This window comes from Lepidochelys kempii, chromosome 9 (genome assembly GCF_965140285.1).
Source record: "Lepidochelys kempii isolate rLepKem1 chromosome 9, rLepKem1.hap1, whole genome shotgun sequence".
Taxonomy (NCBI): Eukaryota; Metazoa; Chordata; order Testudines; family Cheloniidae; genus Lepidochelys; species Lepidochelys kempii.
In genome coordinates, this window is record NC_136388.1 from 62,326,446 (window position 1) to 62,398,534 (window position 72,089).

At 47.5% G+C, this 72,089-nt stretch overlaps 1 protein-coding gene across 1 annotated transcript; it reads right to left on the reverse strand.

Moving 5' to 3' along the window:
- Positions 1 to 6,060: 6,060 nt before the first annotated feature.
- Positions 6,061 to 50,800, reverse strand: LOC140917571 (Krueppel-like factor 5). Its single transcript, XM_073360688.2, has 5 exons — positions 50,508 to 50,800; positions 22,526 to 22,570; positions 17,542 to 18,436; positions 14,550 to 14,609; positions 6,061 to 10,270 (listed from the first exon to the last, which is right to left on the reverse strand). Exons 1-5 carry the CDS (start codon positions 50,673 to 50,675, stop codon positions 10,092 to 10,094), a joined length of 1,347 nt encoding a protein of 448 aa, XP_073216789.1. The 5' UTR covers positions 50,676 to 50,800; the 3' UTR covers positions 6,061 to 10,091.
- Positions 50,801 to 72,089: the final 21,289 nt, after the last annotated feature.

The window sequence follows — 72,089 nt, forward strand, 5'->3', positions numbered from 1 at the left end:
TCTCAGGATTTTTATTTCATGAACAAAGGAAAATATCAGGTTCTTTTGTTTGGATGGGGGAGGATCAAAAGGAGGCAGCTGTGGTGACAGAATGTTGGCAAAGCTCCAGATGTCAGAGCCCAAGACGATAGCGATCCCAGGGCAGAACACAGTCTGACCTGCTTCTGGGCATGGGGGTAGCTTTACAAATGAAATGGTTTGACCTGTGGGGAGAGGGAACATAGAAATATGGGGGGTGGGGTGGGAGGGATGGTGAAGAGAGATACAGAAGGGGGTGGATCTGACTTCTGAGAGAAACCAAGGAGCAGACAAAAGGCCTCAGGCTTCCTCTATGCTACCAAACTAACTAGGCTGAAGTAACGCGCCTTGTGTCAACCTATCTGCACGTGTCTCTGTTCAAAATTATCTCTGGTGCAGGCTGCCCACCTGCTCCAATGGCATTGAGCCACGGTCACTGCATTGCAAGTGTAGACATTGTGAGCTGTGGTGGGCCATCACAGTCCTCCAGCAGCCGTCCAACAATGCCCCACTGTGACTGCGCTGGTCACAGTCATGCACTCCACAGCCCAGGAAGCCTCCCCAACATAGGCGTAGGTTGACTGGTCTATTGGGGGAGGGAGGTGGCGCACACACGTGTCAGCTGAAGCCAGTTCCCCTGGCTCACTGGCTCCCTCCCCCTGCCAGGAGTGGTCCCTGGGCTGCTAGTGCTGGGGGTGGGGGATGGGCCAGCTTAATGGGGATCCCCAGCTGCTGCTGAGGGGATACTGCATACCGGGCTTCCCCCTGCCATTCCCCTATCCCCTTTTCTTTTCCACCCCTTCCCCTTCCCCACTGCTCCATCCTCTCCCCTTTCCTCTCCCCACCCCATCCTCTTTCCTCTCCCTCCTGTCCCCTCCCCCATTCCCCTATCTCCTTCTCTTCCCCCTTCCCTACCCTATCCCCCTTCCTTCCCCACTGCCTTTTCCTCCTGCCCCACAGCCCTACCCCGCCCCCTTGCTCCACCCCACTGCAGGTACTCACCATTGTACAGAAAACAGGACGGTGGCCATGCAGGGCACCCAGCACACATCGAAGGGGAAGATGACTAGAGCTAGTTCTCAGGAGGCAGCATCCAGCTGATGAGGCAGTAAGCACCTTGCAGGAAAAGCCACTCCATGCCGCCCCTTCTGCTCCCTCCAGCTTGCTAGGAGAGGGGCCAAGCGAGCTGGAAAATGGCTGGGGGGAGGCGCAGCGTGGGAATGACAGAGTTCTCTTTCCCATCCCCGGCAGGCCGAGCAGAGAAAGCCCCGGACAGCACATGACCCCTTGTTTGCCCCCCTCCCCCCGCCTCACCTCTTTTTTGGGGCGGGTAATGCATCCTGTCCCCCCAAACTATGCCCATACTCTCCCAACCCTTAAAAAACCCTCAGGTATTTTTGAAGTATTTTTTCCTGATTGCCTAGCTTGGTGAGCACATGTAGCAGCTCTCCCTTTTTGTGTGCAACTGCCCACGCCGGCTCCACACACTAAACGTGCTCCAGCCGGGCATACTGACCTGTGGTGCACCACACTTTGCATCGACACAAGCACTTTTGTGCCCCAGGCCGTCAATCTATTGCTCTGTTCAGCCTGAAGAAGGAGATGGGGCCACTTCCCCCTACCCCCGTGCGGAAACACCCGAGGCCTCAATACCAACAGCAAATGTGAGCCCATGTGCCCCAACATACAAAGGTGACTGCAGGCAGAATTGGAGTCGCGAGGGAGGCACTGAAAATGGCAGCTGTGATGGTCAAATGCTCTTGAAGGGCCTGGGCTGGGCTTTCCACAGGCACTATGCACCCAATGCACTGAAATGCAGTGGGATGTGGGTGTCTACGACTCCTTTGACAATTCCAGCCCTGGAGTAGCAGGACTAACGAGAGGAACATGGCTTTACTATGGAGAATGGCACTGGGTGGCCATCGCTGGGGCCTGGTGACTTCTGTTTAGGCATGCCCCCCCTGCCCCCATTGGGTGACAGGACTACTCACTAGAGCTGGGGTGAAAAAAGTTTCAGGTTGAAGCAAAAATGAAAATTTCTTCAAATGCAGGGGGGATGAAACAAAATGGTTCATTTTGACAAAACTGAAATGTTGCATGTCAATTTCAACCATTCGTTAATAATTTTGATGGGTTTTTTAAAAATATAATTAATGAACAGTTTGAAATCAAAAGTTGTTTCAAAGTGAAAAATTGAAAGGCGTCACTTTTTCGAGGGTTTTTCCTCCCCCCCCACCTCCCCCCCCAACGACCAAATCTGTTTGGCGAAATCAACACACGTTTGTGTAAGGCTTCGGTGTCACAGAATCGGCATTGGGGATTTTTTTTTGCTGAAAAAGTATTTTGCTCGAAAAAGTTTGTGAAAAAGTTCTACTCCTAGATGCTACGAAAATGGGCCTACGAAAATGGGCCTTCGGTGTCACACCGAAATTCACACCGAGCTTAAAAAATTTCAAAATTCTCAAAAAGAAATCTTTTGCTCAAGCTGATCCAAAACATTTTGGTATTTTTGGTTCATGAAAATTTTTGAGATTTTGACATCCCAATTTGGGACAAGAAAAAAAACTCTTGACAATTCTTGTGATGGCATTTCTTGCCAAGCTCTAATGCAGAGAGTAAATCAGTTTAGCTTCTCTGAAGGCAATAGCGGTAGATTTGAGTTTTGCTTTAAGTTTAGATTCTTTTGTATCTGCTCTGGCAAAGGGAAAACACAAAGCAAATGGGTTTGGTTCATTGCAGGTGGCATCAGCAAGGTTTTCAAGAGCTTTGGCTGACCTTGAAGCCCTACCATCTGTCACTAACTTTGTCATCAGACCCAAGAGAAACCCAGCCTCTGAATGACTGTCCCTCTGCAGAGACAAAGCAAGGTTCCCACTGAGTGTCAATGAAAGGTTTGTATTAAACACAGCCAGGTTTCTATCCATGTTCAAAGATGATGAGCGCCTCATGGTTTTGGGCTTCATGGAAGATTCACCCAGCGTTGTTCATAACATCGCTGGGAAAATGAAAACATAAAGGCCAATGAATAATAAAAGCTGTTTACCACCAGATCATTCATCTCATCAATCCATCTATCTGTTGGTCTGTCAATGAGGCCTCTCACATTGGGATCTCAGCACCATATCTCAGAGAATCAATGGCAGAGCTAGAAGAATGATCCAGGAGTCTGCGCATGGAGATCTATTCTCCACGCTGGCCTCTCACTGAAGTCAAACACAGTCACCAGCTGGGGAGGAGGGAGCCGTGCTGTGCTTTGAATGCTTTTGGTGATCCTTGTTCTTCTGAGGAGCACCACAATACAACTCCTGATAAAAATCAGCTTTGCTGGCTGATACCTTGATATATTCAACCCAGGGGCCAGCATCCTAGGGTGGGACACAAACTCTGTCATTTAGTGTCCTCCTGCTCCCAGTTACACAGACTCGGAGTATTGGTGCCTGACTGAGCAGTCCCCTCAGCAGAGGATGGCTCCTAGGTAGGTGTCTGTGCATAGACAGCAGCTCTCCTCCCATAGGCAGTCAGATACAGAGTGAGCCAGGATTTGACTCCTTCAGGAGACAGTGAGCGTCTGGCATGTTAAAGTCCTCTCTATGGCCCCCACCTCTGTCGTATCCAAGCATGTCACAAACACTAATGGATTTTGCATCCTAATGCCACTGTGAGAGAGTGTTGTGTCATTATCCCCATTTTATAGATGGGGAAACCGAGGCAATGAAAACTAAAATTTTCAAAAACATTATTTCAGAGGGCCTCTATTTTTGGACCTGAGCCACCACAGGTTTAAATGTCTTGCCCAAGGTCATGCTGGACATCTACAGCAAAGGGCTATAATAGGTCTCGAGTCCCAATCTAGGACCTTAACCTTAAGTCCATCTTTCCTCTCTGCCGGTGCTCTTAATGCAACACTTCGTCTGCCCTTTAAAGGCAGTAAAGAAATGGCAGGAACATTGGGTGTGATTTACCCCCTATGCTTGTTCAGAAATGAAAAAGACGACATGGAAACCATTCCTACAAGCTTGAGTCCATGGGTGCGTCTATTATGCCATCAAAGGGTGTGATTACCACTTGAGTAGACATACCCAAGCAAGGCTTTTAGCTAGGTAACTCGGGGGCCAGAGCAGTGAAGACACTTCAGCATGGGCCGGACAAACCCACCCAGAACCCTGTGCTTTCAGTATAGACATACCCAGTGGCTCTGTTGTGCAAGCAGCACCGACAGCCCGAGCATGTCTGTTATCTGGGCATTTACCCGGCATGTCTGTTATCTGGGCATTTACCCGGCGCCCTGAGGTGTAGTGCACCGTGCCTTTGGGAAATTGACGAGGAGAGGTACAGAGAGGGATGCCATATTCCAGCTGGAGAAAGCCATCCCAAAACAGCAGCAGGAGAAGGAAGGTGACACTCATGGGGGCATGGTTTATAAAGATCTGTTTATTTCATTCCTTTTTGTAAAAAAAAATAATAATAATGTACACGTTGAGTTTAACATCCTGGACACCCGTTACATCATACACCCATCAGCTCACGCTTGTGTTCTCTCTCTTTTTTTTTTTTTTAAACTCAAGGGAGGGGTTTTATTCCCTCCGCCCTCCTCCCCCTCAAAATCCCCCAGTAAAGAGAGCCGCTGGGGAGACTGCTCCTGCAAAGTCACCTATGGGATTCTAGGAGCTAGGGGAGGTGTATGCCTTGGAGGTCACTGTTAGCAAACATGCTTTTTTTGGCCAGGGCGGCGGGTCTTTTAGAGGGCTCCATGAGGGACCGCTAGCCTCACTGAGTGTGCGCTCATTTCAGGGCACGAAGGGGCCCAAGTCTGGGGGGAAGGGTGAGAAGAGTGAAATGCTGATTAACCCTTTAGCTGCCTTTCCATGCTGCACGTTCTAACAAAACCTAACAATACTCGTCGCTACACAACATAGGATAAGGGTGATCAAGGATCATGCTTCAGGTTGGATGATGATCACCTGAGAAGGGCTGGGAGGAATTCTCTCCTTTGCTTTTCCCTACACATTGTTGCACAGTCAGTCGTGTGCATTGGAGGAAGAAGGCAGTTCCACTTTCCTCTAAAGCATCAGCTCCAGGCAGGATTAGATAGCTCAATGGTATGAGGAAACAGCGCCTCCTTCCATGCCTTTTTGCTATTTTTCACCAACTTGAGTGGAACAGCCCACCTCCGACCCACTTGCAGAGAGCAATGAAGTTACTACAAGCCTTAAAACTGCTGTCTCTCGATCTCAGGAATCTGTCCACAGTGAGATGTGCTAGCAGCTTGGTTATGGTATTTAAGGCAGGTAGCAAGAAGCAAGAGCTGGGTGCTGGGATGGTGTTTGGAGTGGGGACAGAAGAATGAACATATCCCTCCCTGCAGGATAATTTTATTACAAAATAGCAGATGAATTAATGTATTTTTTTAAAGTAACAAACAAAAACATATCCAGAAAAGAAACCTTCCACCACAGTTTTCCAGGTCCCGATTTGGTGTGTGTTCATATTATACAATAAACAATTGCTTCAAATCCACATACAAAAAATCTGTACAGCATTCCCTACTATTTACAGAAATCCCGCTTGTGTGTTACACGCTCAGAAGCACAAATGACAATGAAAAAAGGACATTTACGCCCCAACATTTTGTTCTGAAGGAAGCTTGGGAAATCCAGTGAGTGGGTCCTGTGTCCTGAGGTGTTTCAAACATAGAAATAGCCCCCAGTGCTCTTCCCAAACTTTCTGATGGTCCACTCTTCTCAGCGCCCCATGACATGGCCATATGTTGGTCTGGGCTTATTATGTTTCTTTTGGGAATAATAATAGACATGCCAGTTGGCTGTGAGAGCCAAAGACCTTCTATAATGATGTTCAACCTAGCAAGGAGGCACTATCCAAAAACCACTCTGGAGTATGTGGCTTCCTCAAATGCTATCAAGCCCCATCCAAAGATCCAGCATGTCTCTCTTGGGGATCAGGTAAAGCTGAAGAGCAGAGTGTTGTTTTGATGAAAAAATGGCTCTTGGACCAAAATTTTTAAAATAATCGATATTTTCTCTTTTCTTTCCCAAAAATAAAAGTAATAATAAAATCCAGATATTTTTCAGTAAACTAGTTCAGTTTTCAATCAAAAACATTCAGTTCAAAAAACAATGGGGTTTGGTTCAGCTCTGAGGGAATAATTTGATTTTCAAAAAACTAATTTTTAAATTTTTGTTTTGAACTAACCATTTTACCAAAAACCATTTTTCAAAAACAAAACCTTTTTTGCCCCAGAAAGGGCCATCAGGAAATTTTGAAAACCTTGACATTTCCCGCCAAACAAATCAAATGGCTGGTTTTTACCCGCTCCAGTGAATAGGTAATGCCCATTAGTCCTCCACTGCCAGCATGACACTGCGTGGGTGTGAGAGATTTAACAGGGAGGAAGAGAGGGAGTTTGGTTCTTACTCAGCTCTAAAGCCAGGAGATCCAAGGTATAAAATATTTCACATTTTAACCTGCCGTTCATCTCTTTTGCAGGGAAATTTTCCTTTGATTCTGTTGAAGCTTAGCATGTAAAAACAAACACCAAAAGCACACAGGATACCATGCAAAGTCCAGTCTTACACATGCTACAGCAAAGCCCTCTGCAGGTAAAGACATCACTCCCTCATTGCGCTGTCACAGTGCAGCTGATGTGGTACTTTATCAGAGGCTCTCCCACCACCAGCCTTTCACACTGTGGGCTCCGTACTCCCCCAAATCCACAAACAGAATGTGGCTCTTCTCAACGTGTCCAGGAGGGCTGCCCACACAGCTAGATGGTGGAATATGGTCAACACATAGCCCAACCGTGAGAGTCAGAACTCTGATTTGCTAATGTTGCATTCTCCAGCTGCCCTATTCTATGGAACTGTTGTAGCCAGGCTGCTAATCATTAGGATCCTGTGTTGCGGATATTTGGGGTGTGTGCATGTGGGTGGGGGAGTTTCATGAGCAACAGGGATGGTGGGATTTGCAATATATCACAATGCTATGTCAGCTGAAACCAAGCCAACACTGGGTTGGGCTTGACAGGCTCCAACATGGTTAGTTTGGGTTCCCACCCAATCCATCCACCCAGCCCTAACTTCCAGGAGCCAGGAGATGTGACTGGTTAAACATGTGTAGTTGTCTTACAATGAAAGGCCTTTCAGCTTAGATAATCCCGAATGACAGAGACTCTCTGTGTGTGTGCGCATGGGTGCTGAAGGCCTGAACATTCTCAACAACAAGACCTTTCTCAGGGCACAGAGAACTTCTCCACCCTGCCATCATACAGTAGAATCCACACAAGAACCCCTCTCTACAAACGGATGCATGCTGGCACAACCGGCGGCGTACAGATTCAGTGGGAGGCATCTCGTTGATGGATACGTGGCACACCGAGCCCAGAAAATGGCACGCCTGGGATTGGCTGTGCTCTGGTGTGACATGGTGTTTGTTGGCATAGCATTGGTCCCAGCTCAGGTTTAGATGCTTACTACGAAGCTTGCTTTAAAGCAAGTCATGAACGAAAAGGGAACAAGCCATGTACACAGAGAACCGTAGCATCAGAGAGTTGAAGACCAGAAATCCTAGATCATCTAATCTGATCTCTTGTATATCAGAGGCCACCAACTCCACCCTATACACTGAGCACTGGAGAATTAGGACCACCACCTCATTGCCATGTTCCTTTGCATACCAGAATCTGTGCCAATGAAGCAGATGCTGCCCTACACACGCACACACACCCTATATATATATATATATACACACACACACACTTATATATATGCGCACGTACATACCTATTTGACAAGGTACACGATAAAATAATGCATCCGTTACAGCAATGAACATATGGCACATATCAATTCCCCAGGGGTCTTTGTATTATAACAAGGGCCTTCCATTAAAGAAATGCAGCCCCCTGACGGCGATGCATAGAGGAGTCTCCAAAATACCCTAGAAAGGGGTGGGTGCAATTCAGAGTCACACCCTCAGGCTCCCTTCCTCGTTTATTTTGGCTCCAGTTATGATTATCCTCTGACTGCTTTTCAAGCCTGGCTTTGGAGGCCCTGACTGGGCGTCTGCCATTTGTCAGGGTCAAAACAGGAAAGACGGGGCAGGCAGGCAGGGAGCATGCTGGAGTACCACAGCCACCAGAGCTTCCCGAAGCATTTGGCAAGGAACTCAGGTGAGCCGGCAAGTCTGAAGAGCAGAATCAAGTCAGAGCCGGTAAGCCCAGGGAAAGCAGCTCAACAAGCCAAGACATGAGCCATGTCCCTGTTCACAGATCCAGGGCCAAGCTCTGCAGGGACTTCTCTGCTCCCAGCTCTGCCTGCACATCTGGAGGTCACTAAAGTTTAATCCCAATGAATCACTGCAGTTGGGTAATTGACATGGTCTAACGTGCCCCCTGGACTGGAGACAGAAACTGCTTAGAAAGCACTGAATCAGGGACAGCCCAAACATTGAGACTTTGTGGGTAGCTTGCCAGGTATCCCAGGGCCACACCTACAGTAATGCATGTGTAAATCTAACCCAGTAACTAACGAGCGTGTACAAGCCCTGACATCTGCCTTCCCTTGTATCTTCTTGGACAGACATACAGGACTGGCTATGTTCACCAGAAGTTTGATTGGCTTCCTTCAAAGCAGAGATGGGCCACATTTGACTTGTAGGCTGCATGTGGGATAAAGTTTCCAGAATCTCCACAGCCTGTGTGGTTTTGCCTTTTGGTTGATTTTTTTATCACACGTCACTGTCTGTACATTACTTACATTTGTTAGCCAGGAAAAATCGAAGTACTGTTGAACATGCTAGGCTGATTCCGTGTCCTGATTTGCTTCTTATCTACTACATTGCTGCAGTTTCAGTGGGTATAACCTATTCTTACTCTGCCCATGTTTAATTTTTCGTGTGCTTCAGGGGCCTCCCCTGTACGCTGCACATCGAGGCATTCTGCGGAAGACAAGTGAAGGCTCCTTGCAGAGCGTGGGGCCATGAACCTGTGAGGTAGGTAACATGATGTCAGTTTGCACAAGTTTGTTTTCAAAGCTGCTTTTCTGGACGTGGTAAAATACACAAATGGCAACAGGAAAAAGTGGTTTGTAATGACCAGTCTCTTGTGTTCGAGGCCTGAGGGGGGCCCCACTCAATGTATCCTTGGAAATCAAAGGCACAATGCATTCTGGGAAACCAGTGTGTCATCTTTTTTTTTTTTTTCTTCATGGGGATTGGCCACTTCCCACCTCGGAAAGCCAACCTAGTTCTCACAACAGAGAGAGCAGAAGCCAAAACCATCCTCCAAACAGAAATGCTAAGGGCCCGATGTTGGACATGCCTGGCAAAGAAACATAGGAATTCATGACCCAAAGCCGCCTCTCTTGAGGGAAACATCAGGTGGTCTCAGTAAAGCATGAACAACGGCTTTGTCGTCTGCTTTGGATCTGTCCCAGCCGTGGCAGCACTTCTTGGGGATAGGTTTTCCTGCCCTTGTTTCTTGCAACCACAGGGGTGAAGACTAAAGACCTGACTTTCCAAACAAGCCATGAACACTCACTGCTATTCCTGCATGGCCTGAATGTCCTGTGTGCTACACCTGTGGTGGCAACTTGGTTATGGAATAGCTCAGTCCAAGAAGGCTCCACAAAGAACTTGATAAAGGCTTCCCATAGCCCAGCGGCCCATCTGCCCAACATATTTCTGCTCATTCCCAACCAGAGGCAGACCCCAAAAGGGAAGGAAAGGCTCCAAAGAGTTTGAGACAAAAGGGAAAATTGCTTCAGAGTGAAAAATAAATAGCAAATTCACTGGAAGGGAGAGTCCTGGAGTCCAAGGAACATCTCCTGGTCAGGAAGTGGGATCCTGGCCAGGACACAGATATAGTTTTAATCATCCTTTAACTCAGAGTACCTTGGTGACAGGGCACAAGGAGGGAGCGTGCACAGAGCTCACACGCTGCCATTTGATCACAGCATGGTTTTGTTCCTATGTACAAGACGAGTCATCCGTCCAAGAGGAGAGGAAGGAGTCCCAGCTGCTCCTGGAAGGGAGGCAAGAGCAGGGCAGGAGCTCTACCACTAGTTCTGGTGTCTCTTCATGTGCAGAGCCAGGTGGTCGGAGCGGGAGAAACAGCGCCCGCAGGCTAGGCACTTGAAGGGCTTGGCACCCGTGTGCTTGCGGTAGTGCCGGGTGAGCTCGTCGGAGCGGGCAAAGCGCCAGTCGCAGCCTTCCCAGGTGCATTTGTATGGCTTCTCTCCTGCAGGGGGCAACAGGCCAGAGGTTACGGTGTGCACCAGAGCAGCATACCAGTGTCCAGTACTTACCTGTCTAGGCATCCATCTGTCAGTCTCCATCCATCCATCCCTTCCCTTCTAGCTATCCATCCATCTATCCCTTCCCTTCTAGCTCTCCATCTATCCATTCTGTTCTAGCTATCCATCCCTCCCTTCTCTTCTAGCTATCCATCAATCCCTTCTCTTCTGTTCTAGCTATCCATCAATCCCTCCTTCCCTTTTCTTCTAGCTATCCATCCATCTTTCCTTCCCTTCTCTTCTAGCTATCCATTCATCCATCCCCTCTCTTCAAGTTATCCCTCCCTCCCTCATCTTCTAGCTATCCATCCATCGCTCCCTTCTCTTCTAGCTCTCCATGCATCCATCCCTTCCCTCACACACATACCCCACTCTCTATCTATCCACCATCCATCCATGCCTACGCATACTCCTCTAACTATCCATCCCTCCCCTCTATCTATCCATCCATCCATTCCTCCTCCCAAGCACATACCCCTCTATCTATCCAACCATCCTCTCATCCCTACACATACCCCTCTAGCTATCCATCTCCATACGCATTCCTCTATCTATCCATCCAACCCTCCCCCTAAACACATATCCTTCTATCCATCCATCCATCCCTTCCCTTCTATCCATCCATCCCTTCCCTGCACACATACTCCACTCTCTATCTATCCACCAATCCCTACACATACTCCTGTATCTATCCATACATCCATCCATCCCTCCTCCCAAACACATATCCTTCTATCTAACCACCATCCACCCATCCCTACACATACCCCTCTCGCTATCCATCCCTGTACTCGCTCCTTTATCTATCCATCTTTCCCCCTCTATTCATCCATCCTGCCTCCCAAACATGTATCTTTCTATCCATCCATCCATCCATCCCCCTACGCACCCCTCTGTCCAACCATCCATCCCCGGACATATATAGCTAGCTAATTATTCTGGTACGTAGGTGTGTTCTCCTATGACATGTGCAGTCAGTCACTGGGTGATCCCTAACTCTTCTTGCTCAGCTGTATCTGAACGGTCACTCTCCAGACCGTGAGCTTCCCCTCCGAGATGAGGGCAGCTGAGTCAGGCTCAGTCAGGTTAGGCTTCAGTGCTTTGTACAAAGTCCCTGGGTGTTTCAGCTTTGACTTTTGATGAAACATCAAAATTTTCCATGGAAGAGTCCAAAGATTTTTGTTTTCCCGCTAAATTTTCCCTGGAACTCTGCCCCCACCTCACACTCCAACCAGCTCTATATTGGCTCTTCACACTGTGACATTTTGGTGCGCAGAAGAGCTCCTGCAGGAACTTTTCAGTGTGTTTTTGTGCCTCAGTGTCCCCACCTCCCTGTTTATCCTGCAGATCAAATGGGGAAGTGTCTCTGCCAGCCAGGAGCTCATGTGGAAAAGCCACTGCCAGCCTCACCCAGCTCCTCTCCAAATCCAGACAGGCTGGCCGCACCCTGCAGCGGTTGCAGCCCAGGAAGCTGAACTGAACTCTGGACTGAGTGCCGCAGCCCACGCTTTGGCAGGGCGTGGTCCCCTCAAATATTAGTCCTCGCTCTTTAACAGCCTGAGCAAGCAGGCAGAGTTCATGGAATGTGCTGACTTTCCCGACCTCAAATATTTACCATTTCATCGGCCAATTATGGAGAACTTAACAACAGCTCAAGTGCACGTACACAGGCAACATGCATGTGCACGCCCCGGGATGGGTGCGCGTCAGATGTGCCCACAGACACAGGCATACATATTTGAGCATAAACATACCTGTGCATAGACACAAACATGAACTCTCACACACACCCCCCCCAAGTTCTCACATGATGCATGCACACACAAACCTGTGCATGCTAACGCAGAGACATGCATCTCTGGGCACATATGATACAGACTCAGGAACATGCCTGTTTTCACGCACAGAAAGCTTCTGTGTACAAGCATACGTGTACACTTGCATGCCCCCACACAAACGTTCCCATGCACGCGTGCACACACACAGAATGAGGTGTGAACCCAGCAGCAAACAGAATGTGAAGAAATGCAAAGCACCTTAGCTTTCTGCCAGGCGTGAGAAATATCTTTATAGCTCGGGTCAATAAGAATTTAAGCTCAATTTACAAGCAGCACTTGGGAAATTTTATGGCACACTCAGGATCACATGGGTTTGTGGGCGTCTTTATTAGTTTTCTAAGCTGAAAGACAAAGGCGAGGTTTGCCCCGCTCAGACTCAGCCATTGTCCCAGCCAGGTCATCTGGCTGGGTCAGCCACACCAAGGCCTTTTACTTTCAAACAATAACAGGTTGATCTCCAGGATGGAAACAAAATGCTTTCCATTGTCCTGCAAGCTGGCTCCTTCCCCCAGGACAGCATGGCAGGACAGGCTGGAACAATGGGCCCAATTGGCATTCCGATCCCCCGGGAGGTGGGTGAGCGGCCAGTGGGTTATATATTTAATCGCACAATGGCGCCAGGGCAATGAATGGTGTCCCCTGGAGATTGATATGGCCTAGACCATAGCAACAGGCAAACCACAGGGGAAGGTGATCGTGATTGGGCCTGATAGACTTCCCAGGCTAGATCCCATTGGGTGGGTTATCCCAAATAGCTTTATTAACCCTTCAAGTGACTGAGCGAAGTCACTGCCAGAGTGCAGCTACTTGTGGGATGCTAAGGTACCATGCGGGTTAATACTCTGGCCTTTCCACTCTAGATTTCTGGGTACTCATTAGGCTGAATATGGTGGCCTTGAGCTTATGCATGGGGAACACTTGCCTGCTACATAACCTCCCAATATAGTTGACTCATCAATGGCTTCCTCTCCACCATTCTGGATTTCCCCCTATCTATTTCCACCAATACTCCTGCCAGTTCAAGGCACATCCTCTTTCGTCCCTCTGCCCCAGGAAGAGGGCATCTTGAGGCAGGTGGTGGAAGGAAGTGGTCTCACGTCAAACTCAGGTCCCAGCAGGGCCAATAAATGGCTCCACAGAGAGGCTGGGGTTTGCCTCATCGGGTCACTGTACAATGGCTCAGGCAACTTTTGAGAGCTACACATCTCTCATGGGAAGGGCTAACGGGCAAGGACAGGGCCCTGGTTGGGGTCAGCAGAAGAGCTCTTTATTAGTAAAGAGGGGACGGTTGTTACCATCTCCCCATCCTGAAGCTCCTTCTCTGGGAACTCAGTGCCCTTCCTTACTACTGTCTGCCCGTAGTAGCTTGGACACAGCCCTTGGCCTTCTTTCCTCCCATCTCCTCCTGAGGCATTCTACGGCATACGTCTCTACGGTGCACGCCTGAGAAAATACTGCACCTCATGCCTCGTTCCGGAGCCTGATAAGATGAAATAGGAGCAGAGCCAGGTGGGAGAAATGATTCCCAGGCTTGAGACTTGCTTTGTGATTTGTTCGTTGCTCATAAAAAAAGAAAAGTGACCCCAGGGACAGCTTAATTGCACCCAGTAAAGATCAACACTTCTATAAAAGAGATTTATGAGAGAAGCTCTGGTTCTGGGACTGGCCAAGGATCTGATAAGGGCTCAGGCTGTCCTCGGAGGAGCCCTCCGCCTGCCTGTGCTGAGAGGGGCCAGGGAGCTGGGTTTATGCAGGAAACGCTGGGGCACTGTTGGATATTTTTTGTTTTAATTAATTGTTCAGGGCCCAGAGTATTGAACGCTGGGGCTCTCCCCTTGGCTCAAAGGGGAAACAATTCACCAAGGGGATGGCCCTTCCCCTTCTGTATTCTCCTCATACGCTGTGTATATGCAGCCAAATCACTTCAGGCTGCAATCCCATTGGCTAAACAGTGCAAGGCCTGGTTAGTATTTAGATGGGAGACCTCCAGGGAAAATGCAGAGGGCACAGAATGAAATGGGCGGGACTCCTCCCCAAGTCTGTATTGAACCAATACCCTAGCCAAGTGCAGGAGGTCTCTAAAGGTAACTCAGGGCATGTCTACATAGTGGGGTAATGTGCAGGTGCGATTTCTAAAGCACACCAACGTGTCGCGCATCAACTAGTATGTCTTTTGTTCTCAAACACCATTAGACCTCTGTGATTGGTTCCTCCACAAACACCACTAGATCTGTTTATCTAACTGCATTCACTGTGTTTGCGATCAGATTGCACTTGGAGTAATACCACTGAAATCAACAGCTACCACCCCAATGATGGGTATGGTATAAAAATACCATGGCTAGAGAGATCCTAAGTATTATGGCATACTCAGGTGTACACTTACCTGTGTGAGTTCTCTGATGTGCCTTCAAGTGGGAACTCTTGGTGTAAACTTTCGTGCAACCTGTAAAAACAAAACAGAAACCCCTTAGGGTAAAAAATGTTTCATTCTAATGAAGATTTAAAATACACACACCACGGTTATGGTGAGCTGCAGCAAATCTAAGTTGCCAGAAGGAAAGAGGATTGAAAAGAACTGTGGGTAATCGTTTGCAAATTAGTACATGTGTAAGGCTTGTTTCTACAGCAGCTAAACAAGGAAGCTTGTTCAGACTGAAGACTGCATTTGTCAGTGGGGGAGGAGGAGTTTTTTCACCCGTAAGTTGAGAGCTTTTTGCAGCAAGGAGTGCACAACAATGGCAAATCAGGCATGCAAAGGAGCATCCAAACTTTCTAATAGGACCCCCATGTGTTATTCCTTAGTACAATCAATTCTCACATGTACGTGTCTTGACTGGGGATGGGAGAATCAGTTTGACTAAGATCAAATCTATCAGACCCAAGATACCATCCCACGCTCAATCTGAACCTTGTACGTAGATAGCATAAAAATGTTAACTTCTGCATTATTATTTGACAGTTTTGCGTTGCCTCTGACTTTCTGGATTCTAGAACCACTGCCAAAAGACTGCAAGAAAGGCTCTTTTTTTGTGGTATTTCCAGCTCCAGCAGAAGACGATGATGTATGAGAAAGTGCAAAGAACTGGCAAATGTGTGAAGTACTGGCCCAGTTTTCAATATTCAAGAGCAGAGCAGACTGAAAAATGTTCGGAGGCAGAGTTTGCAATCAGAAAATGCAGGTTCATCTAAATCAACGTATTTCAGAGAAATGTGTCAATTTCAATGATACTTTTGAGGACAAGTGCCAAAATTTATGATTTCGACTCTCTCATTTCTTTTCTATAATTGCTAAAGGTTTTCCTTCTAGGAGATAAAAAGCTTTCACTTTTATTTAGTGTTTCATTTAGTTTCATTTCAACTTTTATAATATAAGAATCATTTTAGTATTGCATTATATTTATATATTGCATCATTAATATATTATAGTGTTTTGACATTATCAAAACAAAATGTCTTTACCTTATTTCAACATAATTGAAACAAAACATATTGATGTTTCTGTACCAAAAACCTTTTGGAATTTTGATTCCATGAAAAATTTTGAAATTCAACTTTTCTGAATCAGAAGAAAAACAAATGTTGAAATGCTAGACTCTCCCATGGGATGGAAATTCTGCTTTCCAATTAGCTCTATTCACAACATACAGATAGTTCAGCTAAACATCAGATTCATCCAGACATTTGGTGCTCATCGGAACTGAAGCCATACTCCAAATTCTTTGAGTTTGGCACCTCACTAGCTTTCCCAGCTCACAGCTCTTTTATGCTCTCTCTGGAGTTCAGACCTCAGCTTCCCTAAAATTTAAGGGCTATTTTTTCCTCTGCTAGGAATCTGTTTTACCAAGATCAGATTGATTCTTCTTTGTTTGAAGTTTACCATACATAAACCAATGTCACTGAGAGATTGCAGTGTTGCATCTACCAGTCTGGTACTCAGATGCCCCAAGGAAATGCAGCTAATTAGGGGTGTCCCCCCCACCTCATAGCTGGAACTTGTAGTGACGTTTACATAAGCCACCTTTGCAGCTGAGGTTCAAACCAGGTCTCCTTTGGTCTCCACCAGTTAGAGATGGGACCAGATCTAAACACACTTCAACTTAGAGAGAAACTGGAATTATAACTGAATTTTACTAAAGACCCCTCTATGATGGGCTAAACCAAAATGTTGGCTCTGAACATCCCCTAACTTTGGTGTGTCCTAAACAAGGCCACTCGTAAAACTCTTGGTTGTTTCTGAACCATAGCTATTGTAATTCTGGATATTCTCATCACCCGTATCCTTTTTTGAACCTTGCTAACATCTTGGCCTGAGTGATATCTGGTGGCAATGAGTTCCACACGCTATTTGTGTGTTCTGTTAATACAACCATTTCCTTCTATCAGTTTTCAATGCTTTGCCTGTCAGTTTCCTTGAATGCCTCCATGTTCTTGTATTATTCATAGATTCCAAGGACAGAAGGGACAATTGTGATCATGTAGTCTGACCTTCTGTATAACACGGGCCAGAGAACTTTCCCAAAACAATTCCTAGAGCAGATCTTTTAGAAAAAGATCTAATCCTGATTTAAAAATTGGCAATGGTGAGAACGTTCCAATGATGAGTTGTTTCACTGGTTAATTACTCTCACTGTTAAAAATTTACACCTTATTTCCAGTCTGAATTTGTCTGGCTAGACCTTTCTCTGCTGGATTGAAAAGTCCATTATTAAATATTTGTTCCCCAACAGATACTTACAGACTGTAATCAAGTCACCCCTTAACCTTCTCTTTGTTAAGCTAAATAGATTGAGCTCCTTGAGTCCATCACTAGAAGGCATTTTGTCTACTCCTTTACTCCTTCTCGTAGCTCTTCTCTGAACCCTCTCCAATTTACAAACACATTTATTAAGACAAAGGGTAAATAGCAAGACTTGATCTACCTCCTCTGGAGAATCCATTATTCTTTATACCTTTATCATGTCCCCTCTTCTTCAACATACAATCTACCACATGGGAAAGAATAGCTCATATGCAAGCTTATTAGCCAGCTGCATCAAAAGGAGAATGTTGGCTCCAGAGTCTGAAACTGCTTCTTTGATGGCCATTGCAGAGATGAGCTGTCTGTCATGTGGACTGGAGCCAACATAGTATTAGTGGTGATATGCCTCTCACAGATACTACAGTGCACCTTCCATATAGTATGCACATAGATATCGCTGCATAGCTCACCACTACAATGGATCCACCTCTGGTGGAGGGTGTCAGTCAGCTACATAGAACAACTTTGGGAGGAGGGGACATTTTGGACAAATGCATGGCAAATTTCAGACAGGCTAGAGCTACGCCCATCACGAAAGAATTCCGACACCAAACCAACACAGCCGCTGTGGCTATACCTGGGTAATCACAGTGATGGATCCTCCTTTTCTCCAGCTCTGGGTTGTTGCGTCTGTTGTATTTGGGGGTTGGCATGATAATATGCCCCTGGGAGAGGGTCCCGAGACCGTTTGGGAGTGTGGGGATCTGGGACGACTGTACCAGCTTCAGTCCAAATGTGGCTTCATAGGAGGGCGGGGGCGAGATGGTGTTGATGAGCTCGGGTTGATTCTCAGGGCTGCCAGGCTGTGAGTTTGGAGGTGAAGGGGGCAGGTTCAGTCCTGGGACAGGGTAGAAATGCCCGGTGACGTTGAAGTTCCCCTGACCTTGGGAGACATTTTGGAAGTGCTTCACTTGTCCGCTGGGCTGGATGGGTCTGGGGAGCATGGCGCTGCCCGTGGACATGGTGACACCACTGATGGTGTTGATGGCTGTGGTGCTGCCAGTAGAGGGCACCATTGTGGTGACATCAGCATCACCATTGCCAATGGGCATCTGGTAAAGCTGGGCCTGCTGTAGGCTGCCAGACAAAGGGATCTCCGAGGGCATTTCCTGCTTGATGAAGATATTGTTCACCGCCACCGACTGCGGCATGCTGAAGACACTGGTGAAATCTGGCAGCGTCTGCGTCGAGCCTGCTGCGGACGAGCAGGGCTGGGTGAAGCTGGTGCCAGGCTCTGTTTTGATCTGTGGGAAGGGGGTGAGGGGTTTGGCTGGCCGGTAGAGCCCGGTTCGCAGGTGCGTGGTGTCAGGCAGTATCACATTGATGTTCACGCTGTATGGCGTGGAGGAGGGCTTCTCTGTCGAGAAGAACTCATCTACCACAGAGGCGCTCTCCCTGCGGTACTTTTTGTCTGGCACCATTGGAACTGGCAGCAGCTGACTGGAGAGGTACTTGTCCATTTCAGAACGTGCCTACGGGGAGAACAAAAGAAAGAGTTCTTGAGTAAAGCATTCAGACGCTATGGTGATGGGTGTGCTACAAACATCTAAGATAGGAGTGTGGCTAAAGGGCACGAAAGGACAATGGATTCGGATGCAGGAGTGCAGCTCAGCCACTGACACCCTGTGTGACCTAAGGCAAAGCACTTACTCAAGTCTGTGCCCCCATTCCCCGCTCTGTGAAATGGGCATAATCCTTCCCTAGCTGTTGTGAGGATAAAATGGCTGTTAGGTGCTTGGATACTGCAGTGATGAGGGATGCATAAGTAGTTAGGGAGAGAACACAACAACAGCGAAAGGGATGCAGTCAAATAAAGAAGGGCCAGGATTTAGATTTTCTATATAAATAATAAGAGGGGGAGAACTTAAAATTAAAGCTGATGAGCCTAAGTCCGAGCACCAGATCCAAGTGCCCTCAAACCTTGGGGGAGTTAGGATCTGGATCTGAACTTTGAGGTTCAGGCCCAACTCTCCTTTAAACTATATAAAACTCAATTGGTTCATTGTTCCTTCGTAGTGCTTTGAAAATAAAAGGATGAGGCTGGGTTTTAACTGTCGCCCACAGCCCTGGGAACACGTTGGCCTCGTACTAACACATGAGATCCTAGATCTGAAACAGACTAGAACAAAAGGGAAACGGATCTATTTTCATTCTCCCTATGAAACATTCACATCTGTAATACAACAGAGCAGAGTTTTTAGTCCTATGAATTCGTATGTATGTTTACGAATATCATCAAACTCCAGATTCCTTCATGATTCCTATCTGACAGAGCATCTTCTGGACATGCTCCCATTGATTCAACAGTCTAAGGGCAGCAGCGTACTAAGAAATTCAACCCCTAGCATCTGACGACTCAAACTGTGCTCTGTGGTTAACGATACTACCAATAATACTCCTTAATGGAGCTGCAGCCTTTAATTATGTGGTTACCCATGTGTCATTCTTATTACATAGACCTCATATACTCACTCATATGTAACAGAGCTGGCAAAACAGTCCAGTTTCCCTGGGCCCTGCAGATACAGGCTGGCTGAGCCCACTGAATACTGCAAGAAACCACGCTCATCTCTTCACCGCCCACTGCGCATTCTGCCAGAAGGCTTTGCAGCAATGAACAGCATCGCTATGCGCCAACGTCTTCCCTGGTGCAACCTGACTGCCATCAATGGAGACTAATTGGGCCCAAGGTGTTTTACTCACCCTTCACATTATATGGCACAAGACATGTCTATATCTCCTTCAAAAGATTCCCAGACTTTGCCCAATCGAGAGCCATACTGGCAATGCGCCAGGAAGCGAGAACCACGCCTAATTTGTATTTAATGGAGCAAGTATTGCAGCCGCCCTGCTCTTTAAAATGGAGGCAGCTCCCTGACACTACATGTCCCAGCATGCAATGCTCCATCTTGATCAGAGCAGTTTGGCTGGGACGTGAAATCTCCAACAGGCTGCTGCTGCAGAACAGTATAGGCTGCACGGGGACCTTAGGCTGCTGTTGGCTGCACCTAGACTAGCAAGAAGTGTTCTACCCACCTGTCTGGTGTTATTAGCATATCATCCTCGTCAAGCCAGATGTGCTGGAAAGCTCCCAGCTATCACTAGAGGGGACATTGTCAAAGCAGGGGGGTGAGGGATAGTTTGATGCCCCAATAAGTTCAGCTTGTGTTAAATGTCTGACCTATTCCCCTAGGTGCTATAGGTTCAAACACTCTCCTTTGATCTGGGACCACCCCTGTGTCACAGTGACAGACAATATGGACCAGAGCCACAAAGTGCAAACCTAGAATCAGATCAAACTCTGAACTTTTCCAACGTTTCAGAGATGTTTGCACTCAGGTATTGGGGCTGGGCTCATTCTAGGGACACGCCCACGCTGCAGTTTGGATCTGAATCCCACTTTCCACAGCATTAGTATCCGTGGTTCTTATTTGGACTCATCCCTGCGTGAGGACTGCACAGAGCCCTTGGAGCTCCGCCTGCTTTCACCTGGTTTTTCTGCACTCGTGCCACTCCAGCCTGTTATTTTTAGAGGCAGGAATCAGATCACTGCTAGGCAGTACCAGGGGCTCTCCCTCCGCCTCTGAATGCCGCACATACCTGAGCAATGAAATGACCCACTCGCCAGGGAGATGGAGGAGGGAAGTGTGGGTGTCACACATATTTTACTTCTAAGGTTCCCTTATCTCTGGTATTTTGATTTCTTGCCTTCACTTTACAGGAAAGGAGTTTTTCTAAGAGGTTTCCATAAGGATGCCCAGATCCTCCAAGGTATTTAGGCACCTAACTTGCACTGAAATCAATGGGAGTTAGGCACCTAAATAGCTTTGAGGATCTGGTCCACTGGGTCTTTGTGCATGAATTCCATGCTGCTCTATTTAATCCTGTGAATTCTCAGACCGGGACTCCTTAACCCCCACCTCACCTCTGCAAACTTCACTGAACCACCAATAATAATAAATTACACCATATTGCATCTGCTGCCCCCAAAGGAGACTCAGCAAACTGAATCTACCTCTCCCATTACTGAAATGCAGCCAGCTCAGGGATGGGATGGGGCAGCTGATTAGCAGCACCTCACAAGCCCATTGTGTGGAACAGGAAGTGAAGAATACTGTACCCAGGCTCAGCTGGAGCACCATTTATAGGCCAGCAGAAGGGGATGACCTGAGCCCAGATACAAGCAGGATTACAGTGCAGGGGCTAGCCCAGGTAAGTGCAGTGGAACCTGGAGTAGTTGCCAGGACACCCCTTTGTGTGTCATCTGAAAGGCAATCCCCCTGGCATCAAAGCGCACCCATAACACGGTAATTGGACACTGGCTCTATCCTGGGTCCCAGGGAAGAGTGTTTTTACTGTTGTATGACTACGCCTGCGTTGTGCCAGGCACTTTACAAGAACATCATAAGAGACACTCCCTGCCCCCAGCACTTCTCAAAGGCGGCCACCATGGCCGCATCATGCCAAAACAAACAAACAAACAAAACCTAGGGGCTTTTCTTGCAGCCACAGCCTCTTGGGCTGTGATTGGGCAGGAGGGAGGGCAAAGTAGTGGACCTTCCCCGGTGCTCCTGGATTCACTGCCCTAGTGTTGGTTGCTGGGGCCGCCAGCAGGGGTTGGGCCCTGCCCACCTCTGGAGACACCTGGGGCACAGCGCTGGGGGAATAAACAGCTGGTGAGATCCCCACCTTCCCAGGGGCGGTGGGCTTTGGGCTTCAGGCTTCAGCTACAGTCTCCAGCAGCACGCTTCGGGCTCCATCCCTTGGCCCCATCCTCCGGCCGCAGAGCTTCGGGCTCCGGCTACGGGGCTTCAGGCTCCAGCCCCCCATTGCCTCCCCAACCACTCCCATCGCCACTGGCCCCTGCTGCCTCCCTCGACCCTCCATCCCGGGCTTAACTTGTCCAAGACTGAGTAAGGCTGCTGTGAAAAGTGATACTTTATGTTTGTTAATATCACTTTTCACAACAGACTGGCTAGCTAGCTATCAATCAATTACAGTGATTTGGATGTGTGTATGTGCCTATTTATTTGGTTTTCCTAAAGCTAATTAAGTATTTTAGGAAAAAGTTTGAAAGTGGCCACCAGCAAGAGTTGGTGGCTGCTCTAAGGCCACCCAAAAATTTGTCCCGAGAACACCTAGCAGACAATACGGAGGGAGGGAGAAGGAAGAAGGTGGAACCCATTTTACAGCTGTAGCATAGAGGTGTGGAGAGATTCAGGGTCTTGCCTGTAGTCACGTATGGAGCGTGATAGAGCCAGGAACGGAACCAGATCTCCTAAGCCCCAAGCCAGAGCTTTGACCACAAGACTCCCCTTCCAATCAGCAGTACAGCTCATCTACAGCGTGTACTGCATCCAGTGTGGTGGGGAGAGGGACCGGGAGCGGAGAATTCAGCACGCTCTATTTACAGTTTCTTGGCCCTGAATTGGGTTCTTAGTGAACACCGGGGATACATCTGCAAAGGAGAAACCAGCTGCATTTCACGAAGGCACCCGCTACCCCGAGTGAGCTTTACGGGTGGCAGAAATACGCATATGTAGAATAATAAAAACCTTCACCTCCATAGTAAGCGGCATTCGCTGCTCCATCCTCAGTGCAGTAAGCTGTGGAATAAACACAGCCCGTTACTGGGCAGTCGTGATGCAGTTCATAGTAAACACGAGACTCAGCATCCTATGGAACTTTACCCCCAGACAGGCCAAGGCGTGCGCGCGGACACGCGCGTCTCCATTAACACTTATCACACTGTACCAAACCCAGTGGCCCTGCTGAGCAGCCATGTTGCCATGGAAGCTCAGGGTATGAATGACTCGGACGCGCCAGGGGCCTGGCTGTTGGAGAGAAACACTCCGCACAAGGGCCCTGCAGAGCAATGTGTGCTTTGCTAGCCGGTTGGCTGGGGCTTTCTTAATGCTGGCTGCCATTTTGCATGTGCACCGGGGACTGTCCTTCCATGCCTAGCTGCACCTCAGCAGCCCTCTCCCAATGTCTTTAGTACCACTGGCCGATCAGAAGGACCAAACACGCACACATGAGAGCCAGTGAGCTAGAGAGCTGCTGCTCCCTCTGCTTAATAACCCCGATGGCTGCTACCTGTGACTCCATCTGGTCCCAGCTGCTGTCAGCAGGTTCCCCCCAGTCCGTCCCCCCCCAGCAGCTGCCTTCATCTCCCAGAGGATAGGGGTCTACTTTCCACTGTTGCTTGGTGATAGTTGCTAGGAAACACAGGGCTAACCATTCTTTCTGCCAGCATCCCCAAGAGGGCATCCATAGCAACAGCACCCCACCAGCACAGGCGGTGCAACTACATAGGCATCACCTTGGGGGAAGCCAACAAGCCTGCCAAGGCCAGCGGGGCCCCACCGTGGGCCAGCCAAACCCAGCAGAACGCAACGGACCCCAAGACTAGTTTAATTAGGGAAAAAAGCCTCCTTTGTAATTTGCATGGTCTGTTTTTTAATGCCTATTGCTTTGAAACTCCACTCCAAACAGCGAACTGTTTGAATACATTTGGAATCAATTTACATTTGTTTTCCCTAATGTTTCTGGCAGAGCTGCAAATCTTTGCAAATCTGCACACAAAATGGAAACTGTTCTAGAAAAGGGTGGGTTTGTTTGCAAGAAATTGTGAATTTGTGTGGGGGAAATTCTGCAACAAAATTCTACCTTGTGACAATATCACAAATGTCCCTACATTTATTCCTGTGGCAAAATTACCTACGGAACACATTTACACATTTTGCTGCAGGATACATCCAAAAATTCAAAATAAAACAATAAAGTCATGGGGGAGGTTTCATGGTTTTAGACTGTGGTCAGGAATCCTAGATCAATGGTCCTTTTCCATAACACAACCTCTTTTTCCATACCAGCACTCCCGAATCCCCTGCCCATGCAGCCTTTAGTAAAATTGGGAATGCAGTGATCATGACCCTCCAGTTGAGAGCCCATGCCCTCAAGTTTTGAGGAATAAGTTAGTGCTCTGTGTTCAGAGCTGTGGCCTGGTGCTCTGAGCACAGAACAGCGAGCCAAGGAGATACATTCAAACCCCAGAGCTAACACCAGGTAGATCATGGGCTCAGAATGGAACAAAAGAGAACACCAGCTCCTTTGATCCATGAGTTTTTATGGCTGAGCCTGTGGACGAGTCACTCAGCATCCCTCCTGCCTCAGTTTTTCTACATGTTAAATGTGGGGTGATACTATTTACCTCCCTTCCAGGCAGATGAGGGTTATGAGGATAAGCTGATGTCTGAAAATCATTATGTAAGTGGTTACTATTGCTGTCCGCCCCACCCTATGATCTGAGGGCATCAATGCCCCTCGTTTCTAAGCTCAGCAGTAAATCCTATTTCTTCCTTATAGAATGTGGGGAACCCATTATCCTTGGGTTTGGAGAGTGGGAGCAGGGTATGGAATTATGCTGCTTTGCCCCGATCTGCCACTTTCAGCACTTTTCTTGCTTTCCTTGTGGACAATGCATGTCCGGGGTATAAACCAACCAGTCAGATGAGTTGGGAGCTGGTTCTCGGCCTGCTCAGCGGACCTCGGATCTCACTTCTCTTAAGAGGCCTAATCCTCCCTGAGGGACAAAGAGGGATTTCCTGGGGTCGCTGGGTGGGTCTGCTGCCAGGGCGGACATTCTTCAGGTCGATGGGGAAAGCTACCATGCCAAACCCCGCGGAGCTTGGTGACCCCTGACTTCCCAGACAGAAACGGATCACCTTCTATTTGGGAATAAACAGGCTGGAAACACAGACATTATGAAAGGAACAAGACTTGTGGGGAATGAGCGAAGACAAGAATCGCAGTGTGAGGCCCATAGAAGCTATTCCCAAATCCTCATAACCCCTGTGAGGTCAGGCAGTAACATTGTCTGTTTGTGAGATGGGAGGAAACAGGAGAGAAGTGACTTGCCCATGGCCACCCAGCAAATAAGTGTTAGATCAGGGACTCATGCTCTCCAGCTGTCAGCCCCACTAAGCAATGCTGCCTATGAAGACAGGAGTCCTTCAAGCCCTCAGCTCCACTAGCCAGCCCTGCCCTTTCAAGGAAGCAGTCTGAACAGATGAACATAGCAAATTCAGACCTTTGTTAGCGCTCTGGAAAAAGCAAAGCGTGGCTTAGCCAGAATGGCCGACTGAGTCCAGGGCCGGGAGGGTGGTAGGCAAGAGCAGTTAAAAGTTTTACGTCTGGTCCATAATGTGCAGACCTGCCACAGCTCCACCAAAGCACTAATGGAAAGGGACAGCAGCCAGGCATCCAACTTGCTTGTGACCAGACCCTGTGAGAAGGCTTGACATACTTTGAAACTTGCAAGGATCTCCAGGGGGAAGATGAGTGCCTCCCCGGTAAGCTCAGCCTGCATCGAAGCTGTTTGTTGTTTTTATGATAGGTTTTCCCTGGAACGCTTTTGTTCTGAATAAACAGTACTTTGCGTAATACAGGCTGGCAGGCCACTGGTTAACCCTGTCATTGCCCCTAAGACAAGAGGACTAAAGTCAGACCCACAGTGGATTGCAGGAGGAACCGCATCCGAAATCCAGAGGTAGAGAGTTGTGTGATTCTGATCCAAGACCGGTGACAGCTCGAGGCCTGTGACCTAACTGGGGGGCCCTCCCGGAGGGGATCAGAGATGCAGTTACCTCAGAACTGTGCCACCAGTGTAAGGCCTTTAGGTACAAACATATCCCTGGGCTTCTAAACAAATCAGCCCTACAGAGGAGGAGGTGCCCTGTGACAGATTTCAGTGGATGGAGCTAGTCCTTTGGTCTCCTTCTAGCCCATCCATGCCATTTCCTGTGACTCCTCAGATTAATTAGCACTAGCTCGAGGGAGCTACAGGTCAGAGGAAGCAGGCCTATCGACTGACCTTGTTAAGTGACAAACACACCAGGTAAGAGTGTCAAATAACCTAAAAGCACAAAACATCCCCATTGCGAAAATGAAAAAGCAAATCTCATGACATGCATGCAACACAAATCCCACAATGAGTGTGCATTGCCCATCCTTCACAGGCATGCAACATGGACCACATGATGAGCGTCCATCCCCAGCACATCACAGGCGTGCAACACAAACCCCACGATGAGTATGCATCACCAACCCATCACAGGCGTGCAACATGAATCCCACCATATGCATGCAGCAGAAATCCCATGACTGATGCACACCATAGTTTGGTTTCTGCTTCCTCTTCCTGGGCTATTCAGTCAAGGGATTGGAAGGCAAACAAGAAATTGTCTCTGCTGCTGGGTCAATGAGTGACACGGATAATGGCTTCTATTAAAGACAAAGGGAAGATGCAGCATGAGCCTTTCCTAGTGTAACTGCCTATCCGAACCCAACACTCTATGACCTATCTATCAGAACAGCAAAACAGAGTCATCTGAAAACCTCTTCCATTCATTTCCTTATGCTTGGTGCTCCATTGGTCGGGAATTAGATGCACAGCACATGCCAGTGTCATCGGGCCCAATTCGTCAGTGGTCCTGATCTCAGCACCTCCTAGGATCAAGGGCTCAGGGACTACTGATGATGTTTTGGCTCGAATGCTTTCTGGCCAGAACTGGAAGATCTTTGAGATAATGCACCTCACCCGAACCCACTCCATCAGCCAGGCCAGGATGCTCAGGCTCAGCAAGTTGCATAAGCATTGGCCCGCTTCAGTTCTGCACATTCAGAGGCAACGAATTTCCACAAACCTGAAAGTGTGAGATAACCGGGTCTGTACTGGTAAGAGAGGCAGGGAGGGGGTGGGTAGTGCGAGGACAAAGACCCTCTCACTCCCACTCCTCTTGCAATAAGGAGGCAGAAGATCCAGACTGGGTTTTTAGACCTCCTGGAAACAATTCCTTGCTGTGATGCTGGATCGGAAGTCAACCAGTTGGTGTCCTCTGTCCCCTCCTCTGGAGAACAGGCTGCCTCTTCTGAGCTAGTCCCACAAGAAGGAGACATTTTTTTTGTCACCCTATGATTCTTTCTTTCTTTCTTTCTTTCTTTCTTTCTTTCTTTCTTTCTTTCTTCTCTGCTTCTTTCCAACAAGAACCCCTCCCACCCCCAAAATGCACTATACATTTCAGGAATCTTCTCTCCTCCAGTAATATCTCTGAGCCCCATTCCGCTCCAATTCTAGAGTAACTGAGCCCGGTGGAATAAGCGAGAGCTGAATTAGGCTCTCTGTTCCCATGGCACTGGAATGGTGAGAGCAGAGTCCTGGTCACAGCAGCACACTGTAAGGAATGGGATCTTTCGGCTTGTGGCTTAACTGTTATTGTTCTCTAGGGTACGCCCATACTGCAGGGGGGAGCCAGCCTCCCTGCCCAGACAGACAGACTCGTGCTAGCAGGGCTTGACCTAGCACGTTAAAAATAGCCGTGTGGACGTTGTAGTTGAGATCAGGGGGCTACCCAGAGTGTGCACCGGAGCCGCAACATCCACACTGCTTTTTTTACCACACTATCTGGAGCCCAGCTTTGTGGGTACATCTACACTGGAGATGAGGTGATCGCTTCCAACTGAGGTAGAAGTAAACATGCTAGCTGTGACTGAGCTAGCATGCTAGACAGAGCAGTGTCGCCATGGTGGCATGGGAGGAGGGGTGAGCTACACCCCCCCCAGCAGTATCCCATCTGAGACTCTAGTCATGGACTGGGAATCTAGCCTGGCCTAGCCCATCCCGCTTCCCACACCGTCACAGCTGCATTGCTAGTTTTAGCAAGCTAGCTCAGTCACAGCTAGCGAGCATATGTCCACCCACACTGACAATTACACCTTCAGCTCATGTGTGGACATACCCACAGGTGTGAGTGTGACAAAAGCCACTTGAAAGCAGAATGCTCCTAGAAGGGCTCTCTCCTTACGCGCGCCGGGAATCACAGAGAAGTGGGCATTAGCCAAGCCTTCCCACAGAGGGGAGTACGCAGTGCTCTGCTGCCGCTTCCCCAGCTTGCCTGCAAGCACAGGAGCAGCCCGCTCACTTGTAACGCTGCCCATTGAGATCTTCAAACAACTTCGCTCCCTCACTAAAGAGGCTGTTACTAGCGCAGGTTGGAAAATATGCATCAGTCCCACTTTTCCCTTGGAAAATGCTGTTTCCACTACACCAAAATATTTCACAACCTCGTACAGATTGTGACGAAACTGCATTTTGAAGAATAAAAATACGAAAAGCCTTTTTTTTTTTAAAGTGTTGGAACTTCCCCTTTTGATATTTCCAGAACAAAAAACTTCCGGTTTTTCATTTTCAAATGGCGATAGCTGACATATTTTAAACAATAAAATGCAATTAAGTAAGGGTCAAAGTCAAAACAAAATGTTTTCACTGATCCCAAATGGCTTTTTTTTTTCTTCAGAATTTTGTTTTGCAAAAAAAAATCATAATTTTGGCCTTTCCCAAATTGGGATGAAAAAAATGTAACATCTGGAATTTTTTTGTGGGATGAAAAACCATTTTTGGACCCGCTCTAGCTGTTTGCATGCACAATTGCTATGCTTGTCCCTGGGCTGACTGAGGAAAGTGCAGGTGAGGACTCAGTGATGTGCTAACCTAGTCACCTATTAGGTTCTCCTCAATTACATGAAAAGTCAATGAGCTGGTGCTTTAATGTCAATCATTTCCTCTATGCCTGCCACAAAGAGAAAAAGGATTTAACCCTTTCCCTGGCTCACTGACAAGTACCTAGCTTGGGATGAGGTTATGGGCAGTAACAATACTTGGGATGTTTAGAGTAGCAGCCGTGTTAGTCTGTATCCGCAAAAAGAAAAGGAGGACTTGCGGCACCTTAGAGACTAACAAATTTATTAGAGCATAAGCTTTCGTGAGCTACAGCCCACGTTATCGGATGCATAGAATGGTATTAGTTGGGGATTGGTCCTGCTTTGAGCAAGGGGTTGGACTAGATGACCTCCTGAGGTCCCTTCCAACCCTGATATTCTATGATTCTGTTAACATATAGTAAGAAGATATATATATACACATACAGAGAAGGTGGAAGTTGCCATACAAACTGTAAGAGGCTAATTAATTAAGATCAGCAGGAGAAAAAATACTTGGGATGTCTAGATACTGCAGGGAGACACACTCCAGAAATGATTATACTGAAAGCCTTTAGTACTTTCTAGCAGGGAATCACCAAGCTTTTTACAAATGAATTCATCCTCTCAACTCCAAGTGAGTAGGTATCAGCAGTGCCAGGTTTACAATGGCTCCCGTGGCTCCCTGGAGCCAGGCCCATGCCTAGAAGGGGCTCTGGCCTGCTCCGCTTGCACTGAGCCCCGAGACCCCGCTCCTCCCCCTGCCCACTACTTGTTCCTCTCCGCCCCCTGGCCCCACCCCCTGCTCCTCTCAGCCCCCTGGCCAGACCCCAGTGCACCTCCGGCTCTGGGCAGTCGCTGCTTCCCACCACCTATGGGCCCCACTTGTCTCCCCAGAGCTGAGCCACCTGGGACTGGTGCAGAAGCCTGGCCAGCCTCAGCCAGGTGTGTGGGGACGTGGGGCGGGAGGGTGGGAGACAGTGTGGAGGGCTTGGCTGGGCAGGTCCTGGCCTGGGTTATTGCGCCACTCCCGAGGGTCCAGAGTGATTCCCCGCCCTGGGACCAGCCCAGCAGACACAGTCACCTCCCAGCAGGGCTGGTGAGTGCGGCCAGGAGACAGGGCTTGGGGGAGTGGGTCCGTGGGGAGTCTGGGGCGGTGCTGGGCTGCGAAGGGGCAGAGAAGATCTGTGTGTGTTGGGGTACTAGTGCGTGGGGGTTCTGTGTAGGGGGTGCTGGGCAGTTGTGGTGGGGCTGTGGGCAGGGGTGGTGTTGTGCAGGGCGCTGTGCATTTGTGGGTGGGACTCGTGGGGCGCTGGGCATAGTGGGCCCTGGGGTCTCTGACCATAGAGAGTTGGGGGGTATTGGGCACAGGGGGGGGGGCTGTGTGGCGTGGCATGGGCCTGTCCCCCGAGGGGAAGGGGCACGCTGGCAGCACAGGGCCGGGCAGGCCACTGTATGTCTGGCAACTGCTGGTTTGTAAATAGTGCCCTCGCATTGGGTGGAGCAGGGCCGCCCCTTCCATGCCATGCCCCATTGCCTCTGGCTGGCCCCCGGCTCCAGGGACTGACCTCCCATGCCATGCTCCATTGCCTCCATGGGGACCCACAAATATGTTTGGCACCGGGCCCACAAAAGGTTAATCCGGCCCTGGGTATCAGAACCATTTTTCCAGAGGAAACTGAGGCTCAGAGAGGTGAACTGACTTGTCCTAGACTAGACAGCAGGTCAGTTGTAGAGGCAGGAGCAGAATCCAAAAGTACTGGGCTTTGGCCACCAGACTGTAGTGTGCCCTGCCCCACCCAGCCAAAAAAAAAGGGAGAAGGGAAAAACACTTAAGAAAATAAAATTTTCATTTCCAATTTTATCATCAAAAAAATCCCTGAACAGTTTTGTACAAAACCATACCATACCATTTCATTTCTTTTGAAAATTTTCACAAAAATTAAAATGTCATTTACGAGTCACACAGATGATGCCACGGGATCCTTAGCCTCTCCAAAGAGACAGCCAACAAGGGAAGCAGTGACCAGAATGGCTATCCACTATGACCTGGGCTGAAATCCACCAATTCAATCCAGGATGGCCACCAAACAGGAACAATTTGGTGCTGCTGTCTCAGTCTGGATTCAAACCAATGCCCTAGAGGTAGAACGTTCCATAAAACCAAGATCACATCCTTTCTCCAGGGCCATCCAGTCAGTCCAATTTAGTCCCTTTTAGAAAAGAAAATTTAAAGCATCCTTTCATCATGAAAACTCATGTTTTAAAAACTAACTAATCTGGGGGGACAGACAAAACAATGGCTTATGCGCCCCCTGCCGTTTCAGCAGCAACAGCAGGCAATGATCACAGTACCTAGAACTGTGCTGATCAGTTCAGGCTGCTGGTTTAATGATTAGGTGCTGTATAAGCTGAAGCTATTAACTAACAAACAACCATAGCAACATCAGGTGTTTTCAGCACCCAAGCAGGGAATCAATGTCTGCTAAAAACAGAAAAGGATCATTACATTGGTAGTGGGGGGAAAAAGCCATTCAGCATTCCTCCAGGATTTTGATTTCTGACCACTCCAACCCAACGTATTTGCCATCGGGTGCTTGCCGTGATACCAGCTTTGAACCTGCTCCTGCAAACAGGTAGGACCTGGTTCAGAGCCTGGTGAAGTGAATGGGACGTCGTCAACAGTCTTTCATTCAGGTTTCAGAGTAACAGCCTTGTTAGTCTGTATTCGCAAAAAGAAAAGGAGTACTTGTGGCACCTTAGAGACTAACCAATCTATTTGAGCATAAGCTTTCGTGAGCTACAGCTCACTTCATCGGATGCATCCGATGAAGTGAGCTGTAGCTCACGAAAGCTTATGCTCAAATAAATTGGTTAGTCTCTAAGTCTTTCATTCAGGACCCTTTATGATGATGATGATGATGGTTTATTTTGGTAGTGCCTAGGGGCTGATGGACAAGAGGTCCATTATGCTATGCTAATCACTGTACAAATACAGACCCGGCCTCAAAGAGCTTTCAGTCTCAACAGATAAGGAAGACAAAGGGCAGGGGAAAGGAAATAGCAGACAAGGCCCTTAAGCATGGGTGTCGCTTTACTCACCTGAGTAGACCCACAAAAGCCAGTGAGACTACTGATGTGAATAAAGTTACACAGGTGCTACAGCGATACAGGTTCTGGACTTCCATGTGTATGAGTGGGGCTTCCCGCTAGTAGCTAGGCCACATACAAAACTCAGCAAAAGCAGCTCTTCTTTAGTTCCAATAGGAGAGACTTGTTGTTTTGAAGCTGAAGGACTAGGATTCTAATCCCACCTCTTCAAGTGTGTGGCAGGAACCCAGATCCAAATCCACAAAGGTACGTAAGCTCCTAACGTCCATGGATATCAGCAGCAGTTAGGAGCCTAAACACCTTGTGGCTCTGGACCCAAGTCTGTTGTCTGCAGGCATGGATCTGTTACAGTGCAACCACTTTCCCCTCGCACACACACACACACCTGCTAGGAACACAGTTTCCAAGCTCCTAAAAAGGAATTACCAACAATAGGAAGGAAAGACATCAATCAGAAGTCATGACAAGTTCTTGGCAGCATCCCTTTAAAAATGTGTGTTATAAATAGAATGTATTTATATACAGATTTGGTTCCGTATCAGCATTTATTGTCCCTTTAGTTAAATATTGACCTGTACAAATATTTGCATCTCTGATCATTCAGTCTTGATATTGACCTCAACTGAAGTCAGTTTCTGTTTGTTGCCTCATTTGTTCTAGAACTCTCTGAGTATAAGAATTAGTGATAGCACAGGCAGCCCGGCCTACTAGGAGAAAAGTCTGAGATTCCTTTCAAGCAACTCCACACACACACAAACAGAGGGCCAAATACTCAGCCAGTGTGTATCATCATAGCTCCAAGGCAATCAATGCACCCAGATCCCCAGCTGGTGCAAACTGGCCACAGTTCCATTGAAGTTAATGGGTCAAATTCTCAGCTGGCATAAATCGGTGTCTCTCCACTACAGCCTCCACTTAGTATCAACCCCAGCCAGCCAGCACAACTTTACAGGTGTTAAACTGTGTCTGCACTATGTGCTAAGTGGGGATTCCAGTGGGGTTACCTACCTCAGGGTTGCTAACTCAATATAAAAAAATCACATTGTTCCCTAGCGTACACAAGGCCCCTGGGGTTATGACCACACTACAGCTTTCTACCTTGAGTTAATGGATTGCCACTTAACTGGAGGTAGATAACATGGTTGTAATCCCTAGGATGGGCACCTTATATAGGTTTGTTCCAGGTTTGGGAGTTAGGAGCCTAAATATCTTTGAAGATCTGGGTCAAAGTTTCAGGGTAAACCGCACACATTTATGTCCTGCAACAAAGTTTATGGAGTGTCTGCAAAGGCATTGGCTCCCCTGATTTAGTTGGCGATGGTAGAAAACTCGTGCATGCAAACCCGGAGAGCCTGAGAAAACCCCTCAAAAGCCTGAAGTTGGGCAGAGGTGTTCAGCTTTTGCAGGCAGGATGGGGGAAATTTCCTAATCAACACTATTTTTCAGAAATCCGCTGCTCGCTTCGCTGAGGCTGGTGCACAGAGAAGACCCAATCTAAATCCAAGCTCTAAACCCTAGGTCCAAGCTCCAGCGTCTACCAAACAGAAAATGAGAGGACACATTTGACTGGGGCTTTGGGAAAGGGAGCAGAAACAACCGTGAATCCATAACTGTCATGGTAAGACCTCCCTTAGCAGCACTACAGGCCCTGGCCTTGGATCGAGCTCTTGTTCTGTGTTACGCATAGCTGTACTGAACCTGAGCTGTTGCCATTGATGGAGTCTGTATCTATGGAAAACAACCTAGTCTTCTGAATGAAATATTCCAGATAAGTGACCGGACTGAGGGGCACCCCCATCAGACATTAGTGCAACTGCAGACTCTGCTATCCCCAAGTTGAAGAGGACTCCCTACCTGTCCAACATTATTCATAGATTATAAGGCCAAAAGGGACTTCTGTGACAATCTACTCTGACCTCTTGTGTAGCACAGGCCCTGGGGCTCCCCTGAATTAACTCCTGCTGGAACTAGAGCAATCTTTTAATGCAGGGTTTGTTAAGCAACCTTTTTTCCCCACCCTTATGATTCCTGGACAACTCCAGGTCTGGTTATTTGGGCCCTTTCTTAGCAGCAACCCTGCTCCAGATCTGTTATTGCCCTGATCTACAGTATCTTCTCTCATCTCACTGTGGAAGATATCTCTCCTGACACACACAGCACAACTGCAAATGCTTCTGCGCTGGTCCTCCAGAGCTAACAAACAATACTTCTTGTGCAGAATAGACAGCTGAGGGAGTTGGCAGACAGGCAGTGAAGCAGTCTCAGAATTTATCGCTCCCCAGGCTAAGCCTCTCAGGAGGAACCATAGCGTTAACCTGGGTCAATACTTGGATCCCCAGGAGGCCTGCATTTGGGAAGGCAGGAAATCACAGCTCAGACTTTCCAAAGGAATCGTTTCCAATGTAAATTCAGGCTCTTGTAATTTGTTAGCTAGTATAGGTCATTAAGAGCCTGATCCCTGGCCCACCCAAGTCAGCTGGCATCTTCTCTGCCCCAAGCCCTGGTAGAGCACATATTAGCAGAGCATTGGTGCAGATGCACTGAGATGCATGAGGTCAAAGCCTTCGATGCCTTCAACTACCTGCGACAGGGACTGCTAAAGCACTGCAGCCAGCTGGAGCCTACCACGCTCCTGTTATTAGTTATTTTTCAGCCCGCACCAAGACCAGGGCCCCATCATGTTGGGGGCTGTACGCACACACTGTGACAGATAGCTCCTGCCCCCAAGAACTTAGTCTAAACAGACAGACCCAGGCTGGGCAGAGAACCAAAACATACAGAAACTTTCCCACGAGCACAGTCCAGAACAGAACCCCAGAATGTCTCCTGACATCCCAGCCAGTGGCCTGCCCACTAGACTGCACTGCCTCTGCTCCGGTAGGGCTGCCTCATTGGAAAAGTATTTACTTTTTTAACACCTGTTTTGAAAGGCAGGTTTTCGGTGGGAGTCATGTAGCATGTCCTTCCACTCTGAAAAGTAGTTCTTGGTGGAGGGATTAATCTGATATAAACAGTAGGTGGGGGAAGCTCACGGGGAGGCCAGATTCTGATCTCAGGCCAAATATGGATTCTTCCCTGGATTCACACTGGTGTAACTGAGACCAGAATCTGCCCCTGCCGCTTCTCGACAGCTGTCACCATATATACTGCACTGCCTTTTCTGTCTGAACTTTCCTCCTCCTTTAGCTCTTCCAGGTAGCTAAGCTCCAACGGCCCCTTGTCTCCTCCTCCCCATGAGCCTGGTTGCCTTTTTCAGGCATGATTAGTGACCCAACAGCCTCTGCCAGCTCCAACTTTGCAAACTGGGAGTACAAACAAAATTCCATAGCTGCTGACTAGTATTTGCATTGGAAAGGTGGCCTGAAAGGGGCCAGAAAGGGAAGGTTCCTGGGGCGATGGAAGGGGAGGGGAGAGGGGGTTTAAAACTGCCACATCTCAAGCCTTCTTCTGCTTCCTCCCGTCAACCCCCAGCTACAGCTTGATCCAAAGTCCATTGAAATCAACAGAAAGGCTCCCGCGGACTTCAGTAAGCGTTGGATCCAGGCCTGTAGTGAACTACGGTAAGAGCCTTAATGCAGTGTAGTTCATCCTCCTGTCACGTGCTCCTGCAGCGCTGTAGCCAGCCTGCAGGGAAAGGCAGCAGTTTCCTATGAAGCATTGTTGCAAGGGGAATGCTAGGATGGAGCAGGAGTTCATGGCTTTTCTTATGAAGCGGATGCTGGAGCTTTCAGGAACTTCTCGGACTCTCCATGCTTTTCCTGTGGCACTGGGAGCCCTCGAGGTGGGACACAGCAGAACTGCACCAGCCCCTCTGTGCATGGGGCTGTCCATATTTACAGAAAGAGAGCCAGGTTTGCCACATACCAATTGCACAAGTGTATATGGCTTGGTGATATTTGAATATGAATAGACTACATTCATTGTGCTGAATGAACAGGATCTCAATTCTTTCCCCATGGAAATCATACCCACTCTCCTCCTTCTTATAAGGGCTGGCTCAGATCTGAACTCCTGGGCCTGATTCTCCTTCTGTTTAAATCCATCCCTTTTACAGGATTTACGCCTAATTACAGCTGGCTGGGCATTTCCGACAAAACAGTTTTTCATTAAAAAAAACAACGTCCCAATTTGTGGAAACTGAACCATTTTGCAGGAAAGGGTCAGTTCTGACTAACGCTTCCACTTGAAAAGTTTCAAATTTGTCAAAATTTGCTGTTTTGCCATTTTCTAAACAAATCTTTTCACTTTTCCAGTGCAAAATGACTTCACTTTGAAATTTTAGCTAAGAATAGTAACAAAAAACATTAAATGATTGGAAGCAAAATGAAACATTTTGAAATGATCAGAATGAAACACTTCACTTGACCTGAACCAATTTTTTCTAAGATTTTTCAGTTCATAAAAACTTTCAAACTTTTGACTTTTCCTTCCACGGGAAATGTTTCCAAAAACCTGAAAACATTCACAGGATGGGAAAAACATTTTCTGCCAACCTTTGTTCCTGATCTACACCAGCATGAGAGGAGAATAAGGCCCATAAACATTTGCCCAGTACAGCAAAATAAAACGCAAGTCTCAATTTGCGTTGGCAGATAACAGGCAGCCTGGTTCTTCCATCCCTTCCCAGGTCTTTGTTCCCATCTCTGCACAGTCAGGATCTGCTCCAGCACATATGGGAAATGCAACATCTCACAAAAGCTTCCAGCACCACACGACGTATGAAATTTACCCATCTATGGCATATCATGGTAACACTATGCACACGCCGATCTCAGACCCATGCATGTTTCTACAGCACGGTGTCAGGCCTTGTGCGACCTACATCCCTGCTTTCTCAGCCAGTGAGCACACACATAGTCACACATATTTTGATCAATAGTGCCAAGTACTTTAGCAGATTAAATGGTATTTACAAATAAATGACTGAGACAGCGATTCTGTGGAAATGACTCCCACTGGCCAAATTCTGCTCCTATTTACACAGGTGCAAATCTGTGATTCCAATGGGAATGCTGGGGCTAAGCAAACCACCCAGCACTAGTGGAGTACTTAGGTGTAACTAAAGGCAGCATTTGGCCCTTACAAATCATTATGAATCACTAGTTTATCTAGCTAATGAGTGTAAATCTAATTTTCCATTGCCTCAGCAAATGGCCACGTTATGTCAGGATGTGGCAATGCAATGGTATCACTAATTGATGCAACGCTGAGGCGTCAAGACCTCTGAACTACACCGGTGACTCTTCAACTGCCCTTCAAGCCAGACAGAACCTTGAAAATGGGGCTGTCCCATTAATTAATTTCATCCACAGCCTCATCCAACTGCCCGGTACAGTGTGTGGTGGCATAACATTCTGTATAACGTGCATTCATTTATAGGGATTATTTTGTATTACCATAGCACCGATGGGACCCGTACAAACCCAGGACAAAAGAAATTGGTCCTTATCCCAGAAAGCCTGCAATCTATTCCTTACTAAAATACAGTCCCGTGAACCAGCCCCTGAGGGCAGAGGCAGCTGGAGCTGTCAAACCCCATGAACAGCCAGCAGTGCCCAGCACACTTAATGTAGATACTGGTGGGGAAAGACTACAAAATGGTTTGTGAAAGCTGGGACAGGATCAAGTGGTTGAGGCCAAACTTGCCTCATTATTTACAGTGGTGAAGGACCAGCCAGCTCCTTGTGCGCTGAAGTCATCGGCTGATCAGTGACACCTTGCACACGGCTTTTGTGAAAAGGTCCTGGGAAAGCCCGTTATCAGGTGCCTTGATCTGGAGTGCCAATAATGGCTCAGCCCGGCAGCCAAGGAAACAACCTGAGAACATCTTGTTCCAGTGCCATTTCATTTCCTTGAACTCCTTCCTGCTACCGCATCTGCTCCTTTCTGACCCACATTTCACGACCCCAGACCTCCTTGTGGAGTGAAAGGGGCACGCTCCAAGCAGCAGGGGAAGCGAGACTCAGAATGGATCAGACAAGGGGAGCTCAGATCAGCTTAGGTGGGGCCAAAGGGAGCTCCAAGCACTGCAGTCATAGGGGCCACACTGAGGGAGCTTGGAGCATCAGATGGACTGGACAGAATTCAGGAGCAAGCTTCCCACTAGAGCTGGATGTATTTTTTTCAACAAATTGGGGATTTTAAACCAAAAAATGAATTTTCTGGAGTCCAAAACTATTTGCTGAATTCAGGTCAAATTCCACAAATAGTTTTGGTTGGGGAAAAAAAAATCGCAGAAGAGTCAAACCATTTTGTATTGACTTTTCAACTCAGAATGCTGTTTTGATTTTAAATTTGGCTGGTTTTAAAGGGAAAAAAAGGCATACAACATCCAAAACAAAGTGGAAAACTTGAAGAAATTTTCTCTTGGGGCTACTTGAAACATTTCACTCAATTCAAAATGGAATTTTTTTAATTTGACCAAAAACATTGAAATTTTTTTCTTCCAACTGAATCAGGTTTCCAATTGTTTCTTTTCATTTCAGCCCCTGAACCAAAAATTCCATCACTTGCTCAGCCTTATTTCCCATGGAGTCACTAGGGGATATCTCAGAGCACTGAGGGCTTTCTCCTTTAGTCCCCTTTGTACCCTGTCACAGAGTCCTTCCCTCACACAGGGCATGGGGCCCTTTCCATTTACTTCAACGTGGGTCAGATCAGGTGCCAGAGAGCTGCTCAAGGCCATCCATGCATGACTGCAGAGCAAACAGAGGTGCTGACTTCCCCTTGAGAGTGAGAATGGTCCCTCCATAGCACAGTCAGCCTGAGTGAAGCACCCAACCACACCTCAACACATCAGGGGCTTGCTGTTACCCTACTGCTGTTGTTTGGTGCTATACATTTCACTGCATGTATTTCTAGCTCTGGAGAAATGACTACCGAGGGAGATCATCAAACCCAACTGTGACGTTGCACTCTATATGATTTTATAAAAATATGCTAATGAGTGTGAATATAATTTAACTGGAATATGCTTCATGCAAAAGGTCTCTTGTAAGGTATCATTGCAAAGCTTATAATCTACTAAGTGTGGTCATCCTATTTGTATGTATGTATCATTCTTGTATCTGAAACTAGAAATATGAAATATAACTCTGAGGGCCTATTGTAATTATGCAAAGCGTGGGCCATTAATGGTGGTTTGGAATCTTGATGGCTCCCAGTACCCAGGACAATTGACTACAGAGGCTGCTGCCAAGTGGGTAATGAAGTCTTACCATGCTATGTGATCATGTCACCTGAACTGGAATCCATCTTTAACCTGTGCTTTTCCATTTAGAAGGAGGGATGGGAACCCAGAGAGGGACAAAGGATTCCCACCTTGTGCAAAAGATATATAAGGGGGTGGAACAGAACAAAGGGGGCTGCAGTCATGAGAAATCCCCTAGCTACCACCTGAGCTGGAACAAGGAATGTACCAGGGAAAGGACTGTGCCCAGACTAGGAAGGGGTCCAGTCTGTGATAGAAGCTTACTGAAACATCTCTGAGGGTGAGATTTTATCTATATTCAGCTTTCTTACTGAATTAGGCTTACACTTGCATGTTTTATTTTATTTTTCTTGGCAATTCACTTTGTTCTGTCTGTTGTTACTTGGAATCACTTAAATCCTACTTTCTGTATTTAATAAAATCACTTTTTACTTATTAATTAACCCAGAGTATGTATTAATACCTGGGGTGGGGCAAAGAGCTGTGCATCTCTCTCTATCGGGGTTATAGAGGGCAAACAATTTATGCGTTTACCCTGTATAAGCTTTATACAGGGTAAAACGGATTTATTTGGGGTTTGGACCCCATTGGGAGCTGGGTATCTGAATGCTGAAGACAGGAGCATTTCTTAAGCTGTTTTCAATTAAGCCTGCAGCTTTTGGGGGACCAGGTTCAGACCTGGGTCTGTGTTTGTTGCAGGCTAGCGTGTCTGGCACAACCAGGCAGGGCACTGAAGTCCCAAGCTGCCAGGGAAAACAGGCTCCGGGGTAGTCTCAACACATCAGGGGGCAGTCCCCAAGGGGTTTCTGTGACCCAACCCGTCACACCAACCTCTGGTCTCCTACTGCCCCATTCAGTCATGATCAGTGCCCTGGGTACCATACACCCATGGACCTCACTCTGACAGTGCAGCCCCAAGCTCCCAGCGTGCGATAAATGGGCACAGATCCCACTGGCGTCATCTGACAGCAGGCATGCCGCGGCACGGGCTAACAGCAGGGAAGAGGTTAATAAGACAGGCGGGTGTCTCCTAGAGTACGTCTACACAGCTGCTGAGAGGTAAATTCTGCTGCAGGTAGATGCTCAAGCACTAGTTCCACTCAAGCTACTGCCTACAAGTGGCGACACTGGCTACCCACCCAAGCCCAATCCCGTCCAACCCCCCCAAGTGCATACGGTCACACTGCTATACTTAGGCACTGGCTCAAACAGAGCTAGCGTGTATCCGTCTACCAGAGCTTGAATTTACATCTCCCAGCTGCTACGTAGACATTGAGCCTTTGCCATCACTTACATAAATGTAAATCCAGAGTGACACTAGTTACTCTGACACTGATGGCTGGGGAGTGACGCTGGACTTATACTGGGTGGAATCTGGCTCTTTAGCTAAGTGGCCAGCACAAGCCATTGAATTCCCTCGATCATTCCTATAATCCACTGGTAATTGCCACTAGCTTGGTACAATCTGAACCACTTCATTTTAACCCAGGATCATTAACCCCTTCATGCCCTCACTGGTGTCCCCTAGAACCTCCATCCAGATGATCAGAGCCGTCAAGGCAGAGTAGGAAGAGGCACAGGACCCATCTGCTGTTCAGCATGGAAGGCATTAAACTCCATCCTCACCTCCCATGGCTACGTGTTCACTTCCTCCTAGAAGCTTTGCCTGAGCATGGAAACCTGAGCCCTTTTCACATGATCTCACTCCTCTTGGCAGGGGCCCAGACACAGCTGATTTCACTGCAGGATCCGGGCAGGAGCAAAGAATTACATCAGGCCACAAGGAAATCAAAGGGGGGCTCCTTGCACAATCAGAGGGCTCAACCCTGCTCCTGTGCGAGGCAATGGCAAAACTCCTGACAAGGATCAGGATCAGGCCCAAGCCCAGCATGCAATGGGGACAAAGGAAGAGGAAGGGGGCTGGGTGTCTTAGGAAATTGGCAAGGAGATATGGAGCTTCTTACCTACCACCAGTTCAAACCCAGCCCAGGGTGGTAGAGATCACCTGCAGGTATCATCTGAGGTGTGTCAATGACCTACGTGACTCTGTGTCTCAGGCTGATTTCTGGGGGCTCGGTCTCTAGTCACATCACCAAAACCACCATCCATCTTGTGTTCTCAGCAGGGAGACCAAGGGCTGAAGAAAATATGGGGACTAACATTCCCTCTCACTCTTAAGGTATGTCTGCACTACAGTATAAGCCCAGAGTTTGAACTCAGGCTCAAGCCTAACGCTCCTTCCATCTACACGCAAATTGTGCTAGCCCAGGACTTTGTGGGAGTGGAGGGTCTGAGCCTGAGACATGCCAGGACCCAGGGTTCAAGCCCTATCACTTTGCAGTGTAGACGCAGTCCCACTGGACTCGGGTGCTGAGAGCCTGCCAAAAGTATTTCACAATCCCACGGGCTGACTTTCCATGTCCTCTAGACAATCAAATTTTACCACATTGCATCATGACCAAAGGGCTAGAGTGGCCACATTTTGGGAGGGCGCTAGGAAGTCTGGGATATGGGTGGATAGACTCAGACCCACATGATGCAGTACAGACACTGAAGCTGCAGGTTGGGACCCAGGATTCAACAATTCCTAACCTGTGGTTACAAATCAGTTAAGATGCACAAGCCCCAGGATAACAAACCCAGGGTCTGCTACTTGAGTTGTGCTAAGCCTGGGCTTACATTGCAGTGTAGATGCACATAGAGATGGCAGAGGTGAGGCACTGAGTAGCGGAGCAGGGAGCTTGTCATGATCTACCTGTCCTGGGGTGTAAACAGAGGTCTCCCGAATTGTCTGCCAAGCATCTGATCCACATTGGCAGGTCATTTATGGTGTAAACCACAGCAAGGAGAAGAGGAAAGAGCAGGGCCAGCCAAAGCAGATTGCTAAGGGAGTGACCTGAGCTGTCTACGTGTGGATTCCCAGAGAACTTGGAATGGGGAGTGCTTGCTATTAATTACAAAGGCCCAGATATTGTGGGTGCTAGCTGCTGGGAAGGGGCAGTGGATTTTAAGGCCAGAGGGACCTCCAGAGGATCCAGTCGGACTTGTCTATAACAGGCCACTAATGCCACCCAAGCATATCAAGCCCATTGGCCAAAATTAAACCAAAGTATCAGCCCCCAGGAGACTCAATTATTTGGGGCCACAGGCAGAGAATAGGAGGGACCCAGGCCCCCTAGCACTCAGGACCCCTGCAGTGGCAGGGAATTGATCAAGTGAGATAAATGCAGCTGTTCTGCCAGCACAGGGATGGCTGGTGGGTGAGGGAAGAGCACGGAGCGCTTTGCTGAGCCTTTCTTCCCCCGCTGGCATAGGCTGCACACCACAGCTGCTGGGATTGTGCATGGCCATGCCCCACTGTCCGCAGGCCACACCTGGGGTTGCAAAAGAACTGGCTCTTCTCCACGAGTTCACAAGCCTGCTGTGTTGCTGGATGGGGGTAGGAGAGGGGCTCCCTGACTCTTTTCCCCACAGGCTCCATTGCACTGAGTACAGATGGGGGTGGTCACTAGAGATGGGCTCAAGCCATGAGTTCTGAATGGGGATCTGGACCCTGAGCCAAGTTCACAGGAGCTCAGATCTGATGCTCTGGGCACAGCCCATCACTCAGTGCCACCTTGCTGACAACTTGAACTGGTTGGAAACCAGCATTTCTTCCCCTCAAAACCATTCAAACAAAAGAAACAATTTTCATTGTTTGAAATTTTCCACCAACGGTTTTGATTTTTTGGGTCAGATGACCATTTGATTTAAAACAAAAGAGTTCCCCTTTGATTCTGTCTGATTCAAGCGGGAATGAAAAATATCAGGTTTTCTCATTTATATTTTGACCGCCTTCTCCCTTTTCTCCCCCTTTTTTTGTTGAACTGGGAAAAGGCAAACGAGGGCTGGGGGGACAAAATTAGAGCATCAAAAATGGTTTGGTTCCATTCAAATAAAAATCAAAATGAGTTTTTTTTTTGGTTGGGATTTAAAAAAAAAAAAATCAGAAAACGTAGACTGATTCCAACATTTTTTGCAATAACTTCCACAGGGATCAAAAAGCTGCTTTTCAAGGACAAAACTTTCCGATGGAAAAAACAGGCCACAGCTAGAGAGATCCTAATACATGAAAACTAGCTTCTGTCCCCTGTCAGGAGAGAAGACCATAGGAAAGACTAGTTTTGCACGCTCTGAGATGCTGTCTTAACGATCATCTTGGGTCTATTATTGCCCTGGTGACTCATTCACTGGGAGTAACCTTTTTAATAAACTCCCATCAAGTAGCTCAGAAAACCCCCTTCTCCTGAAGCAAGGATCTCCGAAACTCCCATTTATTCAGCTACCACCCTGAGACAACTTTGAACTCTCTCTCTTCCTCACTTAGAACTAATAAACAGAAGTGTTTCTCCACACAGATGGCTGCCTCATGGGACATCCTGTCCTGGGAAATCTCAGAGCCTGATACTGAGGCTGGAAGACTTTATCACTAGGCTGAGAATTTCATGCCCATGGCCCTTCTCTCCACATACACAGTATTGCATGGTTAACTGGGAATTTGTAGATCTAAGTACTTCTCTGGCCCTCATAAGGCCATGGTGTCTGAGCAACTGACACTCATTAATGCATTTTGTCTTCAAAACATCCCTTTGATGAAGGGACGCATGATCCCTATTGTATAGATGGGGAAACTGAGGCCCATGGAGCTGAAGTGATGAGTCCAAAGTCACACTGGAACTGAACCCACAGCTTCTATATACTAGTGTGGGGTCATATCCACTAGGCCACCCTTTCTGCATCTCACATGCCTCTGGATCATTGGGGAAGAGACATGAGGTATAAAAAAATCCACCCATGGCAGTGAGCGTCAGAGCCCAGGTCTACAGACTCGGGCTCGTGCTTTGGCACTATAATTAGCAGTGTAGATGTTCCCATTTGGGCTGGAGATTGGGCTCTGAAACCTGAGGAAGGGGTCTCAGAGCCTGAAGTCCAGTCTGAACGGGAACACCTACAAACCTGGACTCTAAGATGCGGTTTTTTTGCAGTGTAGACTTACCCACTGGGTTTGATTGCCCAGGGGTCTGACCCAGCATGGGAAATCCAACGTTCCTGTTAAAGTGGAGACAGGAATATAGGCTAAATGGTCCAAGACTTAGACTGTTCTGCAGCATCCCGGATGGCTGGCAGCACTGAGATTTGATTGGTTAGAGCTCCACAGTGACAGAAATAGCCAGGAGCAAGATGTTTTGAAAGGGGATGTGGCAGCCATTCTGTGCTGCTCAGCCACAGCTGATACCAGATGCTGCTGAGGAGAGAGGGTGAAAAGATTAAATTTAAAACAAGCAGAGACACACTAGCTGTTTGCCTTGGTGGTTCCTTGGTAGCTCCCTTGATTAGTAACCTTGAGTCCAGCTGGCTAATCATCTTAACGCTTGGGTTATGACCACTTAATGAAGAGCAATGTGGGGAGGGAGAGAAGCAAACTCCTTGCTTGATTGAGATCAAAGAACAAACTAATCAAGGGCTGATGCCTGTGTTTGCCAGCCTGGCTTTGAAAGAGGCTCCCAATTGTGCAATGCAGGAACCCCTGGAATAACAGACAGGCTGGACAGGAGCTGCCATCACTACAGACAGCAGGCAGAGCTACTCCGCTCACGTGCCAGCTCACAAAATTCCTCCCCTCCTCCAGCCAACCTGAGCCTCCTCCTGCAAAGGGCCCCTTTTGGCTCCGAAAAGCCCCTGGGATGCCTTCTGGATCCAGGATCAGCCCGGTCTTTATAGCTCTATGAAACTGCTGCTATTGCCCCTAGGGATCCTGCCCTGACCGCGGCTGCGTGCCTATGAAAACAAAAGGCCACAGGGGCGGGGGGGGGGGGGTACAGGGTACAGTCAGCAGCTGGAGTCACAGCCTGTCTTCTGCTCAGTGAAATTGATGAACTCTTGGCTGGCTCTTGGCAGCAAGCGAGCCAGGCTGGGAAATCTTAAGTTAGCCCAGCTGGCTGTGGTTCAGCTTGTGGCATCAGGGTGGCTCCATCCCTGTCCTCACGAGCTGCAGGGTACTGAGCGGGCAAGCAGAGGACTATCAAGGTGCCCCATGTATGCACATTCATGAGGCTCCTGGGGGCTTGCAACTACAGGGCACCCCAACTCCCAACAGAGCTGCATTCTCACAAGTTGACTGACTCGGATTTCCCAGGTTGGGGGTCCACTGGAGGTGGTCTCTCTGATGGCACTCCCTCAAAATGGACACGGGAGGTAACTAGGGCACTGTAACATAGCCTGCTGAAGTCAACAGGCATCTTTCCACTGACTTCAACAGGCACTGGATCAGGTCTACAGTCAGCAAACCATAACGCAAGCCCCAGAGTCCTGGGAAATGTGGGGTGTTGGAAGTCTGGTCTTAAAACTGGGATCGATCACTTTAAATTCTCTCGGGTTTTCTTGGTCCTGCTTGCAGGCAGGCGGCTCTGTAAGAAAGTCTGTGATCAGAGTCAGTCAGCACTTTGCAGACAGCCAGTCCAGAGCAAGGACAGGTGAGTTATGCCTCTCTGCCTTAGGGGAGCAGTCTGCTTTGTCTCTCGCTGTTTTTGAGGGGGGGACGAGGGGGGATTGTGTTAACATTCTGAATTCTAAGAAATAAAGCCACGTTAGGTTCCAATCTTCCAGCAAGAGTACTGCTGTTTTTATCCAACTTCCTTGTGTGTATGCCATGAATATCACAGGAAGCCCATGCTTTGTCCTTACTAAGGAAAGTGCCAAAAAGTGTCCTGTATACAGGTATCAAAGTCCAGCCCACAGAGGGTAGGAGGGCATATATTCCCTGGCTGGGACATTACTGATGTTTAGTGCCAGGGAACGGATAGATGAGAGGGGAATGCTGTGTGTGGGAGAGAGATTTCCCTGAATTCCTCCACTACAGCAAATCAATTACTGCCAATATCCTGCCTCCTTCCCAGGCTCTGCATTGGAAGATCGTGCCAGAAGGAATCAGCCCAGAGAGCCCATATCAAAAGGAGAAGTGGCACTTACGCCGGTGCAGATCTGGAGCAGCTCCTGAAACCAAGGGTGTGTCTACACTTGGAGCTGGGGTGTGATACCTGACTCGTGGAGACATACCCACGCTAGCTCTGATTGAGTTAGTGCACTAAAGATAGAGTGCAGCCATGGTGGTGCAAGCAGCACGAGGCGCTAACTGCCCAGAGTATGTACCTTGTCTTTTGGACAGGACTGTACTCTGGGCAGCTAGCCCCTGATGCTGTTTGCGCCACTGCAGCTACCATTCTAAAAATAGCAACATAGATCGATAAGAGCTGGCGTAGGTATGTCTCCTCGAGCTGGAATCACCCCCGACCTCGCAGCGTCAGCAAACCCTCAGAGAAGTCAGTGGGAGAAGTAAAACTGAAAATCAGAGCACTGATCTGGGTGCTCAACTATGGATCAAGGAGCCTAAAATAGGCCCTCATTTTGTAAAGTCTTGCTCTCTGGCCTCACATTGACTGAGATGAGAACCTGCCCCAGAACCATGATGGGCCTTGTGCTTCACATCCTTGTTTGGTTCTTGAACACAAGAGCTTGCTCCAGGAGCCCCACAAACCTGGCCTTTCCTTTTCTCAATCCATGAAACTCTTCGGAATGGGCACTGCTACATTGCACACGTCCCCGCCGACATCACTGAGCTGTGAGGGGAGAAGGCTAACCCCCGCCCGCACATCCCCGAGCCTGGATTTCCTGAGCTCACACCTAGGGTGGGGCTTCCTTCTCCTGAACTTGGAGCTGGCGAAACTGACCGGAGGCAGCAGAGTCACAGCCCTGCCTCGTCTCAACATGCCTCAGAGTTTAATCCAAGGGGCTTCCCCACGCTACACCCACTTGTCTCTCCCGTTAGAGGTGCTCTAGTTCACCAGAAGTTATGTGCTATGTCTGGTGCTATGCGGGATCAGACGTAACAGTACAGATCAGAGTTGGAGCTAAACCAAAATGAAGCCTAAACCAACTGCCCATCCACGGACTGAAGGGGACATGCACAAAACCAAGATCCAAACTTCTTAGCCCATTGCTATCAAGACCCCCAAACTGGAGCCCTGAATCATGAACCCACCTCCCCACCAGATAAATTTACCGTAGGATCTGAACTGCATGGCCCAAGCCTGTCCCTGTAAAAGTCAGAAAAGCTCTTCAGGGAAGAGAAAGGCAGAAATCGCTGTGTGTGTTGTGGTGCAAAGCTATGATTTCACGGATGAAATCCTGTTCTCATTGCAGTCAATGCCAGAACTCCCATTGGATGGCAGTGGGGCCAGGAGTCAAATCAAGCAACCACACAACTTTCCCTACAACTCTGCAGGGAGGTAAAGGATGGTTCATTCGTTCTCCCCAGCACAGCCATCCCGTCTGCTTTGAATGGGGAGTGGGGGGCAACAAACAAGGGGGGGGATTGGGGAGAATTACGAGAATGTAACCCCGCCATATTCTAAGCGTGTGCTCTCGGGTGCATGTGCATTGTGTGGGAGGAGGGCGGGGAGGGTGGGAGGGTGAATGCATGCGCTGTGTCTGGGAGAAGGATGGGGGAGAGGTCCGTGTACGCATGTGCGGGGGAGGGGTGTGTGTGCAAATCCTCAGCAGTCAGACCACTGAGGAAAGCATGTGTCATAGGTAACAAACAGCCAGGGTGTTGGCTCTGAAGTACTCTCCAGCTGTCTGTGGGACTCTCAGGGTCACCAGGGGTGTTCCTTGCCTCAGATTAACTCCCCAGGAGTTTGCCGAGGGATATCACAGAGTCTGGGCTGACTTAGCACTCGGAGCAGCCAGGGGTTCTGTTTGCAAGTGGGAGAGCAGGGGCAGCCCAGGATCCAGCGGGACCCAGCCTGCTGCAGAGGTGTGGGGGAGGGATGGGGATAGCACCTCCTGTGGTTCTGCTCCTGGAGCGGGAGACGGGGCCAACCCGGCATCCCCCTGCCATCTCAGTGCTAGACCATGTCTTCCTGCACATTTGTGCAGTGTCCTGATGCCTGCCCATGGCATCCCCAGGCCAAAGAAGGAGACAGGGCCACCCCACAACATCCCCTCTTGTCCTATTGCTGAGGGATGAGATTGCTTCCCCCCCCCCCGTCCCGTTGCCAGAGTGGGAGATCAGACCAGCTTGCTGTGTCCCCCTCTGGTCCCACTGCTGGAGGGGGACATGGAGCAGCAGCACCTACCCTGATTCTGCTGCTGGAGGGTGACAGCAGGCCAGCCTGCGAATTGCTGAGTCCATTTGTTACCTAACCCAATCCTTTGAGGTAATTGCATCAGTAACTCTCATGGAGGGGAAGGGGGAAATCAACCCCATGGCTGGCACCCCTGGCCTCTGCCCTGTGTGTTCCCAGCTGTGCTGGGGTCTAAACGGCTCCACAAATGCACCCTTTTCTTTCTGGCCTCTAGACCATTGCCATGGCACACATTCTACTGCTGGTGGCAGTAGTGGTGGTATGGAAAGCTGGAGCTTCCACCACCAACCTTCCCTCCTGTGCCCACTGAATTCTCTCACACTTCCCCAGCCCACCCTTGCCAGGGGCTCTAAAGACAAGGGGAGGTGGGTTTGGATTGCTGGCTGGTTGGCAGAGTACAGACCTGATGGATGGGCTGCACGCCACTCCCACCTGGACAGCAGAGGAATCACTGGCACAGTGCAAGGGCCAGCAGCAGAACACACAAAGCGGGCTGTGGGTGGCACATGCCACCCAGGGAAAAGGCTGCAGGGAATGGTCCCTCTCACTAGACTTTAAAAACAAAGTTCCCAGAACACCAGGTCACAGCAAAGAGGCCATGAGTGGCGTCCACTCCTCCTAGCAACTTCCTGTCTTACTCTTTTCTAATGCCAGCAGCCCTGAGCTAGCAGATTCCCAGCCAGAATTCTGGCACGACCCAGAGGTGAGAATCAGAACCTCTCGGGGGACCACTTGACCAAGAATTATTTTATTTGTTGGTTCTCCCTTCTCTGCCCATATAAAGTCAGGTCCAAGGCAATGGCGCACCATGCCCTGTCCTAAAAGGACCATGATCACCCTTCAAATCCAGGAACAGCCTTCCTGCTCCCCTCCTGCCACCCGCTTCCCAGAGCCGAGCACATAGATCCATTCTAGTTCCCAGCGCCTGCAACAAGATGGCGCTGGGAAGGCGCGCACCCAGGGTTAATCATTAGCCAACTTAGCACTCTGACTTAGCAAGACACCACAGAGCAACGCCAACCTCCTCGCTTTCTGCGCCACTTCTGGGAGCAACCAGGCAGGCTGCTCTAGGGAACGGCGGCAAATCACTAACAGGAGACACAGCTCCAAGAAGTGGCCCATCCAAGCCTCAAAACCATGAGCCAAAGTCATTCAGATCCCAGAGTTCCTTTCACCTTCCCATGAAGGCTCATTCTTTAGGGACAACTTGATCCTTGGTAGAGCCCCACTGACATCAGGGAAGTTACACCAGGGGAGATTTGTCCCACTGGGTTTCACTTCTTTCCAAGAGCTCCTTGAAGGGCATTTCCAAAACTCTCGCTCATTTCCACTTGGATTGGATGGGGGGAAGAAGGGTGATGCTAACCTGCCTTAAAGGCAGATGAAGGAACTGCTCGCCCCTGGGACTCCTGCATTTCATCTCGAAAGAGCAAGGCGGCAATGCAGCGACAGTTGTAAAATGGTTCCCCAGTGTGGGGCAGGACACTGCCCGTGTTTCACAACCGGCCCCGCAATCTGAGCGAGTGGGGTTGCCGCACCCAGAGCTTTTCAGCAATCTTCTCTGTCTGGGATCTTTGCTTGTGACTCGGGAGGGGGGCTGGAGGCTGATTTCCAGGCAGCTTATCCACTGCTTTATCTCTGGCCTTGCTGTTCACAGAGGGAAGCAGCAGCGCTGGGGAATTTCAAGGAGAATTCCATTCTTGTCTCCACTAGTGTGATTTGAAAAATAAGAGCCTGAACTACAGGAAAGTACCCATTCCTGGAGCCCTTCCTTAGTGATCTTCTCTGTTTTACAAGAGGGGCTGTCCTACTGCTTCTCCAAGATGAAAATCAAACTCCTATAGAACTTAAATGTTTCCACACTGGCTTCTTCCGATCATACAACAAATGACTGGAACTATGTTCCAGAGGATTGTTCACTACCCATTTGTTTCACACCTGGCAGAAAACAACACTTCCTAAAATCCCCCTCAAAAAATTTTAATAATCAGGGGGGTGGGGGCGGGGAGTCTATTTAAACAGCAAAAACAAAACAAAATCCAGCTGCAATTTTTTTCCCTTTAAAAATCAGATCCACACCTTTATCATCTAGTGACCGACGGATTCTTTGTCGAAAGTACATGCTTTGAAATCTTTCCAGTCTAGCACCCACAGAAAGGGAATTTTCATAACTATACACTGATGGGCCAGATCCTCATCTGGTGTATATCAGGGCAGTTCTGTGGACTTCAATGGAACTACACCAATTTGCACCAGCGTAGGATCTGGCCTTTTGTTTCCCCAGACTAGGCTTGTTTTGCAAGCTGCAATTTCTGGGGGAGGGCTGTGTTCAGTGGAAGTATTCTGATCTGGCTTTTCTCTGAACATTTTTTAAAAAAAAAAACCAACACAAAAGTGGCAAATAATGAAAACCAACCTCTGAAAATCGACAGCCAGTACCTCATTATTCCACATCAATAAGGATACTGAGGTGTGATGAGAGCTATTAAGGCTTTCTCTTACCTGCGCCAGGTCATGTTGGTTTTCCAAGATCCTTATAGCAGGTTTGATGTCTTCAAAGACTGAGGTGTCTTCAGCAGACTCCCCGGACATTCTGACTGGTTTTAATTGCGTAAACACTGTACTTTCTTCAAGATTTGGGGTGCTCAGAACCAGCCCACTGCTGCTCATCCCTCCTACAGTCCCCTTCCCCCCCTTCTGAATGTGTTACAAACCAAAAACTAAAAAGAAAAAAAAAGGGGTTTGGACAAAGCTGGAAGGGATTCAAGAACTCGGAAGCAAGCCCGTTGCTAATCCTTAGGAATCCAGGTGCACTGTAGCCTTAAGAAGTCTGATCTGTTATAGAAAAGTCTTACCTGTCCTGAAGTAGGAGGCACGCTAACCTGGCAAACTTCAGTGACAGGCCGGCTGAGCCAATCAGGACTGGAGCTAACACTGCTCTGGCCAATAAGCCAGCCGACATCTCTTTAAGGCAACATAAGATACAATGAGTACAGAGCCCTGCTTTCTGTGACTCTTTCCACCAGCCATGTTACCTGTAGCAGGTATACCGAGAGAGAGAGAGAGAGAGAGAGAGAAAATTACAGACAGACTTGCATGAGAATCTAAGGCCAGGGTAGGCGAGAAACTTTTGCCAGTATAATCATGTTGGTTGGGGCTGTGATTTGTCACAACATTTTTATACCAGCAAAAAGCCCTGGAGTACATGCAGCTATTCCAGCAAAAACCTTTTTTTACTGGTACGGCTTATTTCACAGAATTGCTAGAAGCTATACCAGCAAAAAAACTATTTTGCCAGTATAACCTGCTTCTCTACCAGGGGATTTGCCAGTATAGCTATAGCAGTACAGCAAACCCTTTCTAGTGTAGACAAACCTTAAGTGACACAATTGTAGCTGTGTTCTGTTGTCCCCTGTCAGGGCCTGGATGCTCACACTGGTTTGACACCCCGCACATAAACACTGCTGGGTACAGCATCACAGCTCTGCTCTTTCAGCCAAGACAGGACTCATTTTGGAGCCTGTAAGTGCACTTCTTGAGCGACCAGAGGTAGAGGAGCCATGTACGGTGCTCCCTTCTTGGGCACTGAATGCTCCACCAGGTTGGAGATCTTGAGACCATAGCCCAGGGATTTGCACTTGGCTTTCTGCAGAGCAATGCTCTAGAGTCTAGACCGCCAGACCATCCTGCCCTAGAGAGATCCAGAATATAGCAGATCTTGGAAAGTAATCTACTAACTTAGGAGTGTGGTCAACAATTTTTGACTAACTGTTTTTTCATCAAGAAATGGGGGTTCATTGAAACGGAATTTTTTGGCGGGGGTGAAAATTAATATTTTGGTTTCCAAAAAAATTCTCACTGAAAATTTTCATTAAATCAAGAATTTAAAAAGTGGATTCTGTGTAATGTGAAGGGTTTAAATCAGGTTCTGAGGACTTCAGAAACTCAGCCAGAGTTTAGAGGGTCTATTACAGGAGTGGGCGGGTGAGGTTCTGTGGCCTGCAATGTGGAGGAGATCAGATTAGATGAACATGGTGGTCCGTTCTGGCCTTAAATTCTATGAAAGCCTACAAAAAAATTGTTTTTTTGTTTTATTTTTAACATAATGAGAAAATTCCCACTTCCGGACTTTTTACTTTTCCCTAGTTTTTTCTACTGGGGGGGGGGAAGGGGGAAAAAGGTTAAAAAAAAGAGTGAAGGAAAAACAACACTCTCTTATTTTTCCCCCACCAGAAAAAGTTGGAAAAAAGTTTTAAAAGTAAAAGTAAGGGTGGGGGACACTTTCTTGCACTTTTAAACTTTTTCCAGTAGAGAAGTGTGGGAAGAGCTCTGACTTTTCCACGGGAAAAATGGAGCAAAAGAATGAGAAAGACAAAGGAAAGAAAATCCAAAGCCAAAAGGAAACATTTCCAAACAAAACCATTTAAAATGAGTTTTTCTATGTTGCTTCAACACATTTCATTTCAGAAATCAAAAAACAGGGTAAAGAAAGTAAAAACTTGAAAATTAAAACTGTTCATTTTTTTCTGAACTTTTCATAGAGAAAACCCAACGTTTCAACCAGTTCTGCTCCTAACATCCCTGATCTACTCACAAGGTCACCACTACAGACATAAGCCAACCAGATCCGGTAGAGTAAGAATGAAACTATCACCCACTACTGTTTCCTTGCGCTCTGCCATCGGTCTGTTTGCATACACCTGTCTCTTGTCTTATACTTCAACTGTACGCTAATTGGAGCGGTCTTTTTGTTGTGTTTGTACATGGGGCTCTGATCCATGACTGAGTCTCCTTGGAACTACCATAATAACAGTAATTCAGGATGAAGCCAAGTCTCTCATTTGAATAACATTTCCTATTTTGCTGTGTCTAGCTGCAAAAGCAGGAACGGCCAAACTAACCACATGGGGAAAGGCGGTTGTCCTCTATTTCTGGCTCATGTGGAAGCAGGAAGCATCCGAATTCCCACAGGAAAAGAGGAAATCTTGGTTCTCAGAAGGTTTCTAGCTTTGCGGACACACAAAGTTGGATCATCACAAGCATTTCTGGGGGTTTCTCTGAACCGTCTCTCCAAATCTTTGCGGTTCATTTGTCTCTAGCCATTAAAATGTTTGGGAATGATCACAATTTTCACACTTCTGTGCTCTGACCAACAAGCTGGGAAACTAGAGGTTTATAAGGCCTTGCATCACACTATTGTGTTCTGACATTGCATCATGCAACACGTCCCAGCGATATTGCAACATGTGTCCCCCAGCATCATAGACGAAGGGAAAATAGCCATGGTGGGGCATTATGACACAGTGGGTCTGTCTACTCTGGAACTGGAGGGATCATTTCACTGGACATACCTGCGCTAGCTCTGATGAAGCTGGTGGACTAAAAATAGCAGTACAGCTCCTGCAGCGTGAGTAGTGGGATGGGCTAACCACCCCAAGTATAATCCCATCTTGAAATCCTAGATCCTGCCATCCATACAGCCATAGATACACTCCTATTTCTAATGCACTAACTCAGTCAGAGTTAGCCCGGGTATATCTACCCAAGATGGAAATTACAGTGTAAATATACCCAGAGGCACAGTGTTATGATGTGATTATATTGTCCCACATTGCACTTACAAATCGGTGGCAGCTTTACCTGTATCCCCTGGGTCAGACTCCCCAGTCCACTCAGGGTGCTTTGGACTGTGTAAATCAACATCATTCATTGGAAATCAATGGAGCTACACTGATTGACACCAGCAGAGGATCTGGCCAGGTTATTTCGGTAGGGGACTCAAGTCCCTAAAGCTCTGTTTTCAGCGGTCAGACTTAGAAGGGAAGGAAGAAGGCAATCCTTGCTACCTTGCATCTGATATGGATGAAAAATTGATCCCAGACTGAAATTCTTCCGTGCTGCTGGCAAAAGCTTCAGTGGGAGCTGAGAGCATTCAGCACCTCACAAGATCAGTCCTTTAATGCAAACACTGATAGTAAATGTTTCCAAAAAAATGCAAGCAATCAGTCAGTCTTTATTAGCGCCCCAGGCTTTCGCCAACAGAACACATAACAAATATGTAAAACAAATAGCTTATATCAGATGCAAGACTTTGGACTTCAGTACACTCAGCAACGTACTCATATGCTCTTAAAGAACTGCTCTGAATCCAGTTTGTTGAAGAAGTCAAAGTTCTATTATTAAAGAGACAGTGTTGGGAAGAATCAAAACATTTACAAATGCAGCAAGCTGCATAAAACCTATTATTATCAGAAATGTTTTCAGGACTTTTTTTTACACCAGTGAAAACATTTATTTTTAATCCAACCCCACCCCCCACTGCAGGATTTGCAATTATTGTTATCAATAACAGTTATTATTTGTATTGCTAGAGTACCTAGGAAACGCAATATGGACCTAGTCTGAAAACTCCAGAACTGCTCTGTGCACAAGTAAAGCTAGTAGCAAAATAATGAACATTTTCCACAACAGATTTTTGATCCTTTTTGTGAAAAACTTGCATCCAAAATTTGTATTTTTTTAAAAAGTTGACGGGCCCTAATAAGAATTTAAGGCAATGAAACTGACAAGGGGAAGAAAGTGAAAGTGCCCAGTCTGAGAAAGTGATCAGTCTCTTTCCTCTGTCCATGAGAAATGAAATGCACACAAATAAAGAAACTGCATGAACAGCTTACAGCAAATTCAAGTTTCAAAATTTCTTCCATTTCTAATAATACAAAGTGTTACTATAACACAGCTCAGGACACTGTTCTGATTTGAAGGTATCATTCCTTGGGTTTAGAGACTAAATGACATTCTGCTATGCAGTGAAATCGATCTTTTATTGCTTTTTTCCCCCTTGCATTCATATTTGGGCCCCTCTAGGAATTCAACAAGACCTGCAGGCATTTCCCTGCAGCGATCATTCCGTCAAATTCTAGGACTACACTGATTTCTGTCAATGATTTCCCAGCAGGAGGATCTTTTGATTTCAGCATTAAAACAAAGCAATCTGCAAAGCTCTTATCTGCATCAAGTCCACTTGTAAGGAAATGGCCTTGAGTCTATAAATGATCTGTGTGACTTGGTTTGCTCAACACCTTTCCAGCAAAAGGCAGATATTGCCTCTAAGGAAGCACTGATATATTTAAGCCAAGAATAAGGAGATTTGTGGAGGTGTTGTTCTGCAAGCCCTTTATCTTTGTGTCTCACACAGCACTAAGGACAATGTCTGTGCTCAACAAAAAATTAACACCAAACACAAAAAATAAACACAGTGTCTTGGGACTGTACTATGGACATCTTCTTCCTGTACTTCATCTGGCACAGCACAGTGCTGTTAAAATCCCTTCTTCAGTGCAAACCTGACTCAGAAATTCTGGAGGATTTTTAGATCAAGGGTGCATATGGTGGAGGCCTGTCCACACCTAAACGGTCACGAGATTTGCCTGGCACTTAGATCAGGACACTGGTTGTCATGACTCCTGAATTATATTCAGAGATGGACCAAAACTCAGATCCCATATCTGAAGTCCCACCTCTAACATTCATTTAGGAAGGGAGTGTTGTCTAGTGGTTGGTGTGGGGAAATTTGGGAGGCAGAACTCCTGGGTTTTATTGCTGGCTATGGAATCTAGGAATCAGAGCAGACGGGATTGCGAGTCAGAATTCCTGGGTTCTATCCTCAACCACAATTTGTTGGGCTAGATGCAGGAATTACTGGGTGAAGTTCTCAGGCCTGTGCTATGCAGGACAATTCATGACTAACCTGTGGAACTCATTGCCACGGGGTGTTGTGAAGGACAAATGTATAACTGGGTTCAAAGAAGAACTGGATGAGTTCATGGAGGATAGGTCCATCAGTGGCTATTAGCCAGGATGGTCAGGGATGCAACCTCATGCTCTGGACAAACCGAAACCTCTGACTGCCAGAAGCCGGGAATGGAAGACAGGGGTCAATTGAGTGATAATTGCCTTGTTCTGTACATAGGAGAGAGGATTTAACCTACATCCAACACCTTTCAGATGCTGGGCCAAGTCAGCAGTGTCTGAGATCATTCCTCCATAGACAGGGGCTCCTGGGCCCCAGATCAGTGTGGGACAGCTTTTCCCCCACCCTGCCTTAAAACTCCTGGGTGGCCACACATCTTATCCTAGGGAATACATACACCCCAGGGTGCTCTGCTCCAAGGTGAGGCCACAGCACTCTATGGGCCTGATCCACCCCCGACATGTCCTCCAAGTCACTGGGAGGGTTTCCATTGACTTCAATGGGAGTTTGATCAGGTTCCAAAAGGGCCTGGTTCTCTTTCCTCCCGCACCTCGCAGTAATTTGCATGAGGTGAAGAGTGCAAAATGGGTATTAATTGCTTCCAGCGCAGAATGGAAATGTCCTACAAACGCTCTGCTCAGGAGTGAAGGCCAGCCCAAGGGGCAAGGCAGCGGAGAGCCAGTTTACTCCCCTTTCCCCAGTTCCCGTGACAGCTTCCTAACAGCAGACAGGAACAGGGTAGTATCCCTTTAAATAAACTGTGGGCCTTTTAGTGGCGCTCATCTTGTACTACTTGTTAGAAGCAGCCACAAACCAGTCTGAGGTGCAGCTTGTGCGTAGCCAGGCCTCGTATGTTGTGTATAGTTAGTAAACACGGTTATTTGGGACCCAACCTGGCCCTGTGATTTCTTCATGGTGTTTGTGTTGGGTAAGGAAAAAAACCCCACACATGCACACAACAGAGGACTACTGGGAACAGGTCAGACTCTCACCAGAGATATACAGATATCTGCTTCTGTTCAGAGTAACAGCCGTGTTAGCCTGTATTCGCAAAAAGAAAGAGAGTACTTGTGGCCTTAGAGACTTAGTCACCTTAGAGACTAACCAATTTATTTGAGCATAAGCTTTCGTGAGCTACAGCTTATGCTCAAATAAATTGGTTAGTCTCTAAGGTGCCACAAGTACTCCTTTTCTTTTTGACAGTATATAGGTTTCCTGAGCGACTTAGCTAGGCTGCAGCCTCAATATCGTGTGTGTGTTTTAGTCTACGAAATGCCCTGGAGGTACTGGTTTGGGCCCATCTCTTGTGATGATGGTCTCACAATACTGCATAAACATGGGAATGTGCTCTACACCCACACTGGGGACTCCATGCTCAAGAGTGGACATCCAGATTGCAAACTGGCCCATGCCCCCTAACTCCTCATATATGAGCAGACAAAACTCCAGCTTCTGTTGGGTGAAGTTGCCATAATCCATGGCACTCAGATGAGTGATGCTGGATTCATACCAGGGTAAAAGAGAACAGACTTTAGTCCCCTGGTCTTTCCGAGGTTGAATTTGGGCTTCTGTAAGATGTAAGTCATTCAGGGCCCTTGTATTGGCCCTCAGCAGCGGGAGAATGTCACCCCTAGAGCTTGTATTTCATCACAGCCAGAATGCAAGTGTTCCTAATGCTTACAAAACAAAACGGAGCAGACCCCAGCCCCAGCACCACCTCTGTCACAGAAGTACAAAGCCACCTGGGTTTATTTTCCCGCTGGGAAATTTGCATCTAACAAATCCCTCTCTGGATCCCTTCAAAAGCACACTGCTTCCCCCAGCTCCCTTCTGCACCACATCTACAGTCACCAAACCAGTCCGATCACTCTGGGAATTCGCTTTGAAAAGAGAGTCAGGGAGGGAATGTAAACCCGCACACCTGTGCAGTCTTGTGCAATAAGGAGCAGCAGTATTGAGGGGCCAAGAGGGGTTAGAGTGGAAGGGAAGCTAAGCCAGCAGCCTGCCAATGAACAGTTCGGGCTGCAGACAGCACAGAGGTCTACAAGCAAAAACTCAATCTTCTAGGTCCTCAACTGATGCAAATCAACTCTAAGCCCAGCTGTGTGTTGGCTGAGCATTGGATCCCAAGTGAACAGAAGACCCTCCAGTCCCTGAACACCAGTGAAGTATCTAACTACAGACTGGCCTTTGCGGCTACAGTGTGAAATCCTGGGAACAGTGAATTAGTAGAAGCAGCAGAAGCAGGATTCATGTAGTAGTAATACAAAAGCATGAGCAATATACTGTGAGTATTCACCCAGACATACTGTTACACCTGGTGCTGCATAATCACACAAGAAGACACAGCCCGTGCCCTGAAAAGCTTCCAGTCTAATTAGAAACAGGATGCAGGCAGCAAGTAAGAGTGAAAGCAAAGGGCCATGGTGAAATGACATTGAGGTGAGTGAGGAGGCTGAAGGTGTGTGTGACGGGGTAATCCTGAATCAGAAGTACTGTTAGATAAAAACAAACAATGATTTATGAATTGACAGGTTGACTGAAATCGGGGTTCCCTGATTGCCATTAGACCCAGCCATTGTTGGCGGGTCAGTTACTTGTTGGGGTCACACCCGCAGTGGGTGATCTGAAGGAGGCGAGGGTAGTGGCTGTCAGGATCAGCTCAGGAAAGAGATTCTGGTGCATGGATGGAGATACAGAGACATCCCTGAGGGAAGGAGACAGACATTTGGAAATAGCATCACTGGTGGAGCACAGGGGGACACCGCGATAAGAGACAAAAATGGCTGAGGAGGAAGGGGCAGAGCTGTAGCAGGCCCTCAAGATGTGGACAAGAATCTGGAATCTGATGCTGTGAGAGACAGGTGGAGAGCTGGTAAGAGGAGGTAGCATGGTGTAGTTTTAATTTTTGAAACAGTGAGAGTAATTAACCATGAGAACAACTCACCGAGGGGCCTAGTGGATTCTCCGTCACTGACCATTTTTAAATCTAGACTGGCTGTTTGTCTAAAAGATTCTCTCTGGGAATTATTTTGGGGCAGGTCTCTGGCCTGTGTTGTACAGGGGATCAGACTAGATGATCACAATGGCCCCTTCTGGCCTTGGAATCTATGATCTGAGAGACAACCCATGCAGCTCCGTGCAAACTTCCTTGGTAGGTTAAGGCTAGCAGGGTTCACCACCTCACGCTGACTAGCACAGGTAGCATTGTCAGCCTTTGTTGTAACAGGAGCTACTGGCAAGGGCTCTGCTTAGTGGCTGGGATCCAGGAGACATAACAGTTGTTAGCAAGTATATAGCTCAGAGCTCAGCTCCCCATGACAATGAGTGCCTGGGGCTTATGAGAGGAACGAAACCACAGCTCACTATGTTTTAACCCATTATATGCCACATTTCCTGTTTCCTAAAGAGTCGACTGGGTCTTGGGGCAAAATTTTCAAAAGTCCTTAATGGCTTAAGGCCCAGATCCTCCGAGGTTTTTGGTTACCTAACGCTCACTGAAATCAAATACATTTGGCACATTTGGGGATCTGGGCCAAAGAACCTTAGTCCCATTTTCAAAAATGATGTGGGTGCTTAGGAGCCTAGGGACCACTGAAAGTCAAATCAAAGGCAACAGCAAGTGTGTAGCCAAAGCCCATAGGACTCTAGATGTGTCAGGGACCTTTCCTCTCCAAGTTGCTGACCAAGAACTCGGCACAAGCAAAGAAGAAACCAAAGAATTCATCCCAGAAGATGGTGGGACAGGACTTTGGTCCATGCTGTGAGGATGCCCATGCTATGCTGCCACAATCCATAAAGTGCAGTTATGCGCCTCGTTCTCAAGAGTCAGCCCTTGGGTTTGACGTGCTCCCAGGAGCCTAGGACATAACCTCAGGCTTGTTGATTTCAATGCGTCAGACACAGGACACCACATGCACAACCTGGCAAGGACCAGGGCACGGCTGGTGCTCAGTCCTGTATTTTATGGCAGTGGGTTCCGGACACCCACGGTCCCAACACATGTTAGCTCTTACTGCCATGAGGAAATGGTAGCCCTCGAAGCAGCACCTCCCATGGGTCTCAAAGAGGAGGTACCATCAAGTGGAAGTAGCTGGGAGTGACGCAAGGAACTGATGGCACAGCAATTGCTAAAGGGCTTGGGTGTCCACCAGCCCGTTGGTAGCACACGTTAGCCCAGGATCTCAATGCATTTTACAAGGATTCAGCAGGTAAGGCTGAAATTCTCAAAGCTGTCTAAGAGCTCTGGATGTCCAATCCCCACGAAAACCAAGGTTTAAGCCTCAGCTTCCTAGTGCCCTCTGAGACAGATAAGTATTATCATTACCACAGTACAGAGAGGGAAAGCAAAGGTGTAGAAAGAGGAAGTGATTCACAGTGAGCCAGTGATGGTTACAGAACCCAGGTGTCCTGATCTCTGGTCCCCTGCTCTAACCAGTAGCCTGAGCTTCCAAATTATTTGCCCATGATAATTTGGACAGTCAGCGGCACAGCTGAGAGAAAACCTGGATTTGTGCTGGAGATGGCCCAACTTGATGATCACTTTAGATAAGTTATTACCAGCAGGACAGTGGGGTGGCAGGAGGTATTGTTTCATATTCTCTGTGTGTATATAAAGTCTGCTGCAGTTTCCACGGTATGCATCCGATGAAGTGAGCTGTAGCTCACGAAAGCTCATGCTCAAATAAATTGGTTCGTCTCTAAGGTGCCACAAGTACTCCTTTTCTTTTTACAGCTGAGAGTGGAGATCCAGGATCCTGCCTCCCATGCATGTGCTCTAACCTTTAAGTCAGGGGTGGGCAAACGACATCCATTTTAAGCTGGCCCGCGAATTCCCACTGGGGAGCGGGATCTGGAGCTTGACCCACTCCAGCCGGGGCTCCGGGTTGGGGCCTGCACCATGCAGCTCCTGGAAGCCGCAGCATGGCCCCGCTCTGCGGGGCACGATCGGGGGCTACACTATGCAGCTCCCGGAAGCAGCCACATAGGCCCACTCTGGCACTAGCAAGGCTGGGGGCCGCTCCACACAGGAGAAGGGACATGCCACTGCTTCCGGGAGCCACTTGAGGTAAACACCACTCGGAGCCTGCACCCTAGAGCCTCTCCCCATGCCCCAACCCCCTGCCCTGCCCTGATCCTCCTCCTACTCTCCAAACCTGTCCATCCCCAGCATGGAGTACCCTCCTGTACCCCAAACCTCTCATTCCCAGCCCCACCCAAGAGCCTGCACTCCCAGCCAGAACCTGCACCCCTTCCTGCACCCCTGCCCTGATCCCCCTCCCGCCCTCCAAACCCCTCAGTCCCAGCCCACAGCACCCTCCTATACCCCAAACTCCTCATCCCCAGCCCCAACCCAGAGCCTGCACCCCCAGCAAGAGCCCTCATCCCCTCCCGCATCCAATTTTGTGAGCATTCATGGCCCGCCATACAATTTCTATTCCCCAATGTGGCCCTCAGGCCAAAAAGTTTGCCCACCCCTGCTCTAAGCTATGATCTTCTACAGCTAAGATGGGGTCCGTCCACCAGCAGCCTCTGACATTACATCCTCACTGGTTCTGGTCAGTGCCAGAGGAATTGTGGTCAACATTTGAACATTTCACGAAGAACAATTGGGTCTGTGACAGCAAAAAGCAGCAGGCATATTCTGGGTGCCTGTGCGTTACAGGAAAAATACAGGGACATGTCTAGGCAAGCATCAATGGGGAGAAACCAGCAGCCAGGCATGAGAACGACTGATCCAGCTGCCTCCAAAACCCCTGTGTTGCACAATAACGATTTCCCAGCATGCGAATGGTTAATTCCGAGCGTCTCATGCCATCGGAATGTGCTGGTTACTTCTTTCACCTATTGCCTCCTGCGTGAGGTGTATCCGCCCAGCTGGTTTCTCATGGAAACAATTCTTTAAAAGCAGTGAGCTGCAAAACATCTACATGACATTTCACTCTGCTGGACATCCTATTCATCACAGCAGTCCTGAACCCACCTGGTACCAGCCACTAATGGGCAAGCAAAACCATCCTGTCACCACCCTTCCATTCCTCCGTCTCCATTCTTTTCCTGCAGGTCTTTCTCCAGCCTACCTGCTATCTGCCTCTCTTTTTTCCTGTCCTGGATGTAATCTGTATGTTCACTTGTGTTGATTTTCTATTGCGTTCCCCCCCCCTTACTATTTTCACATCATTTTCTCTGCTTCTGCCTACGTATTTTTGCTTCAGTTTGTCTATACACAAGTTATGTCAGCTTAAAGTATACCATTATAGTTCGAGTGGTACAATCCCCCTACTATGGGCACAGTTATATTATACAAAAGCAGTTTAGCTACTCGCATACAGGAAGGGGATTAAGCTATAAAGTATACCCACTGGTGATTGTACCACTATAATCAGACAGGTTTATTAAGTAAAAAACCCTCACACCCCTAACTGAAATAGTTCTACCAGTACAAAGCCTGTGTTTAGAAGAGGCCTTAAGGCCTGGACTACATGGGCAAATTTTTTTTTAATCTAACCTAAGATGTGAATTTAAACCAATATAATTAGACCATATGGATGTTCACACCACAATGTGTGTGGCACATGACATATCCCATGTAGATAAGACCTTAGTAGTTTGGCGGTGGGAGGGGGGAATTTGGGTGATTAGGGAATTCTCCCTCCCCCGCACTTCTCAAAATTCCATCCACAATTTGATGGCCTTGGTTGGCACCCTGGTTAAGTAGCAGGTAAATTATGTTCCATTTATTTCAATCCGGCCTCTAAAGGATTTCTGCCCATGGCACATGGGGGCAGGTGTCCCATGACTGGCATAGCTGTGAGAGTTCTATTGCAGGTCAGCCCTGATAGGCATTGGCTGGCGGGGGTATATATGGGATCCAGGACTGAGGTAGCAGGGGGCGCACTAGGTTAGGACGGAGCTGTGTGCGGGGATCCCAGGACTGGCACCGCAGGGGAGGTTAGACTGCATGTCGGGACTGGGTTGCACAGGCAGAACCACATGGGGAAAGCTTTCTGAGCAACAGTATGAAATTCACCTGGCTTTTGCCATTGTTCTTAGTCACTCGCCTTTGTAAGCATTACATTCACCTTTACCCCACCCACAATCAGTCTTCTCTGTTCCTTTTAGATATGGGGAGGAACTGAGCGCTTCCCCAGTTAGCCAGGGGCCTGGCCAACACAGCATGAATCAGCATCCCTTTGGCAAGCTGTAGATGTTAGCTGTATTTGTACAGTGGGAAACGACTGTACAGTACCTCGCACCAGCAAAAAATGAGATCGAGCTTTTCGAATGCTTTGCTTTGGTTTTCACTGCTCCTTGCCACCTCCCAGCTGCCAATCATCCACACAGCACTGGAGACAAAGGGTGAGCGAACACGGCTCCTCTGGACTCCAGTGGGAGGCAAGCAAGGAGTGGTGAAGGTTTGTGCATAGTATAGGAATTAAATATATGAGAGATGCTTAAAGGTGCTGTCAAAATCTGATGGACAGAAACAGACAGCCAGATTAGGGAGGTGTGAGGAGCGACTCCAGAGCAAAGGCTGGAACAGATAACCAAGGAAAATGATGGATTCTCCATCACTTGGAGTTTTCAGATCCAGACTGGAGGCCTTTCTGGAAGAGATCCATGGGTGGAATTCTCTGACCTGTGCTATGCAGGCGGCCAGAGTAGATGGTCTAAGTGTCCTTTCTGGCCTTAAAAGCTATGACTTTGCCCTTAGGCTGGGGTTCTCAACAGGGTCTGAGGGAATTAGCCACCTAAATCCCATTGAAATTTCAGTGGTGTCTGTGCGGCTAATTCTCTTAAGCATCACTGAAATCCCCAGCCTTAAAAGGGGACTCCGATCCCTCTGCTTCATACTTTTGGTCATGTTTTCTCTTCAGTTCCAGCACAAGAGCACAGCAGGGATCCCCAGGACTTTAGTATGTGTTTGTTATAGGCATTACTAACTTCTGCAAAGGAGTCATTTCCAAAACGGTGCCCTTGTGGGTATGTCTACGCTACAAAAAGCCCAACAACCAACCAACCAACCATCACAAGTCACAGAACCCAGATCTGCAGACTCAGGCTCGTGCTACGGCGCTAAAAATAGCCATGAGAAGTTACCGCTGGGGCTGGAGCCCAGGCTCTGAGACCCTCCCCCCTCACCCAGTTTCAGAGCCCAAATGAGAACATCTACACTGCTACTCTTAGCCCCCTCATGCAAGCCAGAATCTGTAGATCGCTGAGACTCGCTGCTGGGGGATTTTTTGTTTTCAGTGAGCTGGATTCCCAAACCTGAGCCATTCTTTTTAGGTCACAAATCTGAGGAACTGTCCCAGATTGAGGTGTCATTAGAGGAGGTTTTGGAACACCCTGATAAACTAAACAGTAATAAGTCACCAGGACGAGATGGTATTCACCCAAGAGTTCTGAAGGAACTCAAATATGAAATTGCAGAGCTACTAACTGTGGTATGTAACCTATCACTTAAATCAGCTTCTGTATCAGGTGACTGGAGAATAGCTAATCTAACACCAAATTTTAAAAAAAGGCTCCAGAAGGATTTCCGGCAATTACAGGCTGGTAAGCCTGACCGGGAAAATTGGTTGAAACTATAGTAAAGAACAGAATTGCCAGACATGTAGATGAACACGATTTGTTGAGGAAGAGACAATACTCGGTTTGTAAAGGGAAATCATGCTTCACCAATCTATTTGAACTCTTTGAGAGGGCACGTCAACAAACATGTGGACAAGGGGTGATCTAGTGGATAGAATGTACTTAGACTTTCAGAAAGCCTTTGACAATGTCCCTCACCAAAGGTTCTTAAGCAAAGTAAGCTGTCACGGGATAAGAGGGAAGGTCCTCTCATGCGTTAGTAACTGATTAAAAGATAGGAAACAAAGGGAAGGAATAAATAGTCAGTTTTCAGAATGGAGAGAGGGAAATAGTAGTATCCTCCAGGGGTCTGTATTGGGACCAGTTCTATTCAACATATTCATAAATGATCTGGTAGAAGGGGTAAACAGTGAGGTGGCAAAATTTGCAGAAGATACAAAACCACTCCAGATAGTTAAATCCAAAGCAGACTGCAAAGAGTTACAAAGGGAATTCACAAAACTGTGTGACTGAGCAACAGAATAGAATGGCAGATGAAATTCAATGTTGATAAATGTAAAATAATGTACATTGGAAAACACTATCACAACTATACAAATAAAATGATGGGGTCTAAATTTGCTGTTACCACTCAAGAAAGATCTTGGAGTCATTGTGGGTAGTTCTCTGAAAACATCCACTCAATGTGCAGCAACAGCCAAAAAAGCAAACAGAATGTTAGGAAATCATAAAAAAAGGGATAGATAATACTACAGAAAATATCATAATGACTCTATATAAATCCATGGTACGCCCACCTCTTCAATTCTACATGCAAATCTGGTTGCCCAATGTCAAAAAAGATACATTACAATTGGAAAAGGAACAAAGGAGGACAACAGAAATTATTACAGGTCTGGAACAGCTTCCGTATGAGGAGAGATTAAAAAGACTGGGACTTTTAAAATTGTAAAATGGATGACTAAGAGAGGAATATGATCGTGGTCTATAAAATCTTGACTGGTGTGGAGACAGTGAATAAGGAAATGTCATTTACTCCATCACATAACACAAGAAGTAGGTGTCACCCAATAAAATGAATAGGCAGCAGGTTTAAAACAAAACAAAGGAAGTATTTCTTCACACAATGCACAGTCAACCTGTAGAACTTGTTGCCATGAGATGTTGTGAAGGCCAAGACTATAACAGGGTTCAAAAAAGAACTAGATAAATTCATGGAGGATAGGTCCATCAATGGCTATTAGCCAGGATGGTCAGGCATGCAACCCCATGCTCTGAGCATCCCTAGCCTCTGTTTGCCAGAAGCTGGGCATGAATGACAGGGGATAGATCACTCAATGACTGCCTGTTCTGTTCATTCCCTCTGAAGCACCTGGCATTGGCCACTGTTGGAAGACAGGATACTGAGCTAGATGGACCATTGGTCTGACCCAGTATGGCTGTTCTTACACACACACACACACACACACAGAGCCATAGGCTGAGCGCATTAGTGGCTTTTCCCATCTGACACCTGAACATAAAGAAACTTCTAAAAATAAGCATGAAAAAATGGTTATAAAATATAATTTGGAATAGGCTGGAAACACAAAAGTTAGAGTGCTTTGATCTGACCCCCGCTCCCAGAGGCAGACCCCCACATAGTTTGGGATCCAAACCCAAAAGGGCTCTAATTTTCCAGATCCTGGTTTTGATACAGTCCAAAACTGGAAATCTCACAGGAACTGCTACTGAAGTTTAAGCTCTGTGAAACCCAAACATTGGGTCAAACCTCAGACTAAACCCAACCCAGATCCAGCTCTTTCTTGGCCCATCTATACCTGCCATCCAAGGATCTCAAAGCAGTTGTGTCGATATTAATGAACTGAGCCTCACAATCTACTAGTCTATAATATTATGCACATTTGAGGAAACTGAGGCAAGAGAGGTTGCCCAAGGTTACACAGTGAATTGGTGGAAGAGCCCAGAACAGAATCCAGGCAGGGAATCATAGAAGTGTAGGACTGGACGGGACCTCGAGAGGTCATTTAGTCTAGTCCCCTGCACTCAGGGAAGGCCTATGTAATAACTAGATCTTCCCTGATAGGCGTTTGTCTAAACTGTTCTTAAAAACCTCCAATGACGAAGATTCCACAGCCTCCCTAGGCAACTTATTTCAGTGCTTAACCCCCCTGACAGTTGGGAAATTTTTCCTAATGTCCAACCTAAACCTCCATTGCTGCAATTTAAGCCCATTGCTTCTTGTCCTAACCTCATTGGTTAACGAGAACAATATTTCACCCTCCTCCTTGTAACAGTCTTTTATGCACTTGAAAACGGTTATGTCCACACTCAGTCTTCTCTTCTCCAGACTAAACAAACCCGATTTTTTTCAATCTTCCTCATAGGTCACGCTGTCTTGACCTTTAAACATTGTTGTTGCTCTTCTCTGGACTATCTCCAATTTGTCCACATCTTTCCTGACATGTGGTGCCTAAAACTGGACATAATACTTCAGCTGAAGCCCAATCCGTGCAGAGTAGAGTGGAAGAATTACTTCTCATGTCTTGCTTACAACACTCCTGCTAATACATCCCAGAATGATGTTTGCTTTGTTTGCAACAGAGTTACACTATTGACTCATATTTAGCTTGTGATCTGCTAGAACCCCCAGATCCCTTTCCACAGTACTCCTTCCTAGGCAGTCATTTCCCATTGTGTATGTGTGCAACTGACTGTTCCTTCCTAAGTGGAGGACTTTGAATTTGTCCTTATTGAATTTCATTCTATTTACTTCAGACCATTTCTCCAGTTTGTTCAGATCATTTTGAAATTTAATTCTCTCCTCCAAAGCACTTGCAACCCTTCCCAGTTTGGCGTCATCTGCTAACTTTATAAGTGTACTCTCTATGCCATTATCAGGGCCGGCTCTACTGTTTTTGCCGCCCCAGCAGGATGTCTGAAGACAGAAGCTGCTGCCGAACTGCCACCATGGCAGCCAGAAGAGTAAAACTGCCGCCAAATTGCCACCGTGGCAGCCTGCAGAGTTAATCTGCCGCCGAATTGCCGCTGCCGTGGAAAGACGAGTGCTGCCCCTTTCACAGTGCCGCCCCAAGCACCTGTTGGGAACGCAGGTGCCTGGAGCCGGCCCTGGCCATTATCAATATCTACAGAAATTATTTAGAACAGAACTGGACCTAGGACCAAAGCCTGCAGGATCGCCTCTCAACATGCCCTTCCAGCTTGACTGGGCACTATATTTGCCTTTTCCAGTCCTCTAGAATCTCTCCCATCTTCCATGACTTTCAAGATAATTGCTATGGCTCAGATCTCCTCAGTCAGCTCTTTGAGTAGCTAGGATATATTTAATCAGGATCTGCTGACTTAAAGACGTCTAATTTGTTTGGCTAATTTGTATAAGTAATTTTTAACTTGTTCTTTCCCTATTTTAGTCTCCAATCCTACCTCATTTTCACTGGTGTGCACTATGTGAGACGCCCGATCGCTAATAACCTTTTTGGTAAAAACAAAAAATCATTTAGCACTTCTGCCATTTCCACATTTTCTGTCGACAGAAAATGTGGACATGGCAGAAGTGCTAAACGACTTTTGAGTAATGGGCCTATGCTATCCTTGGTCGTCTTCTTGCTTCTAATGTAGTTTCAGGATGTTTTCTTGTCACCCTTTATGTCTCTAGCTAATTTGAGCTCATTTTGTGCCTTGGCCTTTCTAATTTTGTCCCTACATGTTTGTGGTGTTTTTTATATTCATCCCTCATAATCTGACCTAGTTTCCACTTTCCATAGGACTCTCTTTGAGTTTCAGGTTGTTGAAGATCTCCAGGTTAAGCCAGGGTGGTCTCTTGCCATACTTCCGATCTTTCCTATGCTCTTTGCCCAGGGCCAGCTCCAGTGTTTTTGCAGCCCCAAGTGGCAAAAACAAAAAAAAAACCCTTGCCACCAAACACAGAGGCGGAGTGATGGTGCGGCCGCCGAATTGCCACAGGCGACTGAAGAAAAGTCGTGTCCCCGCTGCCGAATTGCCGCCGAGCGCAAAATGCGCTGTGATGGAGCAGCCAACAAATTCCTGCCACCACCGAGGACGGATTGCCATCCCAGAGCCTGACCTCCTGCCACCCCTTTACATTTGCCGCCCCAGGCACCTGCTTGGTTCGCTGGTGCTTGGAGCCTGCCCTGTCTTTGCCAACTCTCTCAACCCATTTTTCCTCTTAGACTTGCTTCCCATGGGAGCTTACTTACCAATTCCCTGAGTTTGCTGATGTCTGCCTTCTTGAAATCCATTATCTTTATTCTGCTGCTTTCCCTCCCACCATTCCTTGGAATCAGGAACTCTATCATTACATGATCACTTTCACCCAAGCTCCCTTCCACTTTCAAATGCTCAGCCAGTTCCTGCCAGTTTGTCAAAATCCTCTCCCCTAATTGCTTTCTCCACCTTCTGAACTAAAAAATTGTCTCCAGAACCTTCCAAGAACTTGTCAGATACTCTGTGCCCAGCTGTGTTATTTTCCCCACAGTTGTCTGGGTAGTTGATGCCCCCATCCTGTGTCCCAGTCCTCTACTCTAACCGCCAGACACAAGTGACTCTAAAGCTGGATCCTACCTGACCGTCAGCTCCCGTGCAAATGCTGTCTGGAGTCAGGGCCCTAGCAGCAGAAGGTTCAAGGGCTGGTTGGCAGGAATGCAACAGCTTGTTTACACTGTTGGCTTTCCACAAGCAGATTTCTTTCCTCCGGGCATCTTGCTTGATAAAGATTTCAGGGAGAGGTAAGTTAGTAAATGTAAAAGCAGGGAGGGTCCCTTCTGGAGTCATGTGACGGGGATGGGGATAGTGAGGAGATAGTTGGGGCTACCCAGCCATTTTGTGTGTAATATTAGTAAGATTAAAGTGACTTCTAAATTCCTTGATGTACCTTAAGCAATACCTATTATTGCTAATCACATTTACTGTGGAAGTGCCTAAGGTCCAACCAAGAATGGGCCCCATTGTGCTAGGTGCTCTACAAACCATGAGTAGCAGATGGCTCCTGCTCCAAAGAGCTTAAAATTTAAATAGGACAGGCAGTAGGTGGGGGAAAAGAGACCCATCTATCCATCCCCTACCTTCCCCTCTATTGATCCATCTTCTCTGTTTCAGGTTAAGATATCTATCTAGAGCTCCATCCGCATACACATCCTTCCATCTATCCATCCCCATACACACCCTTCTCAGACACACACCCCCCTCTCGCCATCATGCCTAGAGTCTGGGGACCTGATTCTCTAGTTCCTGTGTCACCCCTTGCAGAGATAGTTACACTTGTGAAGAGGCAGGGTAGAAGGGATGTATTGTGCTGCCAAATCAGAATTCCCAGTCATTGATACTGGTGTAAGAGATGGACTAGTGCTGGCAGAAAGCTATGAAGAATCAGATGCTATCACCTCTGTTTAATCTAGGTGCTTATGTTGCCTTCATGAGTACAGAGTCAGAGTTGCTCCCAAGAATTGAAACATACAAATAATAATCTCTCTCCCTCCCCAGCCTGCAGAAGAAAAAACCCTGATTAATTTATAGGCAATTGAAAATTGTGTATTTATTGTGTGTTTGCAGGGCAGAGTTTGTCGAGGGAAACCCTCATCAAACAGATGAGCCTTGCATCTAGTCCTGACTTTGGGAAGCAGCTTGTCTAGTGAACAGAGGACAAGACCAGGAGCCAAGCATGCTTGACTTCCAACCTGGCCACTGATTTCCTGTGTGCTGTCCATCTGCCCAGGCCATGCTAGGAAGGGGATCTCATGCTAATTATATCAAGCTGTGAAGCTGCCTGTGTAACATGATACAGTGTTATTTGCAGTGTGGTGCAACCATGTCAGTCCCAGGATATTAGAGAGACCAAATGGGTGAGGAGATCTCTTTTATTGAGCCAGTTTCGATTGGTGAGAGAGACAGCTTACACAGTGTGTCAATAACGCACGAAAGAACTGATCATATATGTTACGTGTAAGGTTTCATGTGCCCAAGTTTCAAGTGGCTGATTGAACTGGTTGAGTGCTTCTGACTGTGAAGGTAAAGGGCCCCTGGCGCCAGGGTTGCCAGATGTAGCAGCTACATCACAGTATCCCCTTGGGAGATCATTGGGACTCCCATGGCCTGCTGCTGCATGCCACAGTGACTGGAAGTGATAAATCACCTGGAAACTCTCTGACAACATGCTGCATGATTCCCAGTCTCTGCCCATCACTCCCAGTCCCCACCCCCATCCAATGCAGCTGTCCCAGTTAGAACTGTGCAAACAACAGATTTTTGGTTTGCTGGAAGTTAATTCCAAACTAAAGTGGGGTGGGGGATTTGTTTCAAGACGAACAAAAAAAGGAAATATTTCAAACTTTTTAGAGAATTGCAGAGTTGGAAATAAAATATTTTGATTTCAAGCTTTTTTTTTTACTTCAATAAAATTAAAGTTAATTTTGAAACAAAAAGTCATCCCATATTGAAAAATCAAAGTGTTTTTTGTTTTTTTTGTTTTGTTTTTTTAAAAGGTTTTTTCCAACCAAAACAATTTGGCAAAATCACCACAAATTCCTTAAATGTTTCAGTGTCATTGAATCTGTGTTTTTTGCTGGGAAAAGTTTTGGTAGAATAATTGCACTGCACTCTAGTCCCAGCCTCTGCTCTGCCTTCTCCCCGGACACTAGCTTTGTGATAGGCCTGAGTGGGAAGGGAGCCCAGGACTTGGAGGTCTGGGTAGATGGTGTTCATGTACGAAGGAGAGTTGGGGTACCTAAAGACCCCATTTCTCCAACCCCAATAAGTTAAACCTGTTTCTCCTCTTGCCTCCTGCTTGTTGCATGGCTTCTTGACTGCCACAGAAGAGATCAACACTAGGTTAACCTGTAACATCAGCTTGCACTCCGTACACTGTGTCCTTTTGCGGTTAACCAAACGTACATAGTACACAGCTTCCTTTGCACTACTGCTAAGACTAGTTTCAGAGTAACAGCCGTGTTAGTCTGTATTCGCAAAAAGAAAAGGAGTACATCCGATGAAGTGAGCTGTAGCTCACGAAAGCTCATGCTCAAATAAATTGGTTAGTCTCTAAGGTGCCACAAGTACTCCTTTTCTTTTTGCTAAGACTAGGGTTCCTGCTGTGCATTCCTCCTCTTGCATATAGGACAGCCCATCTCAAAAGAAAATCAAAAGCCCTTACACAAAGTGCACCTCAGCCACACAAGAGCATACAATGTGTCATCTCCACTCAGGTTAGAGGAGCTACAGGTTCCACAAGTGAATTGTATCAGCCACACCATGGCCAAGAGAGCCACTTACTCTGCACGTGACACTTAGCAGCTGCAAGGGCTGTGCACTCTGCATGCACAATACATCATCCATGCTGTGGCCATGACAATCCTGGCTTCCATCTTTGAGCTCGATGGACAAGGCTAAGGAGTAGGGTGATGGTTTGGCTCTGTGGTCCGCTCATTCTGATTGACATGTTTCATGATTGAAAAAAAATCACATCCTCACTTTGAGATGGTCCCATCTGACCCAGTGACCAGGAGCAACCTGATGGGCTGACTGCCCAACAACAGGTTGCTGGATTTTGCTTTAAATTGTAGCACAGCTTCAGCTTTAAGGGTTTGAATCTACAAGAGAAATTGACCAGCATAGCTATTCCAGAATAAAATATGCCACTCTAGCTATTCCAGAATAGCTTCCTATGCAGACACTCTATTCTAAAATAAAAGTGGACTTTGTTCTGG

What these genes read in the sequence shown, in the direction of transcription:
- LOC140917571 (XM_073360688.2), bottom strand. Translation starts at nt 50,675, where the DNA reads ATGAGCAGCAGTGGGCTGGTTCTGAGCACCCCAAATCTTGAAGAAAGT. An exon ending in GAATGCCGCTTACTATGGAG is followed by an intron (nt 18,437 to 22,525) that starts GTGAAGGTTTTT and finishes TTCTCCCCGTAG; the next exon opens with GCACGTTCTGAAATGGACAA. An exon ending in CCATCACTGTGATTACCCAG is followed by an intron (nt 14,610 to 17,541) that starts GTATAGCCACAG and finishes TTGTTTTTACAG; the next exon opens with GTTGCACGAAAGTTTACACC.